The sequence below is a fragment of the Oreochromis aureus genome, linkage group 22 (genome assembly GCF_013358895.1).
Source record: "Oreochromis aureus strain Israel breed Guangdong linkage group 22, ZZ_aureus, whole genome shotgun sequence".
Lineage (NCBI taxonomy): Eukaryota > Metazoa > Chordata > Actinopteri > Cichliformes > Cichlidae > Oreochromis > Oreochromis aureus.
This window is the reverse complement of record NC_052962.1, coordinates 28,770,093-28,840,388: the sequence shown is the minus strand read 5'-3', so window position 1 is coordinate 28,840,388 and position 70,296 is coordinate 28,770,093. Positions and strand designations below refer to the sequence as shown.

The following is a 70,296-nucleotide window of genomic DNA, read 5'->3' as shown; positions in this document are numbered from 1 at the left end:
TTTCTTGGGGACGAGTACCACAGGACTACACCACTCACCTCTAGATGGCTCTATAATCCCTGTTGCAAGCATTTCTTCCACCTCCTGTTTCAATGCTGGCATTAGCTTTGCTGGAACTCTGGAGGTGGTATCCCTGATGGGTGGTTGATTCGGACAACGCAGGCGTATGTCATGCTGAATAAGATGGGTGTAGCCTGGCTTTGTGCTGAAAAGTTCCTGTGGCATTATGGCCGCGAGCTCCTCCTGCTGTTCTGGAGATAGATGGCCCAAATCCGGAAATAGCTTTTCTTCAGTACAGGTAGGAAAGAATTGCTCTTGAGGCTCTTCTTCCTGCAGTACAACACGAGCCCACAACTGAAGTGATTGCTCTGGCTTCTCAATCCACTCCCTCAACATGTTGACATGAAACACCTGGTGTTTTTTTCGACGATCTGGCATGTTGAGCTCATAAGTGACAGGGCCTACTTTCCTGTTTATCACAAATGGCCCCTGCCATTTGGCTAACAGACTGCTTTCAGTGGTTGGCAAAAGCAGCAACACTTTTTGTCCTTCTTTAAAGGCCTTCCTGCGAGCAGTCTTATCATAGTTCTGTTTTTGACGTCGCTGGGCACTTACTAGGTGACAGTGAGCCAGTTCCTGAAACTGTTCAAGCTTGTCCCTCATTTTCAACACATAAGAGAGGGAAGAGCACTGTTTTTCAGGTCCAGCTTCCTCCCAAGCTTCCCTAAGTACATCCAGTGGACCTCTGACATTATGGCCGTACAAGAGCTGAAATGGAGAAAATCCAGTTGATGCTTGTGGTACCTCTCTATAGGCGAAAAGCAAAAATGGAAGCCATTGGTCCCAGTCTTTTCCTGATTCTCTTACGAACCTTCTCAGCATTGATTTCAGGGTTTTATTAAACCTCTCAACAAGTCCATCAGTTTGTGGATGATAAGGGCTCGTTTTGATTCCGGTAATTCCCAGAAGTTTGTAGACTTCCTTCAACTGGTTGGAAGTGAAGTTTGAGCCTTGGTCTGTCAAGATTTCTTTGGGAATACCCACCCTTGAAAACATCTGTATCAGACAATTAGCTATTTGGCGGGCTTTGACCTTTCTCAATGGGAAAGCTTCAGGATACCTTGTTGCATAATCACAAATCACTAAAATGTACCTATGCCCTGAACTACTTCTCTCCAATGGGCCGACAATATCCATGGCAACACGAGAAAAGGGGATGTCTATCACAGGCATAGGAATGAGTGGGGCTCTGTCTCCTTTCCTACTTGGGGCTGTCAACTGACACTGTGGACATGATTTACAAAACTGGACAGTATCCGAAAATTGCTGTGGCCAAAAAAAACGAGTTACCATTCTGGAAAAGGTTTTAAGATGTCCTAAGTGGCCTGCCCAAGGAACTGAATGAGCCAACTGCAAGACTATAGGCCTTAAGCTTTTGGGAACAACCAACCGGTCACCCACTTTGCTACGACGATACAGTCGTTTGTTCTTAACAATGAATACTTCCCATACTCTGTCTGTAATCTGAGCTGATTCTTGGGTGCTCTTAGCAAACAGGGGTGCTAAAGAGGGGTCCTCCCTTTGGAGTTGGACAATATTGCTCGGGACAACCAGGAGCTCATCAATCTCTGGTTCAGGAAGTGACTCAGCAATTTCTGTCCCCCTCACTTTTTCCTGTCTTCTCTGCATTTTACTTTTCTTTATATGCGGCCTACTTAGTCTGTCAACATCCGGAATTTCACTGTCTGAAAAGGGCAACTCACTCAAACCTGGCTCTGACTGAGAAGCTTTACTACCAGACCTAGTGACTACTAGCAGACCTTCACATGCAACATGCAGATTCTTCTCCTCTGTCCTTCTCTGTCTTTGCTAATAACTCCCCAAGAATTGGCATGTCCTGGCCCAACACAATCTGGTAGGGAAGTTTATCCATTACTCCAACTGTAAGTACATACTCCTTTTCATTAACTTGAAGGCAAATGTTAGCAATGGGATAATCAACATTATCACCGTGAACACACCAGACTTTCACTTTACCACAAAATGTGGTGTCACTAGGGAGACAATCTTGCCTGACAAGTGTGCGGCTACTGCCTGAATCCAAGAGGGCAACACACGGCTTTCCCTCAATGAAAACACAGATAGTGTGCTCCTGATCACTGGAGGGTACTAGAGACTCCGTTTCTTCCTCTAGCAAGTCAAAACACTGTGGTGAAAGACACATGTAAGTCTTACTGACTTGCTGACCTGGGCAATCTGCCTTAAAGTGACCTGCTTGCCCACAGGCATGACACACCAACGGGCCTCTCTGCTTTACTTCTCTAGCGCGGCTACTGCTAGTGACTGGAGAACTTTGTTTAGGGCCTTTAGCTCTGTACCCATTCCCACCCCCTGACTTACCCACAAAAACATTGGCTGAACTGGGTTTTCCTACCATGTACCCTCTTTGTGGGCATCGGGCTGCAAGAAAAGCCTCTGCCATCTCTGCAGCTTCTTTTGAAGTGGTGGGGTTGCGCTCTTTCACCCAGGTCCTCAGCTCTGGGTTAAGAACTCTGAGAAACTGCTCCATCACTATGACATCTCCTATTTGGTCCTTTGTCTTCTCCTTTGGAAGCATCCACTTTTCATATAGGTCTTTAAGGCGCGTTCGCAGCTCTTTGGGTGTCTCATCGTCCTTCAACGTCATGTCGCGGAATCTGGTTCGGTAAGTCTCAGCACTTATTTCAAATTTTTCAAGAACGGCAGTTTTTACTTTATCATAATCTATTGTCTCTTCAGTGTCCATAGCAACATATGCCGCACGTGCTTTACCACTAAGAAGTGGAGCCAGATGCAGTGCCCATTCTTCTTGTGGCCACTGACATCCTGTTGCAATCCTCTCAAAAGTGGTTAAATAATGTTCAATATCTTCATCCTCAACATAGGGCTGCATCTTCGGGCCTTTCCAACCGCTTACTCTGCCCAGATTGGATGAATGTGGTGCTGCAGAAGATTCAGGGGGGGGGTTTCCTCGCTGTTGAACAGGTTGCTGTACCTTTTGCTGCACTGAGGGACTCAGAGGCACTCCGGAGTCAGCTACTGCACCTTCCCACAGCATCTGATGCTCCCGGCGCTCCAACTGGACTTCCTGCTGCAGTTGGCTGAACTGGTGTTGCATTCTATGCCACCGTTCATCCTGGCGTTGTCTGTCCTGCTCCCATTTTGCCTCACGGTCAGCATGCTGTTGCATCAGGCCTTTTAATAAAGTTGAGAGCTCAGAGACTTTGTGCTTCCGTGCTGTGCTCACCCGTAGCTTCTGGCAGGTTGCCGTCATCTTGGGCCTCCTCTGGGGGAAAATCTGTTGGCCCTTGAGGTTTCCTTGACTTGGCTGATTTCTGCATTGCTATAACCTATTGGCCTGGAGCCACTGCTGCCACCATTTGTGATGTAGCATAACATGAGCAGCATGGAAGATGATAGGAAGACAGCATCTGCAGACTGTTCAAGTTTCTTTTAAGTCAGGGGTCCCCAATCCCAGTCCACGAGGGCCGGTGTCCCTGCAGGTTTTGGATGTGTCCTTGATCCATCACAGCTGATTTAAATGGATAAATTACCTTCTCAACATGTCTTGAAGTTCTCCAGAGGCCTGGTAATGAACTAATCATGTGATTCACGTGTGCTGACCCAGGGTGAGCTCTAAAACCTGCAGAGACACCGGCCCTCGTGGACTGAGATTGGGGACCCCTGTTTTAAGTGTTCTTTATTTTCTGGCGTCGCCTCTCAACAATTGTTTCACAAAACATAACCTGTGAGTCAAAATCTCACCTGCTTTATATAGAATTACACTCACACCTGGATCTCATTAACCTCTACCATTGGGAAAACAGGGTAGACTAAATAACACAGTCTAGACAAAGAAACAGGAATAAAATCATTTTCCCACTTAACAAACTCATTCACCCAACTAAACAGTTTGAAAAGTCACTCTTCACCTAATCTGACTCATGAGGTTATTTTAAATTAAATACACAATTTTACACAAAAGAAACAACCCTTCATTTGGTTACACCCAATTGACATGATCAATGACATCATATCCTATAAAATCAGGAAGTACTGGGGCGGCCCTTCCCACATACCTGTTTTACACATAGGACCTGCTCAAAGGAACACACAATGGTAAGTATAACCAAACTACATAAACAAATGAAAGATTCAAATCAATTAATGATGAAGTGACATTTAGCTTTAAGTACATTTGCACAGATGAAATGAATATAACCAATGCTACCACAAACAGACCCGGGATAGTATGTAGAGCCAAGGCTACATGTGCTGTGTTTACATTAAAGCATTATGATAGACTATAGGATAACAGAACACAAAATAACAACATATGCAAGTGACAAATGGCAAATGAATTCTGTCCTAGCCACTTTGTCACACTCATTATTATTCCAGCAGCCTTCTTTAAAGTTTAGAAGAGCATAGTTAATATTATTTATGATAAATGTGACCACAGGTGTTAAAACGATATCAGCATGTCTCATTGGTCTGTTTTTACTGTCTGACTGAGGATTAGATCACATCCTGTGAGCTCAACATAGAAACTGAGTCGTTGAGTTTCAGAGCATTTAACACCTGATAAAGAAAAGAGAAGAAGAAATGATCTGCGTGAGAACAAGGAGGAAGTGTTTTCATGTGTGGTGTCATAGAGCTGCTAAGGTTTTCAGAGGAGCAGGACGCTGAGGATTAATATTAATGATATATTTCTGTTCTGTTCTTTTCCTTCTAAACCAAAGTAACAAATTGCTTTGCTGGACTGACCAAAACAGGCGAATTAAAAACATCTGAAAATATATAATAAATGAATAATAAAAACACAAGGGAATTTAAAAAAAAAAAAAAAAAAAAAAAAAAACACAAAGAAAGCAAAAGAAAACAATATCAAGACATAAAACATTCTACAAAAGCCAAACTACTTAAGTAGTCCTGCACTGCGATCCCAAACTCCTGAGAAGGAAACAGTGGTAGCTGATACCTGAGACATATCTCAAAAGGAGAGAAACCAGTAGCTGCCGACATGAAGGAGTCATAAGCATGGCTGGACTGGGACAATAAATCAGCCCAGGCATTTTGACTGGTGACCGGCCCACCATGGTATTGTAGGAAAAGCCATAAAACCTTTATAATAAACTCAAACCTACACCATACTCCCTATTGTGGTATTCTGAACAGTACTTAGCAAAAATATAAAACAACCTAATTTGTAATTACATATACCTAACTTATGGTATTGCCAACTCCCAGCTAAAAAAGCCCCATTTAATTTAATGCACGTATAAAACAAATGCACAGAAATCTATTATTTTTCTCCAGCAATCGAATAGAATCAACATCTTTCTCCAACAGAATTGCAGACTGCACAGGTGGTACGTTCCCAAAGGAAAGAATACTATAACTTACTAGGGCGTATACTAGACTTAATATGTACTGAATACAATAATGGATTTCTACACATTTTTCATCATATGAAAAGTTTGGTTGTAAGATTCAGAAATGCATTTAATAAAAGCAAGACATTTTAAAATAAGAATAAGTAGTATTTATTTGTGCCCCCCTTTACCTGTTAATGCCCTACCTGGCCCGCTGGCAAAACTTTGCCAGACCCACCCCTGCACACGTAGTAGTCAGGATCCTGGTGTTATTTGTCAGAAACAGTTCATAACTTCCCTTCAACTCATGCCCTTTGCCCTTTCAGTCTGTCCATTGCACTGTGGGTGATAGCCTGAGGAAAGGCTCACCCCCAAAGCTGCACAAAGGCCTTCGACACACGAGAAACAAACTGAGTCCCCTGTCTGGAACAATGTCCCGAGGAATCCCATGCAACCTAAAAACGTGATCAATGAGTAAGTGAGCGGTTTCAAGGGCAGAAGTGAGTTTAGTCAGAGGGATGAAATGGGGAGCCCTGGAGAACCTGTCAATGATGGTCAAAATAACCGAGTGGTTAGAGTAACGTACAAAGCAGTAACAAAGTCCACAGAAATGTGCAACCAGGGCCGACCTGGGACGGGCTGTCACAGGACCGAGTGGTCTGTACTAAACAGGACTCAGGTGCAGAAACCCAGAGCAGAGACAGCAGATAATATAACAATAATTTATTAGGCTTAAGTGCAAGAAACATAGCAAGGACAAAAAAACAAACAAACAATAAGACGTGGAGTTTGACGTGGCGTGGCCTGGGAAACGTGGCTAGGGCGAGGGAACGGGGCCTGAGATGCAGAGTGGAGCTGAGCAGGGAACAGTCACACTGAAGAGAGAAGACAGTGGAGTTAGGGAGGTAGTGGAGGTAGCTCTGAAGTGGTAAGTTGTAAGAGTTCTTACTTGCAGTTGGGGACATAGAGTATTGAGAGGGGGGTGATGAGAATCCAGGGGAGCTGAGTGGCATGACAAGGCTGACCTGAGATCTGGGGTCTTCAGATGCAGTATGATGGCAGCAGGGCAGGCAGGTGAGGCACAGAGTGATTTTTAAAATGGTTGCTTGGTATCCTGAGTCCAGAGGTAGAGCATGAGCCAACGTGAATCCAGCAACTGCAGCACAAGAAAGTCTCGTTAGTAAGATAAATCACAGCAAGAACCTGAAGCATAAGGCCTGTTACCAACATGAGTTGATGACGAACTGGCAGTGAATGAACATCAATGTGTGGCTTAAATCCCTCTGGCTTGATTGCCTGCAATAGGCTCCACGTGTGCAGGAGCTGGAGGAGTTAGCCCTGCCCAGGGGCGGATCCCAGGTAAGTTCAGGAGCCTTATGGAAATAAAGCTCTTGTTGCATGCACAGGTTTCACATCCTAGCACATATTTGGGGGCATCACTCTTTAATGAGGGCCACCAAAAGAAGCGTCTCAATAGGGAAACCATATGACGCACGCCAGGGTGACAGGCAAAGCGAGACGTGTGCGCCTAGTGCAGGTGTACGCACAGTAGACGGGACAAACAGTAGACGGGACAAACAGCTTGCCAGGCAGTAGTGATGGCCAAATGAAGCTTTCTGAAGCACTGAAGCTTGTATTGAAAAACGGTTCATTACTCGAAGCTTTTCAACACAGTCCTCTCCGGTGACATCTGGTGGCGAAAATTATGAAGAGGAGCTTGAATCTGCAAAATAAAACGGACTGCTTAATTATCACTGCTCACTCCACAGAGTGGAGTTCTCTCTGATATTGGGCCACCGTTGCGTTGCTTTGAACATGTAATTTTTTTTTCCTCGATTGGGGGGCTGAAAAATTTGTAATGCTTATTTGCTTAATACATCTTGATCAATAAACTTTCCTTATGTAAACATGCACCATGGTGTGGCCTTTCTTTGCTTATGACTCCTTGATGTTGGTAAATACAATAAGTGAGCAATATATATAATATACATATGATAATGTACAGCACACTGGAGTATGCTCCTGCTGTGAAGTCCTGCCTCCATCTACTTGCGCATTTAATCACTGGACAGCTGGACAGGTATGTTCATACAAAATATTAGATTAGGCCAATTGTCCTATAAATATTTTTGACCTAGGGGTAGCATTGATTATGAACTGGAAAGGGAAAATGCTTAGGGGGCTGAGTACGGCTGGGTATCGTCACTGATGTGTAGAATCATTTTGATTCGATACAGGATCCGATTCAATTTGATTGGAATCTGGAAAGTTTTGCCTCAGTCAGAAATATTACAGTTCTGATCATTTATCAGTATATATCCATATTTTTGTATCTATTAAAAGAAAGCTGACACTTGTGAGACTTAATTAGAGATGTAAACGGAGAGTTATGAAACCTGCAGCTTCAGAAGCCAGCGAAAAAAAAGATAAACACAGCGCGGACCCGCCGACACATCAAATTTTGATTCTGACGCGTCGGGTCCGCGCTCTGTGTTTACGTTTGTATGTTTTAGCTGTTTGGTGTTTGACGAAATTTTGTGAGGTTTAACCTGAGATGCTGGCGTTTCAGGCAAAATAACGTTTAATTTACAAATCGACTCAGGATTTTAATGAATCAATATCACTTTATTCAGTTTAGAATGGATTGTAATCAGAAAAGCGATAATCAAAACCCACCCCTAACCATGAACTTGCAAAGTAAAAACATGATCTATGTAAGGTAGCCCTTTTGTTATTGTCATTTAAAAGGATTAGTTTTACTGTGCGCTGGCCGAAATAATTTCTCCTGCCCAAGAGAAAATCCTCTGGCATGGAACAGAAGAGGCTGTGGAGTGCAGAAACTACACTGCAAGTTGGTAGATATGCAGGTATGCGGTCTTATGGGTCCTGCAGACTATCACCTAAAAACAATAAACAAAATGATTTTCTAAAGTGTGCAGCAATGTAATTTACGTATAATGTGAAATACATTTTTTTAGTCTTTATTAGCTTTAATTCACATGGAAGTATTTCTAAAGTCATATGCTGTAATGATATTTACATTATGAAAAGATGATTTTGGACATTTCACGTTTTTCACTTCTGCAGATAAAATAAATTGAGCAAAATCAACTCAAAATCCCGCGAATGATTCACTTCCTTATAAACCACTGAATCACTTGTGTTCTAAATGAAGCTTCGGACGTCACTGATCACGTGACTCTGGCCAAACCACACAGTGCTTCTGCAGTGTGTTGTTTTTTGGGTACGCACCGGAGCGCCAGCTTCAAGCGGGCATTAGTCTAATGGATAGATTTAACCAATAAACCGTTCTTATGTAAACATGCACCATGGTGTGGTATTTCTTTGCCTGTCACTTCTTGATGTTGGTAAATAAAATAGATGCAAAATACATATAATAACATACAAAACATTATGGCGCATGCCTCTGCTGTGAGGTCCTGCCTCCAGGTACTTAGCAATTAACCACTGGACACCTGGATATATATATATATAGAGAGAGAGAGAGAGAGAGAGAGAGAGAGAGAGAGAGAGATATAAAGTGGAATGATCACCTCTTCGCTATCTGTCACCATCAACACACTCCACAAATCTCGTGAATGATTCACTTCCTCATATCCATTTGAATCAGGTACCGAAGCAGTTACGTGCGTAATGAAGCTTCGGACGTCACTGGTCACGTGACTTTTGCCAAACGAAGCAAGCCTCGACACAGTGGCCGTTTATCAATGCCCAAATACGCGAGTACGTACTCGCCGAGAACGCACGGGAGTACGTACCCGCCGAGAACGCGAGCACGGACTCGCGTTATGTACAATTGGAACACCTGCGTACGTGATGATGTCACAGGTCCGGAGTTTTTACTGCCGTCCCCTCCTAATTTAACTGTGAGTAACATGTTATGAAGCTTAACTGTAATCACAGCCAAACCGGTTTACTCAGGAACAAATAAAACACTGAAATAAACCAAACATTAACATTTAGAAGTGATCTAAGTGACTTATATATCATTTTTAACCTCAGTGAAACCTCTATTAATAAAAATAGTGTACATGTACATACGTGTACATACCTTAATAAAAACAAGCAGGTGAGATGTTAGAACGCTTTTATTTCTATTTATCAAGTTACCCCTAGTTTGTGGATTTGTGGTAAACCATAGGTGTAGCTTCCCTGGGTATAATCTGTTGCATAAGGTCCAGTCATTAGCGGCGTCCTGCTCCATCTGCTTCAGATCGTGTCACCCTTTTCCTGCAGCCACTACCTGGATCTTATTTTCAGGGCTTATTTCAGAATAATTTTCTCATAAGTCGGGTTTAATAAAACTGTACACCTACCTTTCACAAGAATTATCCTTCTCTGCTTTAGTGGTTTCTTAGACAAACTCTTCACCCACTCATCCACATCCTCAGCTCGAGTCTGGCATCCATCGCTCTGCCAGCAGCCGAGGTCCTGGTTCATAGTATGTTGAAGTACATCAAACTTCTCCCCTGGGGCTAAGACTTCATGATGTGCTGGATGAGCTTTCTTGGTGAATTCAATCACCTGTTGAAAACCTTTCTCATCAGAATCTGCATTGAATCATTGAACCCGCTCTGCTTTAGATTTAAACACATCAATTGCGTTTGTTTGTCTGCATCTGAAGCTGAAACTCAGATGGTTCCTGTAGTCTGCCATGTCCAGTGACATTTGCTCATACTCAGGTATCAATTTTAGACAGTTGTTACACAGGTGAGGCAAAATATCATCATGCATTCCCAACAATCCAGGTAGGGTGGCCAACCTCAGGCATGCCTTTTTCCACACCACAGCAGGTATAAACAATTGGTAATTAAGCTGTGACAACACACAGAGACTCTTGCACTGGCACTGCGAGGTGAGTAGTTTTAGAGAGATGTAGCACAGGGAAATCTCAGAACCTTACAGACAGTAGAGTTGTTAGTATGCACATCTTACGTACATCTTTCAGGACCTGGATTATTAATTATGAATGGTAAAGGAATCAAATATTTAGAACATATACTAGAAGGAACTACGGTGGCTGGGAAGTGCAAAGCGCAGGAACAGAATTTATTCCATTTGACAGACTAGTTACACAATATGGGATCAACAAGAAAAGATTTTTAGAATATCAGCAAATTAAATCCATAGTAAAAAAGAGATTTAAACCAGGTCAAGTTGAACTACAAACACCACCAAGTGTGGTTCAATTTCTTACTCTTAAAACCCCCAAATTACTGTCCAAAATATACAGAATGCTTTCTAAAACAGATGAATCAATATCACTTCCTATTGCAAAATGGGAAGCGGATTTATCAGTTAACTTAGACCAAAACTTCTGGTCTCAGATTTGCTTAAAAACCTTTCATCTAATTAGAAACCCCAGTCTTCAATTAATTCAATACAAAATACTACATAGAGTGCACTATACAGGTCATCGGATGTTCAAGATGGGCTTTACGTCTACCAACAACTGCTCACACTGCCAAACCAATTCACCGGACAATTATATCCACGCTCTTTGGTTCTGTCCACCAGTTCAGAAGTTTTGGCGCGAGATATGTGAAAACTTATCAAAGTGTCTGAAATGTAACATTCCAACTTCCCCTTTAGTGTGTTTGTTGGGCAGCTTAGATAATGTCACTACGGAAAAGAATATAGCCCATATGGTTTTCACTGCCCTATGCATAGCCAAGAAAACAGAAAAATAAATAACAAAATAATAACAAGAAAAATAAAAATAATCTTAATTCTAACCAATATAGAAATTATCTATTAGATTACATTAGTCTTGATACAGCCTCTGCCACCACATCAGATCAATTGCTCTGGGCTCCTTTGATCAGCTCCATCACCTAGTGGGGGTGGGGGGTCTTAGTTTGGTCCCGCCTTCACTGTTGTGATGGGTGTGGGGCTAGGGACAGGCTTAGGGCATCGAGGGGTTCCCCAGGAGCATCTTCCTTGGGGGGCTCAACCCGGGGTAGCGGTCATGGCCAATTAAGGGCTCTGTTGGCTCTTGGGTGACGGTTTCCTCGTGGCTGCGTGCAGCAGGGCTAGGGGAGGGTCTGTGCTGACGGACGTGGGTTACTGACCTGGTAGCCTGGCTGTCCCTGGGTGGGTCCGGGACGGGCGTGAGGTTCTGGGGGCGCTCCGTCTCTGGGCTGGGGCCCTGGCCGGGCCTCAGGGGCTTGGGTCCTGGTTGGTGTGTTGCCGGGGTTGTGGGCGGGTGGGTGTATGGGGGCCCGGCCCTGGCGCAGGGTGCCGCCGGTGCATCGAGCCACCTGGGGGGCTCTTCAACTGGTGGGGGAGGTTGTCACATCTTGCAGGAGCTTTCCTCTCTTCAGGAACTCTCTCTGCAGGAGGGGGAGATACAGGAGAGGTGGAGGAAGATCTCAGCCTGGGCGTCTATTGTCTTGTGTAGTCTGGAAGATGAGTGGATGATGGGGTGGGTGCAGTTTTCTCTGTGGTGGGGTCAGGTGGACTGTCCCGGGCTCTGTGGGGCCGGGCGGCGCTGCCGCACTGGGCCCCGGTCCGGATGGGCCTGGGCCCCCCTTTCCCTGGCGGGTTGCAGAGTATGGGGGTGCCTACTGGGGTCAGCGGGGAGCTGGCCCCAGGGAGGGGTTACTGCCCTCCTTCCTTCCTCCCTTCTCCAGCTGCCTCCCTCTTCCCGCTCCACCACAATCACCCACACATGCAGGGCCTTGGGGTAGGGGTGTGTCACCAGGGTGCAGAGGAGGCATCCCCCCCTCTGTCCCCTTCTGGCTGCCTCTGCCTCAATTTTATCCCACAACTTAGACATTCACATTACTCACACTCTCATTACACATACATATAGGATCTTGGGGTGGGCACGCCACACAGAATCAAATTACCATCAGGGTGTACAACCTCACCCCTGGCGTCGTTGCCCACCTCTCAATTTTAAATACACGTAGACATTGAGGGCTAGCAGGAGGGGCTATGCGCTTACCTGCTGCTCTGGCAGGTAGCTCCATGCCCTCCTGGGTTTTAAATGCACCTTAGAACACACATGCATCAACACTACATATGAGCGGGTGGAGGGAGGTTTGAGTCTTCACACACCCCCGTTCTCTGCGGCCTGCTGGGCGGGGGGCTAGGAGGAGGAGTTGGCCGTCCGACTGGGGTCTGGAATGTGGGGCCTCCTGCTGCTGCGGGTCGGGCGGTCTGCTTCTCCCCACCGCAGGGAAAAGGGTAACACCACCTGGGTCTGGGTGCAGTTTCCCCTCCAGGGGCAAGGGTACCTAGACCCGGTTCTTAGAGTGCGCTTGGGAGAGTGATTGTGTGTACAGCGTCTCTTTATGTCTGTCTCCACGTTGGGTGAGTGTTGAGTAATTGCATATGAGAGCATGAGGGTGGGAATGGATGTTTGTATCTGTGTGTGCCTGTATGTCTGTGTCTATATGTCAGGTTGGGTATCAGACGCCACCTCTCTGGGGACATCTCAGGCCCTCCAAGGTTTGGAGGCCTATCTCCCCACCACTTCCCCTGCCGGTGGCAGACGCCCTCAGACATCGGTGCGTTGGTGGTTCTGTGTGTCCGGGGTGGGCGCCCAGGTACACACCGGCTCACTCCTTGGCGGCTGCTTATCGGGGCCTGGAGCCTGGGGCTCGCTCGGGCCACTGGAGGCGGGTGCCCTCGGCCTCGGCCCGGGCTCGGTCACTCAGGCACAGCTGGCTGCCGGCGGAGCTCACGAGCACGTCACTGCAACCCCCTGGCTTCTGCTCCGCGGCTGCTGAGTGACCCCTCATCTGGGACTCTCCTCAGCTCTTTCTGGGATAGTGGCGGCTGCCCCTCTGTTGGTCTTCCTTGGTCTCTTGTGTTCTGGGGCCTCTGGACGTCTGGGTTTTTATCTCCTCCATACCTCGTCATGCCCTGGAGGACGGGGCAGTGGCCCCCACACCTCTAGCAGATCATTACATGAAGGAACCTTTTAAAAAAAAGAACAAGCGCGTCCATGCTCACAGGTGTACACACGGGTGCTCACACACACAAACTACAACCTTTTTGGCTCCTACCTCAAAGCACACTGTGCGCTGTCGATCTTATGTGCTGCACAATAATGTTTAATATTTAGTATTTACTGTCATATTCCCATATATCATTGTGATGTTGTTTATTACTCTCGTTTTCTTCTGCTTGCTTTCTTCTTTCTTTCTCAACAGGTGATCCAGGTGATCGATATATGTATTTTTGTCTGCTTATTCTGTTGGTTTTGGTTTTTGCCCTTTTCCCCGTCCCTCTTCTCAGCTGTTTTTCTTCCCTCGTTCTTTCTCCCTTTCCTTCCCCCAGTCAAGTCTGTCCCGTATTCAGCAAGTGAAAATAAAATAAACAATAAAGGTGAATCAAATGGACCATTACGGCAAGGCTGGGATGGTCCATTTGTAAAAATAAATCCGTTGGGCATCTTTCTTCGCCTTTAGACAATAATTCTGATGGCAAAAGAACCAAACGGGACAGGTTAAAAAAAAAAAAAAAAAAAAAAAAGAGAGAGAGATGTAGCACAGGGAAATCTCAGAACCTTACAGACAGTAGAGTTGTTAGTAATCACATCTTACGTACATCTTTCAGGACCTGGATTATTAATTATGAATATTAATATAAGTGATTACATTTCCCACTTACTTTAGGATAAATAAAGTTAAACTAACTCAAAATAAGAATACGAGAGAATCAGCGGTGAGTAAAGGAGGACGAGAGCGAGGTAAAGTCAGTGAGGGAATAGGTAAATAAACAGGAATCTTTTAATCTGAGTGAAGGCTACACATATCATCCGAATTATTTCAGATTCTGAGGGTCTGCGGACTCAGACGTTTTGCCCTGCTCACAAACAAACATAAGATTTATGACTACAGTTAATATAAAGAGATCATGGTCTCAGTTTGCTCTTCAGTTATCTTATTGAGTACAGCATGTGGTTCATTCTGTAATTTGTGGTCCCATTAGAGTCAATCAGAAGGAAGCAACAGGGCACAGCTGCTCTGTGATTGACACCACAAGAGCTGTGTTTTCTCTCCCTCGGTTCACTCCTCTGTCCTCACAAACAAACAGCCACGGTGGCTAAAGATCCAACTTTTATTTACACTCTGCGCTCACAAATGAAAATCAAACGATAAAAGTGATATTGTAATTCCCCTGTTTATTACTGGGTATCATCATTTACAGCTCTGAGTCACTTCCAGGCCTCATTGAAAGGAACCGATTCAAAGCATGACCCAAAACAGCCTGGAGAACCAAAAAAAGGAGTCTGTTCAAGAGTTCATCAAGTGACTCAGAGGTAGGAGCATTGACCTGGAAACACTCCCAAACCTCAACGTATTATTTATAATTTTTATGACTTTCACACATGTATCGGTTTAATTGCCGAAACTGAGAGCACATTTTGGGGGGAAATCCTGCTTCAGTGGAATGAATTATCTGGAATAAAGTCAGACTGCCAACTGACTTTTAATGTGTTAAGACAGAAAATGACATTAAATGATCTACACATGCTTATAGAACATCAGTAGCGCTTAAAAACTTCTAGATTTTTATATCACATAAGTTGCTAATAATCCTGAGACCATACAGCAACTCTTAAATTCCTGAAAATATATTTTTACATCAAGCTGGAATAGTTCATGGTTTTGTCTTTTCCTTTTAACGCTCAGAAATGTCCCCCGAGCTCGGACTGATTTCTGGGAGCCACTATGAAACGGTTTGGTGAGAGGTCATCCCAACATCCCGACCGTTTGACAAACTCATGTGAGACCAAAGAATCAGTCGATTTGAAAATAAACTCATGTCATGATTCCCGCCTCGCAGTAAAATCACTTCCTCTGCTGGAGCTTCAGTCACATTAATCACCCCATACAGACTGTGCAGTCGCCTGACAGCATCCGTTTCCCCTCAGACCGTTTCCACATGGATGAAGCCTGAGAACCAGAGAGCGCTTTGAAAACATTCTGACTGATGTGTCCGTCCTGTCTGCTTTTACAGGACAGAATGGTGCGATCCTGTTGTGCTTTAAAGGTTTGTTGTCCTTGAGCCGAGAAGCACCTGAATGGACTGCAGTCTGCTGTTTGAAAACATTAGTCTGCACACGGAGCTCAGAAAATGTGAACATTTTTATTAGACGCACAAATAAGTGTAGATATTTCTGAGTTAGCATCTTACATTTACAGACATTTTCTTCAGTAAGTCGTTCGAAGATGTTTCGAAGATTCTTAGTGTGATTAGTGAAGAAATACTCAGATGTGACGCTGCTCAAGGATTTATATACAAACTACAAGAAATGCCTGGAAAGGTGCATTTGTGACTAATATTAAGAATAAAATAAGTTTGTAAGATTTTATACATACATTAGTTCTGCTGGATGTTTCTTCCTGTTAAAAAGGAGGTTTTCCTTCCCACTGTCACCAAAGCACTTGTTCATAGGGGGTCATATCATTGTTGAGCTTTTCTCTGTTTTCCTTGTATTATTGTAGGATTTTTACCTGACAATATAAAGCACCTTGAGGCGACTGTTGTTGTGATTTGGTTCTACATAAATAAAATTGAATTGAATTGGATTACATCTGTATTATACACATTTTTAAATTAAAACTAAACTCTAATGCTGTTTGTTAATTGAGGATTAATTGCATTAAAGTACAAATCTCTGATTTAATACGCACTCCTTTTAAAGATATCCTGCACACAACACGTAGGGTTATCAAACTACAGCTTCACACATGCTGATCACCGACTCACATTTTCCTTTGGGGACACTTAGATTTTCCTTCTAGCACCACACAGACACACCCACACACATAAACACACTCCCCCTCCGCTGACTTTCTCTGACGTTCACAAACACACCCTCTGTCGCATGAGCCGCCTGTGCAGCAGAAACTGAACCAGTGAACAGGTGAGATCTCTCAGGCGTTTGGCCGCTTCAGCTGGACTCTCTCTGACATCCGCCTGGCGCTGTACAGAGACACTCCCATCCCCACCACGGCCATCGTCATGGCGATGGGATCGATGAGGCTGCTCTGCGGCTGAATCTGGACCTCACCCGACATCTGCCTCTGTGGACGAGGCGGACACACAGGTGAAGAAAGGCTGTTAAAATATTCTTACTCCTCACTGAGTGTTTTCCTTTCAGTCACCCAGGGGCTGCTACAGTGAGACACTAATGACATAAGCTTTCAATGAATGCTCCACTTGGGTAATAATTCATCTGGCTGATGGCAGCTTTAATTGTTCACGCTGTCCAATAAAGTTAAATTCAATAAAACAAAGTAGAAAGCCCCAGAAGGTGCTTTAATTTCCACACCTTAAACGAGACACTTAACTGGGACGAAATATGGTAATAAAAATGTGTGGGCATAAAGAACACAAATGAATCCTGATCCCTTTATTTTCCTGGTAATATTTCACTAATGTAAAAATAACCAACACAAATGACCAAATCGCTTTATCTAATCAGTCCTCACACACCCTCCATAACCGATTCCATCTCCCCGTGGACCAGCATTGTTTCTCGTTTATTATTAAATAGCCTGTAGCTGGGTCTTAGTTTGTTTGTTTACATTGTCATTCTGTCTTTCTTTAGTCTCTTCAGTTTTCAGGTCTTTGTTCGAGTTACTGTATATATCAGAGTTTATTAGTTTGCTCAGATTTTTTCCCCATGTTAAGTTTACATTTGTGTTTCTCTACTTGGTTATGATTGCTTACTTCCTGTTCTACTTTATTAGTCATCTTCCATGACTCGTAATCAGTTTTGCTTCCTCCCCTGTGATTGTGCTGATTGTCTGCACCTACTTCTCGTTCTTCACTGCTGTGTTCACATCACGATTGCATTTCTGTGTATACACACAGTCCCACAGTCCTTTGCCTCACTGTCTCTTCTGCATGTCTCCAGTTAGTTTTCCATTTTTTTATTCTCAGAGTGGATTAATAAAATATAATCATTGTTAAAGTAACAAGTTTTAAACCCTTTCCAACTTCACTACAGTAGCAAACATGAAAACGTGTCATCTGTGCATCTGTTGGACACGCCCAGGAGTCCACATAACTCCACCCTTTAGGCATGACAGACCTTCTACCTCCTTACCACCAGACACAACCTGCTTCACTGCAGTTTTTTTCAACTACTTTAATATAGCTTAAATTAACAGTATATGAAGAAATTAAATTAGACACAAAAAGTGTGATTTAATCGCCCGATTGGCCAATGGAGGGAAAAGTTTTCCTGAACCACTGATGTGTCTTTGATCTGTGAGCGATTAAAGATCAAATTGATACAAAGTAAAGGCTAAAGATAAAGTTACTCGTTTTTTATGAAGGTAACATTAAATCTACTCACCTACCTCACCACCATTTTTGGTACTTTTGATAACTGAGCAGGACAACAGCATCAGTTATTTTTCTGTTGCGGGAGTCTGAACAGCTTATATAACATAAGCCCTCCTGAGATGGAGCTTTCTGTACATCCTGTCCACTGCTGCTGTTTTTCATAGTCTAAAGTATCGCTATTAAAAATGTATAGAAACCATAAAATATTCATTCAAACTCAGATTTGCTCCATGATAACGACAGCTAGCAGACTTTTCTGTGCACACATGTTTACTGATGAAGAACCACCTAAATGAAACATGGATGTAATCAGGAATTAAGAGTCACAAACCTGGAGGAGGCGGAAGTATCCCGGTGTCAGTCTTCCCAGTCTGATGATCATTCCTGCTGCCTCAGCTTCTCAGATGGGAAGAGGAGCTTCCTGCAGGAGAGGAAAACTCCCATCACTCTTACTGTTTTCATTAAGTGAGCATTGTTAGATGAGATTTATTCAGACAGTACGGCTCAGGAGTAGGCTCACTCAGTGTCTGGCAAACTGGCTGAATATATCATGGTTGCTTTGGATGCCTTCACTGTTTGACGGGAAAAGCCCAAAAAGATAAAACTAGATCCATTTTACAGAAAAATACGGGGGAAAAGACACATTTTATCTTCCATATCTCATTTATCCTGCTGTGACACCCTCCGATTTATCTCAAGGAGAACTTAATCTTCTTGATGGAAATCAGTGACTTTAAAAACAGATTTCTGCCTCACTTTGAACTGCCTGGTTTATTTGAGGATGTTTTTAATAGATACATATTTAAACCATACTCAAGAGAAGTACATCTCTGTGGAGAAGTGAAGACTTTTTAATTTAATTTTGAGCTTTTCATTGTAACAAACCTAATATGTCGCAGACAACATAAAACTGTCTTTAACCCAACTGGTTTAGTCATATTGAGGTAATTCAAACTGATATCACAGCCTTACATATGTTTTGTCACATAAATCTCAGTTTCAAAGCCACTAAAGCAAGAAAATGTTTGAGGATATTAATTTTTTATTAATATCGATACCTTATTTTAAGTCTTCTTGTTTAGTATTTCTAAGGCTTACACTGTGTGACCCTTTAATAAACAGTTTATAACACACTTTATAATGTTTTTGGACATATTTGCCTTAAGCAGAAGCTAACTGATGACAGTAAAAGCTGTAATTATATAAACTTTTACTTTATCACTTAACAGCTTCATTATAATGTGTTATAAAGCATTTATTGTTGGTGTCTCCACAGCATCATCAGCCTTCAGGTAAAACATATCAGTCTCACAGTTTGAAGTTAAGAGGTCCTCGTGGAGTTGATGAGCATCCAGTTGGGATCCAGACGTGCCTTCATCGACGGCAGACGGACCTCCGGCCCCGTGAAGCCCCTCGGCAGTCTGAGCAAACAGCGGGCAGCCTGACGCGCTGAAGAGGGTCCTGTGTGTCCCTGCTCTTTTGTACAGTGTGCCACACAAACACTCGCAGAGCCGCATGAAAAGCTCCGGCCTGTCAGGGGTGATTTGGCCATCCAGCCAGTGAAACGGGTGAGAGCAGAGAGAGGAGGAGAAGAAGAAGAGGTCGCTCTGTGCAGCATGTTGCACGCTTGAAGGAACATGTGTGTTAATGCACTGCAGTCACTTATGTAACCCAAAAAAGATAAAATACTTTAACAACCCAGCAGTAAAAAGGTTAATTTTTACTGCCAAAAAAACAGCGAGCTGCAGCATTTAATGAGAGCGTTAACCTCGAGTGGATGTAATTACACCGTGGGTTTATTATGTTTGAAGGTACAGCGATGTTACATAATGCAACGGAGTCTATGAGGCCACATTGATTGTTCAGGCTCTCTTTGTTTGTGGTGCAGGAGTGGTTACATAAATGCAGAATGAAAACATTTTATTTTTAACGATTTAAAGATTATTGTTAATAAATCGAATTACTTTATTAGTTTTGATGCAAAAACCATATTTGGAAAAAAAACCAATTTGAATTTAAAACAGATTGTATATGAATGTTCTGTGCACTGAAATAAGTCATGTTAGCTCCAAAGGAAAGCCAAGTTACTGCTTCTGACAGTCACGTTGAGAGGACTTGGGAAAAAAAAGAAAATAAATAAAAATATAATAGTCTGGTTATGGCTCAGATAAGTCTTCAGGAAATTAAAGTAAGCCAGTGTAACGTTGTCTGAAAGGACAGAGACTCTGTGTGTGTGCCTGTATAAAGGGCTGGGGTGGTGGGCTAGACTACAAGGTGTTGATTGTACACATGGAGTGACCTCACATCTGCATCTGCTGCATAGAGCCACAGGAACCAGAAATATAAACACTATAAGCAGCTTTCTTGAATTATTTTTATTTTATCTTTCTTGTTTTCTCTTCCTGACAAGTTGGCTTTATTGTTCTAGCCTTAGTTTTTAGATCTTGGCCTGTATTTTGCTTCGGTTCCTATTTTGATTTTAGACTGTCCCAATCTGTTCTCGTCTTTTTGTTCATGTTTAATGCGAGTTTTCTCGGCTCTGTGTTTAGTACATGTCTTTTTTATGGAAGCTTGTTTCTGCCAGAGAAAAAGAAAAACTTCCACACCTTTAGGTTGTTTTCTCTTCCTTGTGTTTTGCTCTGGAGTTTTGCCCCCCGTCCGGTATGAGTCTTCACATGTGTCTAATCCCTAATCGTCACTCTGTCTATAAATACACCTCGCACTCAAAACAATGGTGCTTGTCCTCATAAATATGAAGCAATAACTGTGAGTAACACGCAAATTATTCAAATTATTAATCAATAAGGTAAGCATGCTTGGTATAAACTGAATGCACACCAATTAAGTAAATTTCATTTAACCATTAAATTTAATGTTTAACATTTCACTTTTGTAACAAAATTACAAAAAACTTGCATAATTAACTTACTTAAAGTCTGCATTTTTGGGTATAATGATTGAGTGTGGGTTGTTTGCACTGAGTCACTCCTTCACTGCCCCCCCCTTTTTGTTTGTAGTGTATCTTCTTGCCAATTGGACTTTGTTTTTTTGGACCGCTTTAAACTATTAAAGTTCACTTTAAGTTGTAATGAACTTGATGACCCCTCTGCTCTACTCATGTATCTTGACAATTCCTGTAAAACACATTAATGCAGTCTTTACATTAGTGCAGTTTAATTTTATGAGCGTACAGCACAATAAATGCTGTTACATGAAGAATGTGAATGCCTTGTATTAAGAGTGACTTTGGTAACGTCAGTCTGCAGAAGAAGCCGTGCTGAAGTAGTCTGGGTTTGGTGTTGCTGGTTCTCCTTTGTCCTGACTTGGGGCTCTGACTGGAGTTCTGACCAGCGTCACCTTCACTCCTGCCGGACCCTGAGCGTCCGTGCTCTCCACTCCAACGACGTGTCCGATGAAATGCTGAAACACACCAAAACAGAACGTCAAGACAACAGCAAGTTGCTCCTCAATTTTTTAAATTTTGATCATTGTTCACAAATAAAAGGAAAAGAACTGAATTAAAGACAAAGAAACTCTTTTGTATATAACAACTCTTTACAGAGCATATTCTAAAGGGCATCACATTTCACTAAAACTTCAGATTTATATTTGGTTATCACCTTAAAATATTAAAGGTTTACATAATAACTACACTAATCCCTCACCACCATTTGTTCTAACCCCCTGCATATTTAAGCGTACCTTTTCCTCTGACTTCATGATCATTTTGTACTTTGTGCATTATTAGTGCAGAGTTAAGATCTACTGAAGTTATTAGAAAGGCTATTTGTTAGTTTGCTCCATTTAACTTTAGTTTAACTAATGTAACAAAGGAGTTTCCCAAGTTTGGCAGTAATAAACTAAGTCTAATCTCATCTTATATTTTTTCATTCATCTTCTGTAGCATATTTATGTTACTTTGCCCATGAATGTCAGGATTTATCTACTATTAAAACTAATTTCAGTGATGCTTTCTGAGCCAAAAACGCCATATTAAGCTGAAATTCATTACAAACACTAAAAATGCTCATTCTCAGAACCAGAAAATGAGCCATACCCTAAACAGACTTTTTTCTTTGCTCCATTTTGTGAAAATAGGATATGAGATTTAATTATTTTAATCGGGGTGCAATGAAGCAATAAAGCGGGTGGCTGGTAAAAGTCATGAAAAGTTAAGTGTAAAGACCTCAGCAGGGCGGATAGCAGCATCCTCGTGCTTTGGTTTAGGTCTGGATGATTCGGCGTACTTCTCCCTCTGTGCTTTTACTTCCTGTATACAAAGTGCATAACAAAAATATAAACTTACTACTTATACTGAGAATCCAGATATTATTATTATTAGGATGGAATTTATGGTTAAAAATCTTTAAACCTTCAGGGCTTCATAGTTTGAAGTCCTAGAAACGTAATCGTCCCATGACTTTGCCATGAACTCCTTTTGCTTCCAGCGAGACTTCATCTATGATAAAGACAGAAAAAAGTCAGAACTCATTTTACTAAAACAAACTGTCCCAGAGGAAATGTGCTTCTAGTCAAACATATATTTAAAAACATTTTACTAGACAGATACAAAAAAAAAAAAAAGACTGAATTTGTTTGATTATGCATGTGAAAATAAATCTGATTATTTTTACAGTAGCTCAGGGAGAAAAAAAACAACCTGTGTAATATCATTTATGTCTTTTTTGGGGTTTTTTGTTAAAGAAAAACATTTTAAGCTGACTTTCAGGTAAACCATTTCCACTCCTTTACTCCGTACCTCTGTGTATGTGAGCTTCTCCTCGCTGATGTCCTCCTTCTGATGGTGCTCCAGGATGCTGTTTTGTTCCTCCACGATCCTCCTCGCCGTGTCCTCCGCAATCTTGCAGATGGTGCTCAGAGCCTCCTGGTCGGGGCTGATCGGCCTCACGCCTTCCAGACTCAGTTCCCGGCTAATCTCATCCCACACCTCACCAACCTGCAGCACCATGGGAGATAAACATGTTGATGTTTTATCTCAGTTTATGTCCTCTGCATCTGAAACCTTTAAGAGAGCTCGACACTTCTTTAAGTCTGTCTTTCCTCCCTTTGACTATCGGTTATTTATAGATTGTTTTCCTGACAGACTCTCAAATCCGTCTCAGTATTTTGTATAATGAGGAATTTTGTACTTTCACTTTGAACATCTCTACTCTACTCACAGCTAAAGCTTTATATTAATTTCAGATTTGAACAAACTTTGAACAGATTGTAAGTCTGAGCAACTATTATATGAAGCAGCAACAGTGTTTTTTCTTCACTTTTACCTTAAAGTCTAGATATCTCCTGATGATGGTCAGAGTCACATAATCTTTAGCCAACAATCCAGGAAGATCCTGAAACCCTGAAAGGAAAAAGTCACAAATACTCCTTCTGATTGCTTTTTAATATAACAATATTAGCGAATGCTTTGACCAGAATATCATGGTATCGTTTTATTACTCTGATATTTCAAAACTTCAAAAGATCGTCAATCAATAAGAGATAAACTTTATTTTAAAAAAAGCCAAATTGAGACTGAATATGATTTGAAAGGCTACAAAAAGCAACATGTAAAAATAGCGTTTTGTTTTACATAATAGCATTTTTTGTTAATAAAAATAAATACTAAATAAATAAATATGTAAAACTGGTCTATAGGAGGAGCTACAAAGAAATTGGGATAATCAAATAATCTAATTACAAAATATTCTTAATAAATAGTTTACATTTAGTATGAAACTGATTAATTTGTTTGGTTACCAATTTTGCAGAAGATGGAGTAAATCTTCGATCGCAGGTTCTCTGACATCTCCAATACTGCAGCACTCGGTACGTTAGCAGGAAATGAAAGCAGAGGTTCATCCAGCTGGAAAAGACTGAGGATGGGCCTCTGAGGATCTTCAAGATAAAAGAAATAAAGAAATATATGAGATTACAGAGACAAAAAGGGCCTAAAATCTGATTTTTACCTGCTGGCAAAATGTAAAACTTCTAAAACTTTCTGTCTGAGATGGAGAGATGAAAATTGAATCCATCAGCTATGCAAAAACACACACAAAAAAAATGTATTTTCATTTACATTATGTTTCCAGTTATATTTAACCATTCCCTGCATCTGGTTGGCTCAGTGGTACAGAACGTTATCGTTGCATAAAAATGTCAGATAAAAATCAGATATTTATAAAATCCAGGTTAGGAAAAGAAATAATGGCGTGTATGTCGAAGTCCAACACAAACAGTGGAGGACAAAGCAGAGGTGCCCGTAAAAGACCCCAAAACAACATTACAGACTAACAGGATACTTTTTTTTTTTTTTAAATTGCATCAGCAGTTTAGTAGAAACATTTACCTGTTAGTGCAGCAGAAATCTAAAAAACATAAAGTTCTTTATTTCTATTTAATATCTAATTGAAAGAAAAAGGTGAAATCTGTTCTCTGATGGTAAATGGCTGGCTTTTTAAGTCTCACTGAATAAATGTGTCAGCCACAAACTATTCTTCATCTCCGCAAAGCCTCATCATTTAGTCCTCGCACTCAACTAGACTGACCTGCGATGCCTCCATGTTGATTTCGATGAACTCCTAGCTCCTCCTCTTCCTCTCTCCACAGCTGCAGCAGGAGTCTGGGAGCCGTCTGTCCGTTGCCGTCCCGCCAGGTCAGAATGTACGGCAGCGTGTTCGGGTTGTCACATAACTCTAGCAGGGTGGCGAGGACGACACCGTGCACACACCGGGGGCTTGTCTGCAGGAGAAAAGGACGTTTATATTACCTGTGAACGCTGCCTGACATGAACTAGCTTTAACACAGAGCAGCTGAAAGCCTATTTTTAGTCACAAAATACAGGTAGAAAAAAAGGAAACTTTTAAAGCCTCGACAGTAACTTCAGGAAACTTTTACTCACACTGAGTAAGTTGAGGAGAAGAAACACCCCCTCTTTAACCAGAAAGTAATCTTCTGTGGTGTAGCAGCCTACGATACACGACCTGATGGGAGAAAAGGCGCACGGACAGAAACTTTCTCAGCTGTAGGAGACAAAAAAATAGACCCCTGATATTTGGCTTGTAATTGCAACAAAAAAATGTGCTTGTTGAGCTGCTCGCAGGTCCATAACAGAACTGAAAAATCTGTTATGATGACCTGAACTCGAGGTCATTATAACAGATCTCGAGATTCTGTACTTTTATTTATAATGTGGTAGACATCAAATATTTCTCCAGATTAGGTTAAAATTCACTGACCGTCTTCATGCTGATGGTCATATCTGTTACTACACTATAGCCTATGGATAAAACTATGATTAAATGTAGGTAATATTGTAGAAAGTAGTAAATAATGCTTCCCAGAAAGTTGATTCTATTCATATGGACCACAATTCACTCACGTTCTGTGGACAAACACATCGAGTTCACCAGGGAGGACATGAAATAGGACAGGCAAAGCACAAATTACCATTAGTAATAGGGAGACTTTTGAAAGTTCATGTGTACCATAAACCAATGCTTACAGTCCAGGATTTAAGGTTTAACTCTCACCAGCCTCTGGAGCACAAATTGGGTATTATTAGGACGCTACAGCACCATCTCCTCAGAGCACAGTCCCCCCCCAAAATCCTCCAGGCTCCAGAGGGTTAATCACTGTTGGTGATCCCTCATGTCAGGGGTGTCCAACTCTAGGCCTCTAGGGCCGGTGTCCTGCAGGTTTTAGATGTGTTTGATCCAACACAGCTGATTTAAATGGCTAAATTACCTCCTCAACATGTCTCAACATTCTCCAGAGGCCTGGTAATGAAATAATCATTTGATTCAGGTGTGTTAACCCAGAGTGATATCTAAAACCTGCAGGACACCGGCCCCTGAGGCCTGGAGCTAGACACCCCTGCCTTATGTGAACAGTTGAGACAGGCTTTTTGAAAAACACAGCATCTCTGTCACTTTCCAAAGTATACTACGCCAAAAAATGGTCCACTCCAAGGATCCCGGGTACCTCGGAGTAAACAGAATAATATAGTGTATGTCATTAAGTACCAGGAGGACTGCTGTTTATTATGCATCAGGGAAACCAAACAACCTCTTGCTAAACACACAGAAGACCTGCTTCCTTGGGGTGGGACTCTGCAGTCTATTGAACCTGCAGGCCAGTGGCCAATCTTTCAATGATGAGGAAGTGCACATCCTGGGCAGGCAGCAATGCTGGTTAGAGCGAGGAGTCAAGGAAGGGGAACAACCATAGCTGACCTGAAGAGGAGGTCTAAGAGTACATCTGTCACCTTCTTACAGTGCTGTGATTGCAGCCACTCCCAAGCTCACTGTGAGCAGTACTGATTAATGTTCATTATGGCTAGTTTACTGCATAAACCTTCTGAAAAACTGAAAATATTGTTGAAAATAAAATAAATATCAGCAAAAGGCCCCAGATTTAAGAGGTTAAATGCCTCTGAGCTGAACTGCATTCATATTATGTAAACTGAGCATTAGAATAGAAAAGTCCCATTTGTCCGCTAAGGCACTTATGCCATTAAATCCAAGTGAGTTTTTCATCTGCTCCAATACAGAAACTATATTATACAATTAAATTATGCCTAACAAAGACATCATCATACATCTGGCTAACAGAGTTACACTTTCGGTTTCTCATATTACCCAAGCCTGGATCTGGCAAATGTAAATGACTGTACAAATATGAATAAATACAGCAGTTAATGTATTAAAGTGTGCTGCAGTTCACTGACCACACACAGTCCACTGTGGAGAGCACGAGCTTGTTGTGTCCGAGGCCGCTGTAAAACTTGTCAGAGCCTTTTTTCAGAAAATGAACCGCCATCTCAACTCCCTCTGAGCCGAACAGTTCCTATGAAACAGAACAGGCAGCAAACAAACACAGACTCACCGGATATCAAACTAGCCAGTTCTGAGCGCTTTTTTTAAGTTAGCAATATGAGCTTTACCTTTCTGTGCATGTCGGTCTCACACAGCGTTGAAAGGATCACCTGAATATCCGACTTTATCTCCAGAGTGACGACATCATCTTCATCAGGACCCGCGTCTATCTGCATGAGAATCCCTGAGGAAACACCACAGCTTTGACTTTACTGAATTCATCAACAGTAAATGTTGATATTGAGCATGTGTCATGTGTCAAGTCCAGTCACCCAGAAGCTGGTTGATGATTCCCTGATCACAGAGGTCCTGGTTTACAGACTCTTCGCCCAGAGAAGTCACCGATCTCAGCACTCTGATACAGTGCCGCGTCTGTGCCTTCTTACCGCCTCTGCCTCCGGTGGCGTGGAAGCTGTGACCCTGGCCAAAGTAAGAATCTGAAATAAAGGAGAGAATATAGTTACTGACTGTAGACCGATTGGTCAGTTTGTGAAAAAGTTTGTGAACCCTTTAAGATTTCATACATTTCTGCATAGATATTATCTAGAATATAATTAGTGTTTTACCCATGTGCTAAATACAGATAAAGAAAACCTGATTTAAAATTCAAATGAAAATATTACATTGTACTTTATTTAATGAGGTGTGTATTACATGGATTACATACTTCATTAAAGGCCAAACGCATGTGAGAGTCCTATATTTTCTGTCATGTTATCCCACTTATGAGTCTGTGTTACATGGCTTCAGTCGCCTTCAGTTTCCTTGATTAGTACAGTCTGTCTGACGGTGGATTGGTCTACACTGTAGACCAAACTCTTTAGAGACGGATGAGCATTCGTCCATAGAAATCTTTATAATTAATAATAAGAAAATTGATTTTAAATAGCAAATTGAAAAGGTTTACAAAGTGCTCTGACAGACAGGAAAAAGCAGAATACTGAAAGGCTTATATCTACACCGAAAGCCAAACACTAAAGTCACTCAAACCAGGAACAATTTAAAACTTAACAACCAAAAACTAATAATAAGAAATCCAAAACACAAAATGCAAACATATCTCATGTAATGGAATTACTGAGTCTATAAAAATGTGTTTAAAGAAGCTTTTTAAAGATGTTTCTGATTTTGTGAGTCTGATCTCCTCAGGTGGGTTGTTACAAAGTCTGAGAGGCACTGATAGCAAACAGTCTGGTCATCGTTTGATTTACAGTAAGCCTTGACATTGGCACAGCTAAAAGGGACACACATAAGAGCCAGACGTGCTTTAATAGTGATCTGTTAAACCTCAAAAATCTATTTTTAAAATTACAGGGAGTCAATGAAGAGAAGCCAGGATTGGGCCAATGAAATGCCTTCTGCTTAAAGCCAGAATTAGATAGCTAGATAATTAATTCCTCAAACGTGTTGATAAATTAGACTTAAATAAATCCACTGTTAAAAAATAAAGACCAGGTGCCCCCTCACACCTTTTGTCCCTCTAACTGAAAAGATCTGCCTCTAATTTAAACTTAATAAATAATAAATTAATGACTGTGTGAAGTTTATCCATAAGCTAAGAAACACATGAACCCTGGGTCCCCAGACCCAGGGTTCATGTGTTTCTGGTGGACTTGTTTATATTTCTGGGTTTATCTTGGGCTGGTCGCCCTGCCCGTGTGTCTGTTTAACATGCCTTGCTGTCGTATGTTTGTTGTTGTCCTCTCCTGTTCCCTCGTTTCCTTATGTACGACTTGATGTGCGTGTGTGGTGGTGTCCGGGGTTTCCTGAGACGTCAGGCCCAGAGAGTTTCTCCCGCAGGGGAGCCAGCCACACCTGAGGGATAATTACGCGCACCTGTTGCTGATCAGCCTCGTCTGGAGGATTACTTAACAGAGGAGCTGAACTTCAGTTGATGTGGGAATGTTGTGAGAAACTCCATCAGGTCCCAGCTAGTTTGTGACAGTGTCTTGGGTCTCTGATCGTTGCATGTACTAACAAGAGCCTGTTGTTGTTTCCAGAGGGTTGCGGAAATGAGTAGAAGAAGTGTAGCGCTGTTGGCACCATTGGGAGAAGATTAACTCACCAAAGACACAGTGAGAAGCCACAGCATGGCAGCAGGGAACGAGCATGGGAAGCATGGAGAGGATTATTTGCACCTTTTTCTTGCTTCACTGTAAATAAACACACTGAACTCTACACAGGAAGTCACGTGTTTGGGTCCTGCTTTCACATCTCTGACAAAGAAAGTGACAGAGATTATAAGGCATAAGTTAAAGTGTCAGCTGAAGTGCTGAGAGGAGTTGAAATGTGTATTATTTAAGAGCTATTTTTGTTTATATTTGGGGGTTTGATTATGAGCTATTTTGTAAGCTGTGAAACTAGTTAAACTATCAGCTGCATAAAAAAATAACCTTTAAGAGACAAAAGAAGCTGAAGAGTATGATAAAGTGTAAGAGATGAAAGCTGATTAAATGTCTGTTGCGCAGCAAATCATGGTAATGACAAAAAGTGAGTGTATAAGTGACTTAGTGTTTGGCTCAAATACACTCTGATAGGACACTGTAATGCCCTTGACCTTTAACCTTTTAGATACAGTACAGATTCTGCTTGGCCTTGTTTTTTCTTGTGTTTCCTGACCTGGCCCAACACACCAGTCCAGCAGGAGCAGCAGACAGGTGTTCCCCTCACAGGAAATGTACTCCTCCAACATGAGCGGCCCGATGGTGGCGAGGGTGGCCAGCGCCTGCAGCTGGAGCTCCTCCTTCTGCGCAGCGGACCAGTGACGCGACCCCGACTGACGCTCAGACGAGGAGGCGACAGGCGGCTTCATGAGTGCCAGCAGAGCCAGCATAACACGTTCTTCTTTATAAAGCTGAGAGAAGAAAACTCTGAGTCATCACACAGGTTATCCAAACTTAAACAATGACTGGGTGAGCGTGTGACTGACCTGCAGGGCAGCCAAGTCCCTCGACATAACAACCAGCAGATTCAACAGCAACTTCTTCATTTTCAAATCTTCGTTACTATAGCTGAGCTTGAGGTTGCGGATCAAAGGGTTGTGACTTTTCACTAAAACATATGAAAATAAAACTGCTTTTTTTAAAAAGATGCTACTGTATTCATGAATAATGAAGTCATTTGTAAAAATGTGTGTAACATTTAAAGGATAGAGTGCCCTCACGCTCTGGAAATGTGCTGAAAACCACAAGCTGTTTGGCAAATGAACTCTCCTGAAAATTAGATACACCTCAAATTATTAAAAAAATTCATAAAAACACCCGGTGGGTGAAAAAAGTAACAAATTACTATTTATTAAACTGTCCTGTACTCACAATAAGCTGTGAGCCTGGACTTTCTGCAATGAGAGTTGTGATCACGAGCAGATCGTTTCTGAGTTGGAGGTCTGAATGTCCGGAGCCGGTGTTCAGCAGGTGAAAAAATGCTTCTTTCAGAGACCTGAGGAACAAATAAAGCTAAAAGTCAGATATCAAAGGATGAATGACAGCACACATAAGGAACACACAACCAACAGAAATCAGACGAATTACAAATAATGAAACTTTTCCATTTAAAATGATGGTTTGGCTAAAATCAGAGCTGCAGGCATTTCACTTACACATGTAAGAAATGTAAAATCATTACACATAAGAAAAGAATGATGTATTTGTTATGTTTATTTCTTTGTAGTTCTGTATTTCTTCCCTAGTCTTTTAAAGGATGTGTTGATTGTTCGAGGCATTTAATAGATTAGAAAAACGTTGTACTTAAAATCTTGAAATTTTTGTGAAGTAAACTCCAAGGAAATTTCCCTTGTGCTGCCTCATTTAGAAGATCCTACATCCATCAGGCACATCGTGCACATTTAAAAGCATCTTAAATGAGGAGGACACGCGTACAGGACACACTCCAGGGTGCCGAGCTGAGCAGTGACCACCTCCTTGTTGCCCCTCTCCAGCAGGTTCCAGAGGATTTCGGAAGAGCGGAACAGGACCTGGCCGGTCGGGTCGTAGTCGTTCATGTGGAGACATACAGTCTCTGCTCCTCGAGCATGGAGTATTGAAGAACAGTTCATATCTGTGGTTGTAAAGTGAAACATAGATGTGTGTAACCCAGTAAATAACCCAGTGACCTGCTGACACTGAAGTAAGGACACTTAAAATCATCATTGTCCGAATATCTGATTTATGATCTTGAGAGCTGGCTACTTTCTCCAGTGAAGGAGGTCATCTGTTCCTCCCCTCCCTCACTGGCTCTGCAGTGAAATAAATGACTGACCAGAGCAGCTGGAGAGGATCTGAAGGATGTGAAGGAGTTGCAGTTTGATGGTGGGCTGGTTTTCGAGAGTGGCCATGGAGAGGAGAAGTGTCTGAGCCAGCTCACTGCGCTCCAGCAGCTGCAGCCTGTAGCCTGGAGAGGTCGGCTGGAGGCCTGAGGAAACAGAGCAGAAACATTATTAAACACAACTATAAATGTTTAAATCCCAGGTTCAACATCAGGGAAGAAACAAGCTAAGAGATCATTATAAGCCATTTAAAGTGGACTTATTGAGGTGATTTCCAGCTCCATGTTTGGACTGTACTGCAGTAGTTTAGTATGACTCACAGTTCAAAATTATTTATCTTGTACTCAGCCATAGCGCAATCCCTCACATCAGCTTCTGTTTAAAACAAGTCATTTTAGCCCTTTTCCTCTTACCCCAACCTCATCCTGATTGGCTGACCCTCACAAACAGAAGAAGGTGGTGCTTCTATGCTTACATGCAGAGTTGTGCAACTTAGATGAACATATTAGAGTTATCAGCCTTTACAGAGCCAGGAGATGAAAAAAAAAGGCTTTTGTCAAACATGGATTAATTTTTCATACAATGGCATCATTACCCAAAACTTTTGAAATGTTAAAAATAATCATTAAAAATTCTAAAAGCGTGCATAAAACAGAAATTAAGGAAAAACACATTATGTCCACTTTAAGGAACAAGACAATTACACTGATAACTAAAGAGGAATCAACATTTAAAAAAAAGTCATGCCACAGTCAGAAATAAAGAACACATTAAAAAAAATCAGATTCAGATGAAAATAAAAATTAGAGGCTCACTAAACATGAGTTTCTGGAACAAATGATGGTCAATTACTTTAATAAGGACTAAACTAACAACAAAATATATAAGTAAAAATGAGCCATTATACTGACCAGCCACCTACTTCACATTGGTGATATGACTCTTGAAAGTCTACCCAAAACACCCTTTTAAATTATTAGAAAAATAAGTTACCAATCCTTATTTCAGCCTCATATTTGACAGATTTTATGATCTATTAAACTTGTGCTATCATGTGTTCAAAAACTTTATCTCTAAATCCTGAACAGCCTCGTAGGACACTGGGTACGGCTGTAAGCTCATGTACATATCTATATGAAATCTAACCAATTCTAATAAAGAAAACATGAAGAAAACAAATGAAAAGAAAAGAGAAGAGAAGAAACACAGAGGACAAAGAAAAGCACAAGCATGCCACCACAGATGCCATGACAGAGCCTCACTTAGTGAAAGTCTAGAAAATCGGTTGTTAGAAGGGAAAGTCCGAGGCTTTCGCGTGGTACCATCCGTACCATTGAGCATCTGTTTGGGAGCCACAGAGCTGTAGAATGATTTCACGCATTCAAATATGAGCTGCCTCACTTCAGCATCAGACACTCTCATCAGACACCCTGCCAAGAGAAACACAACTCAGAAGAGCTCCATGTCGTCATTCTCATCTGAAGAATATTAAACTGGACTAACTTAATCCGCAACTGTGCAAGTTTCAAGTCTAACCATTTAAATTAATGGAAGTTTACTCTTTTTAAATTAACAAAAAGTTCAAATGATTAAACATTTCTTAAAATTGAATAATCTATATTTCTGAGTTGTTTTTAAAAAGTCACATCTTTAGAGGGAGCTAGCTTGTTTTGAATATCATGCAGCATGTAAGGTTAACATGCCACAGCTGAAATCTTTTGATCATTAGGTTTGTAAAAATGTGATCATGTATCGCAAACAAGACCATTAAAAACCAATTAAAATAATAAAAATGTTTCAAAATTAGAGGCTGGAATTATGAAATGTTTCACAGTTCTGTTGCTGTTTTGAATTTTTAACACTCTACGATCAAATAATGTGACTTTCTGTCTTTAAAAAAACAAAAAACAAACATAATTTGCACCTGTATATAAATATATTTAAAGCAGCAGTGACTGACCAATCTGAAAGCCCTTTATTACCCATCTGAGAGAGAAACTCTGTGACGTCCTGAGCGTAGTGCAGCTCGTCAGATGTCTTCTCCTTCAGAAAGGGAAGCCTGAGACGAAAGAGAGCAGCACTCTGACGATCAGATCATCTTGTGAGATAAAATATGAGCTGTTTGCTTGAAAGAGTTTCTTACCTACAAATTATAAGAGCTTCACACAGAATGGGCACATATTCGGGGTGATCTGTCACCTTCTCTGCGCAGATGTTGAGTATTTTTGCGATGGCTGTCAGCTCTTTTAAAAGCTTCAGACAGTTAAAGAAGTTTTTTGCAGATTGTTCACTCATGCAGAGCTAAATCCCGACAAGCTAGGGGAGGTGATGGGTCATTGTGATAACTGAGCCTATTTCTGAACACAGAAAATGCTGACAGAAAGAGTGATGCTGTGATAAATTAGAGCCTTGGGACCAATGTTTGGTTTTGTGTTCACGTGGTATGAGAGCAGATCTATTTCCATCACTGCAGCAGGGGACCATAATGAGGAAAATTTGACAATCTGCTGCTGTGTGTGACGCCCGAGAGGGATTTCTTAGAAAGACAGTCTACAATATGAGAAAAAAAAATGAAAGGATACAAAGCCAATTTGGCTTTTCTTCAGTAGTTTCTTCAGAACAAAAAGGTGTCTTTCCTTCAAGTTAGTCTTTAGTAAAAACAGGTAGATTAAATGCACTATATGTGTAATACAATAGCAGAAAAAAGTGGACTGGCATTCAGGTTTTTAACTTACTGTCAAAGGATCTTCAAGAAGACGAATCACCCTACTGAGATCGAGACTTTTAGCATTAACCTGGAGAGGAATTTAGGTTATAGTTTAGGCTGTCTGTCAGGCTCGGCTGGGATATAATTTGCAATTTCTGAAATGCTCAGAAAAGTCAGAAACCATTTAACAGCAACACTGATGTTAAGCTGTTGATGCTTTAAATACCTTTAAATCAGGCGTTATCACACTCTAACAATGCCATTTACTTTCCCAGTGGAGATATTTCCAAACTGCTCACCTCCTGATGGCGGTGGCTCTTCTGGGATGCTCTCAAACCGATTACAGGGATCCCCGGCTTTCTTCTGTGCACAACTTTTCCCGAATCCATTTGTAAATTCAGAACTGCTTTCTGGCTTCAGTTTTTAAAGGCTAAAATTTTAAACATTTAAACATCCTCTTTTTTTTAATACCTGCTGTTTTTGTTTTCGAACAAACGTGCTAACATTAAACGATGCTCAGCCTGAACTTACGTAGCTTTTTAACAATCACCTCTCCTCTTCTTCTCTCCGTTTATGTTGCCAGTCTGACAGCGTACTGCCGTTGCTATGGTTACCCTGGCAGTACGGAGAGCGACAGAGTTCAAAAATCAGAGCGACACGCCCATTTCCTCTTTAAAACCGGAAGTGGTATTCTGGAAACGACAGCGCATTGATTTTCGTCCCCACAACAATAAAAGAGAGACAAAAACAACGATTAAAAGCAAAAAGGCGTCTCGGAATTTCACTTGGACGTCGAGGGCTTAAAAGAAACCTCGCGGGCAGCCATGCTGTCGGACGCAGGTCAGTACTAAAGAGGCGCCGCTGCTGCTTGCTAGGTGCTAAAGTGACAGCTGACGTTGTCGGGCGGATTTAAAGAGCTGGCTAATGTGCGTGTCTTTGCTATGTTTACATACCAATTGGCCTCGTGTTTCGGTCGCTTTTTTCAGCTATTTGTAACCTGAGTAAATTCTATGTTTTTGCACACGTGTTATATGTCATAAATATTTTTGTCGGCGTTAATAGGGGCCCGAGCTGCACTCCACAGTCACTGATATATTGTTGTCATTGGTGTTAAGACTATTCCGGGAATGCTTCTGGTGCACGGAGAGCCAAGAAGAGGAGCTCCGGGGAGTCACCAGGGGACGGACAGACACTGCGCTCCTCAGGAAGGCAGGTCAACGTCCGGGTGAAGCGCACCAACAACCCTCCACCTGGTCAGGTAAGGCACACAGTGAGTTAATATAGTGACTATTTATCTTCATCTCGGTTAAGTTTCAGTTCGCATTCATGCAAAGTAGAGTCACACAAAGGTTTCAGTTTGGTTTTTATTGTTTCCAGGTGTGCAGTTACATTTTAATTTTGCTTTTATGATTATACTAGGAGGTTAGTTGTCAGGGTCAGTGTTTAAGCAATTCATCAACAAAGCACTTTTTAAAGCCAGTTGACTGGCAGTGATATAGGCATTCCAAGTCTTAGTCAACATACCACCAACACACCTCATGAAGTTATGAGGATTTGGTGGTTGTTGGGCCACCACTCTCTGGGTCTCTGTCGGGTTCATGCCTACCTGTTCACAGACCTTATCCTCCCATAATCTTAATCTGTCTGTTTTGTCCCTGCATTCACGTAACTGTTCCTTACAGTATGATTTTCACAAGGCCTGAAAAACCGGAGACACTCTCTATACCATCTCAAGTTGCAAAGAGATTATGCAGACCTTTTTATACCTGTCACAGGTTTAGGGCATGAGATCTTCCTGTAGCATCTCAACTTATGCTATGATTCTTCTTACGGTTCTGCCGTAAGAAGACACTACTTACACTCAAAAGACAACGGAGCACAGCAGGTGGACTTTGGATTGGAGACAGATGTTTTTGTCTCTGGATTCTCGTAACGCTTGCTATGACAGATGTGCTATCCTTGCCAAAATCTCAGGTTTTGAGCTTTCATGCATGTGGTTGTCTTGGGGTGTATGTTACGTTAAATTGTGATTGTGAATTGGAAATGGGAATGAATGTGAGTCTCATGATATTTCATTTTTCTCTTTGGATACAGAGCAAAAGAAAAGCCACAGACACAGAGGAAGAAGATGACCAGTCTGAGAAGAAGTACAGAAAATGTGAGAAGGCCGGGTGTTCTGCCATGTATCCTGTTTGTTTTGCAAGCGCATCTGAAAGGTAACATCAGATGTCAGGTAAATCAGATAGTTACTTATATCACTTTTTATAGTTATCAAACGGCACTTCTCGTCTCTTTTCAGATGTGCTAAAAATGGGTACACGTCGCGGTGGTATCATCTGTCATGTGGGGAGCATTTTTGCAATGAGTGTTTTGATCACTACTACAGAAGGTGAGACAAATGCAGGCTGAAGATATGAACACAGTGTCTCTGTAGCACTGCTTAAAACGCCTCTTTATTTTGTTTACAGTGATTTCTGCTACATTAAGTTGAGAAGATGGATATTTTATGGTTTCCATCATCTCAGAAATTTAGTGGCACGCTTCCCTCTCTCGTTTGCAGCAATCTATTTAATAATAAATGTGAACATACCAGGAAGGCACAAAATTACAGTAACATACAGACAACATTCATAACAGCAAAGTGCTCCCTGCAAAAAGAAGCATATTTAAAAGGTGTAAAAGAAAAGAAACTGCAGAACCCTCAACAAACAACTGTTCTGACTGACACGTGGATTAAAAAGCTCAGAATTAACACTTGACAGTCAGATTAATGCATCATGTACAGTGTTACAGATGTTGTAGTGGTTGGTTGCAGTGCTGAGCGAAAAAATAAACATCTTAATGTACCAGTGGATCTACATTCCTACTCTCTCTAATTGCTGAGAGCAAAGAGAAGAAACCGATATGGATACAAGCAACGGAAATGAGTGTCTTCTGAAGAGTATCTGGGCTCTCCCTTAGAGACGGGGTGAGCAGTTTAATCATTCAGGAGCAAGTCAAGACTAGAGCAGGAACCCCTCCACATTGAAAGGAGCCACATGATGTGGTTCAGCATCTGATTGGCCCATCTAGGATCTGTTTCACGCTTATCGGACTGGGAGGAGACCCCAGGAAAAATTTAGGACATGCTGGAGAAATTATGTCCTATGGCTGGCTTGGGAATTCCTTGGTGTCCCCTCAGAAGAACTAGAAGAGGTGGCCTAGTTGAGGGAGATCTGGACGTCAATGAAACTGCTGCTGAAAAGATAATTGGATGGATTGATATTTTTCTATTTTTTTTTCCCTTGAATGTTCTTTCTAAAGAAGGGAAGAAACCAGTCCATAACATTTAATCTGAGTTTTTTTTTCTTTCCCCATATCAGTGCTGTTGCTTTGAGTCATTTAATTATAAGTATGTATCGCTGTATACACGCAAACCTGAAACAGCCGTGGGTTCAGTGACATTTCTTTTGAAATAATCTTGTCACATGTTCCTCAGACCTATTTATAGTGTTTCTGCACTACCAAACTGTGAAGCTGTGCGTTACTTGTCAAAATAATTAGAATAACTTTCTTTTTCTGCTCCTTCACTTCAGTCACAAAGACGGCTATGAGACCTTTGCTTCGTGGAAGAAAGTGTGGACTAGTAATGGGAAAAGTGAGCCCAGTCTTAAAGCTTTCATGGCAGATCAGCAGCTGCCATACTGGGTATGTATAAGAAGCTTTTCTGGTTCTAGATACATGTATTAACTGTTCACACATGTAGCTACGTGTCATAAATGCTGTCAAGTTCATTTTGATGTGTTTCCCCCAGGTTCAATGCACCAAACCTGACTGCAGGAAGTGGCGCCAGTTGACCAAGGAGATCCAGCTCACTGCCTCCTTAGCAGCAACATACCGCTGTGGGATGAAGTTCAACAACATTAAGGTAAAGAGGGACAGATATAATCACCCATCGCCATCATGACATGGTGTTCTTTCCGCCCTTGTAGTAGTATCTATCAGTAAAAATCTATTTTTCTGATAAAAATCTTGCTTATTTGCCTACAGAGCGAGGAGCCCGATCAGTGCTCCCAACCAGAGGACTTGGTAAGCTAGTTATGTTTGCTAGAATCTTTTTGAGGACAGTGTGTAAACCTCACAAGTTACTGCATTTGTTTAATCCTGAGCTGTTTTATTCCTAAAGAGAGTGGCAGAGGTGACGGACAGCTGGTGGCATTCAATGCTCATTTTGCCACCATTGTTTAAAGACAGCCCAGCCAGCCCTTTCCTCACTGCGTACTACCCCGACTGTGTGGGGATGAGTCCATCAGGTTCTTCTAGCAACATGTCTCTGGGCGAGCTGAGGGCGGATCACTGCAGAGCTGCTCAGCCTCAAAGTAAGTCTGAGTTCAGAAGAAATGCCATATTTAAGCAGCTACTATTCACCATGGTATGTTGTGCACATAATTACTTTTTTGTGTCCCCATTGGAGATCCCAATCATTATTATTTCCCTCAGTTCCAGGCTTGTGTCCATACTTCCAGCCCTTTTACCAGCCAAATGAGTGCGGAAAGGCTCTGTGTGTGCGGCCTGATATGATGGAGCTAGATGAGCTTTATGAGTTTCCAGAGTTTTCCCGTGATCCCACCATGTATCTGGCTCTGCGCAACCTTATCCTGGCCTCCTGGCACAAGAACTGTAAGGTACAACAAAGCCAAAAGTGACCACTGGGGTCATTAAAATCTCAAATTAGGGTGAAAAAGATCACTCAGAATCACATTTTTTTTTTTTTTTTTTTTTTTTTTTTTTTTTTTTTTTTTTAAATATTTTGGTGTAGAAAAATATTTTGTTTAAATTCAGAGATGTCATAGAATTTGTCTTTGTACAAATAATAAAACTCAACCAGTTTAATATGTTTAAACTAGGCTATATATAATGCCCGCGCATGTGCGTTCTTTTCACCTTTTCCTACAAAAAAGGAACAGAAGTCTCCAAAAGAACAACAAACAAATAAAACAATTACATTTTCTTCCTGTTTTTCTTTGAAGGAGGTGCTGACTTCAGAGAAATGTGCCCAGCACATCATTGTTCGAGGGTTGGTGCGTGTGCGTTGCGTGCAGGAGTTGGACCGAGTGCTCCATTTCATGACCAGGAAGGGTCTCATCAACACCGGTGTGCTGGCAGCAAAACAGCCTCTGCTCCCAGAAACATACTGCTCTGTGAGCATCCTCATCTATACAAGATTATTACACATCTGTACTGTCATGTGAAGTTTTTACTGTTTTTGTTACTATTTATTTTCTTATGCCTTTTAGCACCTTGTACATTTTATGATTTTATGCAGAAAAATGTTATCATCATCGGTGCCGGGGCTTCAGGACTGGCTGCTGCACGCCAGCTGCAAAACTTTGGCACTCAGGTAAAGATCCTCATCTCGCCTGGAGTCTCGTTGCATCTCTTCCCTGATTGTGATCAAATAGTTAATTTTGCTTAGGAAGTTTCCTGTTTGTATGAGGACCATACAAACAATTCATTTCTCTGCTGTCTGCCAAGAAGGTTGTGTTTTTGGTAGTATTTCTGTGCACATCATTCACTCTGTAAACACGATAGCTCTAAAAGTTTTTAATGAATTCTTTATAAGGGTGTAGAGTGGAGTTATGTTAGCAACCCATTAAAATTCAACCTACTTTCACCAAAGCCTTGTAACTTAAAGTATGATTTTTGTAAGTGTAGTGTGTATTGTCAACATATAGAAAGTACCATATAAAGATTTAAAATATCATGTCACATCTGACCTTTGACCTTTCCTTCAATGTCAGTCAATTGATCTGAACGTCAAAGCGATAAACAAGTTATATAGAGCTATCTAAAACTGTGTTTACTACTATTGTTTGTATTCACAACGTATGGGGAAGGATATACGGGGTGTTTTACTGTTTACAAATGCTCAGTTCGTACTAGCTGAGGGTATTATACACACTTGGCGTAGTGTGCCAAGAAAATGTCCTCTGCTCAGAGAAATGCTGCTCACTGCATATTTTCATTTTCGGGCCCGATGGTTGTGTGGGGAAAATCCCAGTAGGCTGAAAAACACAGAGCAGCCCATCTGGCACCAACAGCCATGCCACATTCAAAGTCCCTTAAATCACCTTTCTTATCCATTCTGATCCTTGGTTTAAACTTCAGCAGGTCGTCTTGACCATGTCTACATGCTTAATTGCATTGGGTTTTACCATGTGATTGGCTGGTTAGATATTTGCATCAGTAAGCAGTTGAACAGGTGTACCTAATGAATTGTTCTGTGAGTGTATTTCACCCTGATGAGTTTTACATACACTCTTCGTTTGTTTGGGCTTACAGGTGGTGGTGCTCGAGGCGAGAGACAGAATAGGTGGTCGGGTGTGGGATGATGCCTCTCTGGGTGTCACTGTGGGTCGAGGAGCTCAAATTGTTAATGGCTGTGTAAACAACCCCATTGCCCTGATGTGTGAACAGGTAAGAATGAATGTGCTGAACTTTACCTATTTCTGATAAATCTTAAGTCAGAGCTTTGCCAAAGTTTCAGTTCTAATGCCAAAATATTTTCAAGACCCTGTTCCTTTTTGTAATGAATGCAGAAATGCAACTTCAGTGTTGCATTATTGAAAGGACAGGTTACAGGACACTTTGGGAACTCTCAAAGTTCATAGTCTTAGAAGTTAATATTTTGAGACTGTGCCACCTGTGTTCAGTCTTCTTTACCTGCCATGGTGAAGCTAGGGTTGAGATATGCTGATCATAGTTTTGTTTGTTATGTTGTATATATTTAAGTTTACCTGGAAGTCCTTTTTACAGACTTGTCCATGCTCACAGTACATAGACATGCATCGTTTTTATTTAGCCCCGCTGTGTTCTCTAGTTTTGGAACCACTGTTTCACTGTCTGTATTTTTTTTTTTTTTTTTTTTTTTTGAATACATATTAAATTTGATAAATAACACACACTACTATAAAATGCCCTTTTGTGACTTCTCTCCTGCAGTTGGGCATCAAGATGCACAAGCTCGGAGAGCGATGTGACCTCTTTCAGGAGGGAGGGCAGGTCACTGACCCTGCCATCGACAAGCGCATGGACTTCCACTTTAATGCCATCCTGGATGTGGTGTCAGAATGGAGGAAGGACAAGTCGCAGAACCAGGACACACCACTGGGAGGTGCTGTCATCGTGTGTTTCACTGAAGCTCGTTGTGCTAATTCTTTTTGATGAGAATTCCCAATGAGAGAAGAAAATTCTCACAAAGCTAGTCTTATCTCATCACATTTGATCTTAGAAAATATTTCTTAAAATGATTTTGTGTTTTTTTTCACTATAACAGTTATAGCAGTGTTTGCACTTATCAGCCAGTAATTACGCTGTGGTCAGGACTTTGAACTCTGATGTCATGGCTTTTTTTATAAAGAAGTAGTTCTAAAATTAGTGGCCTGTTTATAAAAGATGGCCATAGCCACTATGACCCTTGTGAGTGAGTTCCAGCTGCTCGCCCTAAAACATGTCCTGCTTTTTTTTGTCAGCTAATTTTAATAGGAACCATAATTTATTAAATGAATATTGTATTAAATAAGCCTAGAAACCAGCAAATAAGATAATAAAATCATCAGAGAAGTGTTTGCTGAGGTCACAGATTAACCGAATAGTAGGGTAATTTTCCTTAAGACGTCTTCTGTGCAAGTCCTTTTTTTAACTAAATGAGTCGCCCCCTGCTGGCCAATACAGTGCATGACTAACTTTCATATTGGCTTCATGTTTCCGATCTAAACTCTTAAGTTCATCTTATATATTTTGGAAGACTGTGGTTCTCAGCAAAGCTACTATACAGAAACGGGTCTGGGAAATATTTGTCTGTGGCATTTTCTCGCTACAGAAAAAGTCCAAGAAGTTAAGAAGAACTTTCTCCAGGAGTCTGGGATGCAATTCAGTGAGCTGGAGGAGAAGGTGCTTCAGTTTCACCTCAGCAACCTGGAGTTTGCCTGTGGAAGCACATTAGACCAGGTCTGGAAACTAAACTTAAAAAGAGCTTTGAGATTTATTATTTTTTATTAAATCAATATAATTCAAATGATTTTTTTTACGAGTTTAACAGAAAGGTCAGGCTATGGGTTTATTATGATGGAAACTGTAACTTCCCACATCGGAAATTATTCACGCTCTGAGATGACTAATAAGAATTAGTCTGTTTGAAGTGTGAAGTTTGTTTTTTGTTTTTAGTGGAAAGTCTTTCAGTGTTTCTGGTCCCTTAAGAAAGAAATTTTTAGGTGACTCTAGTCAAACATATTGTCTTTTGTATTTGTGAAAATTTATGTAAATTGTATTAGATTATAGCACTGGGGCTGAAAGTGAATTAGTATTTTTCTGGCTTTGTTTTTTGTAGGTATCGGCAAGATCCTGGGACCACAATGAATTTTTTGCCCAATTCTCAGGAGACCACACTTTGCTTACCAAGGGCTACTCTGTTTTACTCTACAAACTGGCCGAGGGCCTCGACATCCACACAAAGTGTCCGGTCTGTTTCCAGTTTTTTAAACTCTATATTTTACCTTGAATCCACCTGCATGTCATTCTTGAAGTCTTATGCTTATTAGATAAAAGTTTGCTTTAAAAATTGTAGGTTCAGGCCATTGATTACTCAGGTGATGTGGTCAAAGTTACCTCCTCTGATGGGTCGCAGTGGACAGCACAGAAGGTAAAAACATCTTTGCTGTGATACTGTACAGTTTCTGTTATCTAAATACAGAATCTTATGATCTCAGTTAACCTTTCAGTTACTCTAACAGCATAATGTCATCTTTCAGGTCCTTGTTACAGTTCCTTTGACTTTGCTTCAGAGGAACCTGATTCAATTCAACCCTCCACTTCCTGAAAGGAAATTGAAGGCGATCCACAGTCTGGGAGCGGGTATAATAGAAAAGGTCATTAAAGTTCAACTAACCTACTGTGCTGCATTAGAATAAGAAGGGTGATGAAGTTGCTTCCTGGTAGTTGCTCATGTTTACTCTTCATTCTGTGTGCAGATCTCGCTTCAGTTCCCGTACAGATTCTGGGACAAAAAAATCCAAGGAGCAGACTACTTCGGTCACATCCCAACAGGTCTTGAAAAGAGAGGCATGTTCAGTGTCTTCTATGACCTGGATCCACAGGTGTGTTTTTGTTCTTGTGTTGAGCGGTTTGGAGACAAGGTTAGAGAGGCAAACCCAAGGTGGCTTGGACATGTGCAGATGAAGGAGAGTGAATGTAATGGACAAAGATGGTAAAGATGGAGATGACAGGCAGGAGAAAATGACGAAGAATAAAGAAATAAAGAAATGGTTCATGCATGCAGTGAAGGAGGACATGCAGAGCATAGGTGCAATACAAGAGGATGCTAGAAATAGGGTAAGAAGGCGGCAGATGATCGACCAATCAAAGAAACAGCCAAACGCAGAAGAAGTTTATCCACGTGGCCAGAAAAGTTAGAGCCGCTGGTGTTAGGCTGCAAAATTGTATTTATATTTAAATTGACAAACAGTGTAGAAAAAGATGGAGGAGATCAATGCAGAATCTAATGGTTTAAATGTGTGTTTGTGTAGAGAAAGCAGGCTGTGCTGATGTCTATTATCAGTGGTGACGCTGTTTCTTCTGTGCGGGACATGGAGGACAAAGAGGTGGTTGATGAGTGCATGAGGGTACTGCAGGAACTTTTCAAAGAGCAGGTAATCCTCCTACTTCTCCTAAAATCTCTCAGAAGTTATACTTAAGAGTTTGGAAGGTTTATTTCAGCAGTCACAGGAAATTAAAAACTATGTTTTAAAGAATAATAGGAGTATTTAAAATAAAAAATAAAAATCATATTTTTGAAATGAGAGAGAACTCCGTCTGAAATTTGGTATATGATATTACCAGAAACTTTCCAAGAAAGTTAATTAGGATTCGATGTGTTATATCTGGGGAAATATCACATTGAAGTAAGATCCTCTGTCAGAGATTAAAATATTAAGGACTCCAAACATCCATCAATCAATATTCATACAGTCATTGTATTAGATATTTACACAAAACAATTGAAAAACTTACCTTTAATACTTTTTATTTTTATTTTTTTTAAGATAAAGGAATTTTTTTTAAATGTCGTTCTGTAAATATACTACTACAAGGGCGGAAAGAACACCTCTACCTACTAGCCATTAAAATATCTTTTGGACAATGCTGACCTGAAATTTTGTTTAACTCCTAACTAGAGGTGTATTATTTTCCCTTGGATTCCTGTTTTTTCATATTTGTTTTAGTCCCCAATGCTCTCATTTAAGTTCAGATTTATATATGCATGTATTTAGGAGGTTCCTGAGCCAGTGAATTTCTTCATCACTCATTGGAGCAAAGACATCTGGTCCCAGATGTCCTACAGCTTTGTGAAGACAGGGGGCAGCGGAGAGGCCTACGACATTCTCGCTGAAGACGTGCAGGGAAAGGTGTTTTTTGCTGGCGAGGTAACATTTTTCTAATTTTTACCAAATGAGTCCAGAAACGTCAGGTTTTATGAAGTGCTACTGAAGCATTTATTTCATTTCTAATTTACATAAATGTGTTTTGCATTAACACGATCCTGCTGTGGCTGTATGGATCACACTAACTTTGCATTCTTAATCTTTGTTGTAGAAATTGTAGAGTCGCACAAGGCCTGTAATAGCTAGACAATAGTGAGCCGCCTCATGTTTCACTTATTTTTACAGGAATCATTTTAAATATTTGTTTTAGAGTCTGACAGAACATTGACAAGAAATCATCCACCTTGAGGGTGACGGTCTGGAAACTCAGCTGCAAAACAATAGTAGATCATTACATCATTAAGCGGCCTTTTGTGTTAATGCTTGTTTCCCTAAATCTCTTCTACAAAGGCAAGAGTGCAAAGCTTATGTGAGCCACAGACATTCTATATTTAATCACACTATCTCTGGCATCTGTTTTTCAATCCAGCAGGTTGAGGGGGGAAATTAAATGACATTTGAGTCTTCTGTAGATGATGTCCAACAAAGATTTCTATTCAAAGATAACTCCTTGTTTTTTGATGTTCTAGAGCTGTTTAACACTAAAACAGACCTGAGTGGATAAGGATTAATTTGCTTATGATTTGTCACTTAGAGAATCTAAATTCATCTGGTCAGTGCTTTGATGTCTTTCCCCTGTAACAGGTCTATCAAATTTTATTACAGTGATTTAATTTAATCAAGTCTTCCAGTAAGTTGCTCTGCTCAATAAGAATGATTCTGGAGCAACAGTCATGCCTCACATCCTTCTCTCCTGTTGTTTTCCTGCTCTGACAAATAAAAATGTCTTCTGCTGTGGAAATGGTCCCTATACACTTAAGGCCACTTTGTTAGGTACACCTATTCAAATGCTTATTAATGCAAATATCTAATCGGCAAAACACATGGAAGCAGCTCAGTGCGTTTTGGAATGTAGAGATGGGCAAGATGACCTGCTGAAGCTCGAACTGAGCATCAGAATGGGGAAGAAGGGGGATTTTAGAGAATTTGAATGTAGCATGGTTGTTGGTGCCAGACAGGATGGTCTGAGTATTTTAGCTGCTGAGATTTTCCCACACAACCATGTATACGGTTTATGGAGAATGCAATTCTCTGAGCAAAAATGCCTTATTGAGGTCAGAGGAAAATGGCCAGACTGCTTTGAGCTCATACTAAGGTAACAGTAACTCAAATAACCACCCATTGTACCGAAGCTAAGCAGAAGAGCATCTCTGAATGCAAAACATGCCAAACCTTGAAGCAGATGGGCTACAGCAGCAGAAGACCACACAGGAACAGGAAACTGAAGCTACAATTCTCATAGGCTCACCAAAACTAGACAACAGAAAGTTGGAAAAGTGTCGTCTGGTCTGATAAGTCTCGATTTCTGCTGTGACATTTAGATGGAAGGGTCAGAATTTGCGATGGATAACATGAAAGCATGGATCCATTCTGCTTTGTATCACAGGTACAAGCTGCTGGTATAAGAAGGTACGGGTGTTTCCTGGACCTCCTGAGTATTATTTATATTCTATAGCCTATCTGAGTATTGCTGCTGATTATGTCTGTATGAGTACCGTAGTGCCACAAAGACACCTCTCTGAAGACCAAAAGGAGGTCCAACACAGTATTATGAAGATGTAGCTAACGAAGGGGCCATGAGTGTATATGGGTATTTTTAAACTAGCGCTCTGTGTCCTTGAAATTTGCTTTTAATGGATTTTGTCCCCTATATCAGGCAACCAACAGACACTTTCCTCAGACTGTGACAGGAGCCTACCTCAGTGGCGTCAGAGAGGCCAGCAAGATGGCCGCTATGTAACCTGTCACTCCCAGAGCACTCATAAACACCAGCACGGACTCACGGGTTGCACCGAACAACAGACCATTAATAAAGTTGGACTGTGTTGTCTCACTTGCTCCACTTGAAACACTGTTTTGCTGTACTGTAATGTATCTGATCAGCAAAGTGTCGTGAATGATTTTTCAGTAGCGGGGTTGAGTGGGCTTCTCTAGGGCCTGACTCTACATATCTAACAAGTGCTTTTTATTTATATCAAAATCCAACACATAACATGTTGGTGACAAGATGCAAAAAAAAAAACCTTATGAGGAAGTCTGCATAGAACCTATGCAGCTCTGCCTAACTCTGCTGTGCTTGAAAGCAGGATGATATTTTGTTTTAATATTTGTTTTTAGCAATGCATGAAACATTGGCAAATCTGAGTAATTTGATCATAAACTTAACTGAATATAATTTAACCTCCAATCATCAGGTTTTAAGTGATTATAGGATATATGTAACATGTCTTTGAGAATTACCAATGTTTTCTACAACTGTAGTGATTTGACTCGTTCTAGTTGAATGGATGAAAGGAGATATATATATATATATATATATATATATATATATATATATATATATATATATATATATATATATATATATATATGTATATGTATATGTATATATATATATATATATATATGTATATATATATATATATATGTATATATATATATATATATATATATATATATATATATGTATATATATATATGTATATATATATATATATATATATATATATATATATATATATATATATATATATATATATATATATATATATATATATATATGTATATATATGTATATATATGTATATATATGTATATATATATATATATATATATATATATATATATATATATATATATATATATATATATATATATATATATATATATATATATATATATATATGTATATATATGTATATATATATATATATGTATATATATATATATATATATATATATATATATATATATATGTATATATATATATATATGTATATATATATATATATATATATATATATATATATATATATATATATATATATATATATATATATATATATATATATATATATATATATATATATGTATATATATGTATATATATATATATATATATATATATATATATATATATATATGTATATATATATATATATATGTATATATATATATATATATATATATATATATATATATATATATATATATATATATATATATATATATATATATATATATATATATATATATATATATATATATATATATATATATATATATATATATATATATATATATATATATATATATATATATATATATATATATATATATATGTATATATATATATATATATATATATATATATATATATATATATATATATATGTATATATATATATATGTATATATATATGTATGTATATATATATATATGTATATATATATATATATGTATATATATATATATATATATATATATATATACACACACACACATAATAGAAGTACCTCTACAGTAGCTCTTTATTTAAATCAACAACAACACAAAAGAAAAAAATCACCTGTGGAAATTTTAATGACCCTTTGAGCTAAGGTTGATCACTAGGTTGTCCCCATGTTTTCTCAGGGATGCGATTAGGACACTTTTCACCCATCAAACTAAACCTAATGAGTCATAGAGTAAAATGATGAGACCTGACAGTTTTGAAAGCAGTTTTTGTGAAGAAAAAACACAACTAACCAAAGTATTAAAACTCCACACTGCTCTTGTATTTATTCTTGAACAGTTAATTTCCTGAGGATTGTTGAGCAGCACAGACTCTTCTCACTTTTTTGATTAATATTGACTGATGTGTCAATAGGTTCATATCATTGTCTAGATCAGCACATTTACAGTATGTGATCATGTCCTGTTTGTCATTATAGTGCTCTAGTATTTATCTTGTATGTGTGTAATAAACTGAGCTACCAACTGCCACAGTAATCAGGTTTACTCGTGGATAATTTTTGTTCCTGCTAAAGTCATACTAAGATCAGAATCGCACAGAACTACACAAATGTTTTGGGTTACCCCTCATTGCTTTATATTTTGCTTCCAAGGACACAGACTTTCTTCCATTTTTTTAAAGGTCTTGAGTAGTAGTTCTCCAGGCTTTTAAAAATTTTTCTTTGGGCATTGGCTGCTTGTTTCACTTTTTTTCAGTCCCTATATTTGACCATTTTCAGAGGAATGTTTTGTTTATTGAACCACTAATGAACCACTTATGAAAATTACTTCATATTAATTTTATATTAATAAAAAATAACTAAGTTTATTTTGAGCAAACATCGAGTAGTCTTACTACTCCTTAAAAGGTTAGTCGACTTTGTCCCAAAAAAGTAAGCAGTAATAAATAATAAGTAAATAATATTTTATTAATAGTAAAAAATAACTAATGACGGAAGGAAGATCCTTTTATTTCAAATCCAGAATTCCTTCTGCGCCATGTCTGACTCTGGTTTAGATTAGTTGCTAGGTTTTGTTGCGAGGCAACCGTGGAGACGAATGACGTTAATAAGAGTCATCAATGCGCGCCCAAGTGCTTTCCCTCCCCAGACTAAAGCGGAAGTAAACAAATCAAACATGAGCTGAGACCGTATTATAACCGTGATTGCAAAAACTGCTTGTTCAACTGTAGCTTTAGATTGGGGTCGGTTCTGTTAATATCGGCTCATAAATACATCCTAGAGGCAGCTGAAACAAACCGTCACCTTTAACCCACAGCGAAAACCAAGTAACAGTAAAATCAAGTTGGCGCGTTTTGGATGAAGAGCAATATTTGCTTACACTGACCAACATAATGGACTGTAGCACCGCTGACCTGCACGCTAACGTGGCACACGACTCTCCAGGTAGCCGGATGCTGTTCTTAATTTTACCTGAAGAGGCAGACATCTTATTGAACTGCGCAGCTAACTGCTAACTTAGCTTACAACTTCGTGGTAAAGCACCCACGCCACTGCTGATAGCTTGATTTAAAGGCGTTAAACATGAAAAAGTTTAACCTGATTTAATTCAGTAATATTTTTTAACGGTGGATATGGTTTAATCAGAGATTTTTAGTGCTACAACAACATCACTTTTGTATATCAGACGTATTTCTGGTATTAATGATAAACTGTGATGGAAAATGGAAACTTAGCTAAACATTACACTCTTCTCCTCATGCTATAGTTACTGCACGTGTAACTAGACCGCATTCACGTGTACATTTTGCTTTTGTCTTTGGAGATTTTAAATTTACATAAGAAAATATGTGCATTTATAGTAACACATAATTAAATCCCCCAAAATTGATCAATGATAAGTCTAGCTAAGATGATCCCAGTGTGGACCAGATACATCATTGAGTGGATGTATATTCATAGGTTATTATCAGGAATGTATTCAAAGGGAAAGAAAGGACAGAATACTAGGGATGCTAGGCATATGTCAGAAAGATGGCAAGGGAAGGCTGAAAGTGAGTTTTGTATGAGGCTACAGATGGAGAAAATGGGCCGGGGGTGAGTAAAAAGGAATAACTGAGGGCATCTACGAAGAGAATGAAGGGTGGGAAGAGATGAAGACATGACATACCTATGGAAGTATGGAGAAGTCTAGGAGAGAATGTCTTCAGAATCAGAATACTTTATTAATCCCTAAGGAAATTATGTGGGTTACAGTTGCTCCAAGACAGTAACAGACTAAACGATTTAAATAATACAATATGTTACAGAGTTTACAAACTTATGAAATAGTGCTAATATATACAAATTGCACAATTATACATATTAAAAATATTACAGAGGTGATTATAAATATCTAGAATGTTGACAAAGAATTTTACAGGGGTGGAATATATATGATTGATTGACATTTGACTCTAATCTGTGAAGTTTGTAATTTGCTATTTTACTGTAGAGTGTGTGTAAAAAGGGTGTAACTATTATTGCAGTGTTTACAGTGTATTAGCTGCAGGAGTTGTACAGGGAGATGGCCACGGGCAGGAATGATTTCCTGTGTTGTTCAGTGGTGCTTTTTGGTAATCTCAGTCTCTCACTGAACGTGCTCCTGTGACTACTTGGAGAGTAAGAGGATGCCTGAGGGATGGAAAAGACAGACTGGTACTGATTTTCAAGAATAAGGGCAATGTTTATGCTTAATGCTGTAGTAACTACAGAGGGATAGAGTTGATGAGTCATACTGCTATGGGAAAGAGTTGTTGAAGCTAGGCTGAGAAGAGGAGTTACGAGGTGACGATCTGTGAGGAGCAGTACGATTTCTTTCTGAAAAATAATACTACAAACAGGATGTTTTGAGGGTGTTGGTGGAGAAGTATATAGAAGGTCAGATAGATGGTGTGATGGTGGTGCAGGACATGATGATGGTCATGGTGAGTACAGTGAGATAGTAGTGTGGTGGGTGGAAGTGAGATTACATTGGGGACTGCGTCTCAGTCTGTTTTTCTTTGCAGTGGGTCATGTATGAGGTCAGACAGGAGTCTCTATGGAGTAGGATGTTTGCAGATGAAATTGTGATCTGCAGGGAGCAGGTGGACCTGCTATGATGTATGTTTTGAAGATGGTGGCTCTGACAAAAACACCGGAGGACGAGCTGGAGGAGGCAGTGCTGACAATATTAAGATTGTAATGGGGACTAACCAGAATGGATAAGATTAGAAATGAGTACATCAGAGGGGCAGCTCAGGTTGAGCTGTTTGGAGGCAATGTTAGAGAGACAAGGCTGAGATGGTTTGGACATGTGCAGAGGGATATATATGGATGGATATATTGGAGGAGTACGTATGACAGAGGAGATTGCTAAGAAAAGGTTGAGATTGAGGCAGATGATCTGCTGTGATGACCCTCAAAAGGCAGCAGCTGAAAGAAGAAGAAAATGATGATGTACTCAGTGTATGATAAGAAAGGGATGTATTGAGCCAATGCATGATAAATGCATAGTGCTAAATAAGTTGTCATTTCACAATCATACTGCGCCATATGACATGTAGTATGATATGGTGAAACTGTGGCACCAATCAAGGAAATTAAAGATCAGCATTGGATTTTTGTATAGAAAGAAACGCTGTTTCTCATCCACTAGGTGTAGCTTCATTGCACAGTCTGCAGATTTATATTTTATTTTTATTCTGACATTGTTTATATGGATGATTCTGCATCCAATTTGAAGCCTCTTGAGCCTTGGTATTGTTGTGCACTGGGTTTTCTGCAACTACCTTTGAACATCCTGTTTTATTTATGAACATGTATATTGCGTTCTTCTCTGTCTGTCTGAATTCTTTTTTTTTTTGTCTTTGTTGAAAAAAAGATCTTGATCTGAGACAACCTGTTCAAATAAAGGAATTAATCGTAATAATAATCAGTGTGTCAAATGAAGGTGAATGCAATAAGAAATCATCATATGAACGCAGTTTTTAAAAAATCACAAATATGATTTGATTTCTGAAACGATTTCATATTAAGTATCTTATCCTTTTTGCTAAAGTAACCTTAACTACATTATTACATTTGCTGTATCAAAAATACAAATATTGACTGATATTTACTGTTATTTATCCGACTGTGTCTCTGACTTATCAGATGAGAGCTCCAGCAGTGATGAGGACTTGGTGCCTCTATCAAAGCTGCTGATGAGGCAACAGAGTGATGAGAAGGAGTCATGCGACAATACCCGCAGCTTATCCTCCAACTCCAATAACAAATCAAAAAAGGACAAAGGTGATGATAATACCGGCTGTTTTATTAGTAAAAGTGTTTACAATAAATATTTCTCCGACCAATTATTTGGTTAAATTTTGCATATCTTCTCTCACAGCTTCAGATGGCTCCTCGGATGATGAGCCGCTAGTAAAGATGAAGACAAGCCTTGCACCACCTAAGAAACAAGAGAAAAAGGAAAACACACCACCCAAATCTAACAGCACAAATAACAAGAACACAGGTGACCACATGCTCTTTTCATCGTTTGTTCTTCTGACTTGTGTATAGAGTCAATGGCTTCACATGTTTGCTTTCTGTGTTTAAATACAGACGAAGACTCTGACAATGAGCCTTTGATAAAAATTGCCAAAATGTCCTTGAAAGCTGTGAAAAAACCTCCCTCAGTTCCAACCAAAAAAACTGCTGGTAGAAAGAAGAAAGGTGAGATGACTTTCTCTCCAGTGGGCTGGGGTATCATCAGACATCTGCTATATCACATACTTACTTTGGAATTCCTTTTCTCACACAGAGTCACTGGGCAAGGACGACAGCTCCGATGATGAGCCTTTGAGTCAAGTTGCCAAGAAACCTCAATCACGGCACAAGAAAAAAGCAGCTGCTGAAAAAGCAAGCCCGGTTACCAAATCCAAAAGAAACGCTGCAAAGAAAAAGGGTTTGTTTGAAAGTTTGAGCTCAACTAAAATGAAAACATCCCACAAGACCTTTATTGAGTTAAAATAACTTGTTGCTGTTTCGTTTAGTGAAATATACTGAGACGTCCACTGACAGTTCAGATGATGAGCCACTGGCAGCGGTAAAGAGGAAGTCATCGAAACATAAAGGTAGGCAAAGTCTTCATTAGGCTGACCGCAAGGATCAATTTTAAGTAGGTTTTAATTATAGGGGTAGTTTAGTTTTTAGCCTCTTGAATTTTAAAACAGCGCTTCATTTGCAGACAGCAGCTCAGATGATGATGTGCCCCTTGTGGACCTCATTCCCAAGAAAAGGAAGCCAGTGAAGAAAAGCCCAAAGAAGAGCACGGTAACACGAGGGCGAGCATCAAACAAGAGAAAAGGTACTCTCCCAGCACTGATGACTTGAACAATACAAAGAAAAGTTTAAAACATTTTCAATCTGTGTTTTAGCAGAAGTCAGTGATGATAGCTCAGATGAAGAACCCTTGATTAATCTTGTGAAAAAACCTCGTGCTAACAAAAAACCCAAAACAAAGGCTCCCACTCCGAAGAAGAAGAGCACACCTTCCAGGAGTCCAAGAAAGAAGCCAGGTAAAGACCGACCACACCACTCTGAGATCTCACATTTTTAAACTTACAAGTTTGAGTCATTACGTTGAAAACTTCAGCGTGGCTCTGCCATGCAAAATTAATTTATTGTTTTTTTCATATTTTTAGCGGTAGAAACAAACTTCCATACTGCTCCGTTTGGTGTAGTAACAAACGTACGTCTTACAAACTTCAGAAATATTAAACAATTTGTCACAAAAAGAAAAGCCCTGTTCTTTTTAATCGGCTGAATATTTGATTTTGAGCTCACATATTTTACTCTGCAGGCATCAGTTTATCAATAAACAAGGAGGACAATTTGTCAAGTTTCAATATTAATTTTCTCAAAGCCGTCTAGAGACTGTCTGGAGTCTACGACATAAATTACACAAGTAGACGACACTAGGAATGTGCTAAAGTCTTAGCCATGGTAACTGACACAAGTGTAAGCATTAACCATTTGGAGTTATCAGTCTGATTGGTGCATTTTAATGTCTTCCCTCTCTGCTGTGCCTCTGATTGGTGGATAATTTTAATGTGTTTTCACAGGAAAAGCTTTCTAATTAACCCGTCAACCTACCAGCGTTTTAGCAGCGAGCGCAATCCCATCAGAAATCACACAGTCTAGTTTTTAATTAATTATGTTTGTTTTTCACACAACTTCAAATCACATTTGTCTGTAAATACTGCTTCTCTCCTGTATTCAAGTTGACTTGAAATTAATATTCCTTTGGATTCATCAGGTAACAGTTCAGATGACAAACCATTGAAGGCAGCTAAGCATCCACAAGTGACCAAAACCCTGACAATCCTACTAGAGAGGTGTGATGCTGGACAGGCTGGGGCAGCAGGAAGCCTAAAGAAAGCCAGCACAGGTACAAACTGCATACCAACTCATTACTGATGCTGCAGTAAAATGAAAGTAAATAACACAGTTTTCTTATTCATGAAAGCAGAAAAACATGTTGCTGAAAGGCCAGAGAAGGAGGACTCGGCCGGTTCAGAGGAATCTTCAGAAGAAGAATAAGTAAATGAAACAAATTTCTCAAAGCGTTGTGAAACATAACGGTCACAGTTAGTGTTTATGTAAAGTTCTTCACTGTGCTTTATCTCAATAGGTGTTAATTTATGCGCATTCTATTTTTACTCCAGATTTTAGGTGTGGGACCAAATTTTGTGGGTTCCTTAAAGATTTTATGCACTGTCTTTGATGCTATGTTTTTTAATGTTACGTGCCAATTGTTTGCAGTTTTTGAATCCTATGAGTTTAATTTGTTTTTAAAAAAGAAGAAAACAGTGTAGCTCTCATTGCTGTAAGTTACATTTCAGCTTTCAGGCATTTTAGCTTTAAGTACACCCTCAGCATGCAGTTATAAAATTTGTTGTGTTGGAATTAAAGTCCTTTCACAAAGAAATTCACATAAGAGTAAGTCACATTTGTTCAGCTTTCAATGATTCTTTTTTTGTCATTGTTTGTCATGTTAATAACCCACATCACAGAGGACGCCTTTAGATTTGTGCAGCCGTCCATATTGATTTGTATGCATGGTAATTACAAAAACACCACTTTTGTCTTAGTGATTCTACATTTCAGTTTGACCTAATGAGGTTACCAAGTAGAGCTTTCTGTATAGGTCTTACATATAGAGCTGGCATTATTCATTAACCTTTTCTTGATTGTATTTTCTTGGCTAACTTGTCCTGTTAGAATGTAGCACCTTCTAAAAGTAGAGCTGCAACTAAGTAATTAGTGTTTTGTTTTTAGTGTTTGTTTCAGCGTTTTGAATACTGTTGAAAACCTTGGTGGTTAAAAAAAGAAAAATGGTTACTACAGTTACACAATTTTCTTTTTCCATAAGACAGTGTTATAGGGTCTGCAACTAGTTAACTTTATTATTACTTTAAAATGTCTTTATAACAAATAAATGAATAATAAACACTGAAAAAGATTTTATAATATTTCCTAAAATAATAAATAAATTGTGAAATTGCTTGTACATAATTTCTTCACATTTTAAAAGGTGCAATTAGATCATTTCTTGCCATTTGTCAAAAAAAAAGCCCCAAACAAAACACAATGAAAAACTACTAATAACTACTATTTAAAATGGCATATTATTTAAATAATTTTGTAAAAATCTTTATTAATAAACACCCAAACACAAATAAATAAGGCATGTTATTATGTAGCAGTTAAAAAAACATTTTGAAGAAAAGTGGAGCATTTAAGTAATACACGGAAATAAACAGAAAATAATAATTGAAATAACTTCTGTACCATAAAGAGTTGCTAACTAGTTATGTTGTGCGCAAAAGAAAAATTTTATTTTAGATCTTTTTTAAATGGTAGTCAATAAACTTGAAAATTACACAAAAAATGAATGTTACACTGGTGTCATATATGAAAATCTGTAGAAAAAAATCACTAGTTTTTACTTAAACAATATGTATTTACATACTTTCATCGATTGTACAAATGGCAACTTGAAAGTTGTTCAAGAAGGTAACATTTCAAAAGAAAAGCATCTCAAATTTATATATGTCCTTGCAATGAATTCTTAAGACAACAGATAAAAAAAATAACTATGATTCAGATATTAAAAACATGTGCTCACCTTTTTTATTTTATTAGTGTGTTCATGTGTTCAGTTTCGTCAAGGTTATCAGAAAGGTAAAATTTGGTCTGATAATGAAGGAAATGAAAATTTAATATTTATACAACTGCTTGGCTTTATTTATCAAAAAATATTATTCATAATTCTGGAATAATAAATTACTCTTTCCATTTTTTTATGAATGATCTGTAAAACCTGAAAAAAAAAATTGGGAATATGTAAAACCATACAAGCAATGAACATTTACCAGATTTTACAATTATGGTTATCAGAAAAGACCTATTGCTCTATTTATATATTTTTTTTAAATATTGTAACTGATTTGTTAAAATGTTTTTGGCTGTATGTGCAAATGATTATATTTTCTTTTTGTACTATTGTTCCTGTGTTTAGTCCGTTTTGTGCTTAAATATTATTTTCAATAAAAATATTGAATTTCCCAGTTTTCATTAAGTAAAGGTTTACTCAAAACAAATGAAAAACAACAACATCCAAGGTACAGAGTATTTGCCAAAGGGAAACACTGTTAAATATAAACATGTCCTTGTATAAGATAATAATAACTGACAAATTACATAAGAAGCACTTCTAATATATTTTTTAAGAAAGTAAAAGTAAAAAATGCAAAGAAATACCAATACAGTAATTTAAAAATAGATTTTTTTTTAAAGTGTCAGGTATCAATTTAATGGAAATTTTCTTTACGAAATAATGCAAAAAACAAAAACAAAAAAAAAACACGTCAATGGCAGTGTTAAAACGTGGTCTGAATAATTCTTTAGAAAGGTAAATGTTATTTATAAATCAAAGTTCTTTTATTTTTATTTATTTATTTTGCGTTTCACTGGCGTTTATTTGTCTTAAATTAGACAAATTTTCCATTGACTTTGGTCTGGATTCTTCTTCGCTGCTTTCTGTTGTCATCTGCAACTTCCGCCCAGCAGTAGCGCTAACTTCAGTCCTCCACACAGGCACCATCAAACTAAACTCTGCAGCTGTGCCGCTGTCGTTCTACAAGTTCGTGCAGGATAAAATCTCTCGAGTAAAGTAACGTTTAGAGCCTGTCATCTGCTGAGTTTACCTTAAAGAGCTTATCGATTTGATCTTAGATTAGCTAACTGCTTTTTAGTTAGCATGCTGCTGCCTCAACACACCAGACAGATCCTCTTGGCTTAATTTGATTTAGTCATGACTGAATTAAGATGCCGGAAATCAGAAACTTTGGAAGGAGATAATGAAGAGGAAGAGAAACAAAAGGAGCCGGAGCTGGAGACCAAACGTAAGTTGAGCTAACTTAGCAGTTTGCTAACTGAACATGAGCTGTGTAGCTTCCAGTGGAGAAACAGTTTAATGTCAGAGCACATTTCTGTATGGATGCTGTGACAGCCAGGCTCTCTCTGCTCTAGCACCAGATGTTGAAGAGGTGAGTGGATCCAGCGCTGCAGCGGCTGATGGCTCGCAGCAGAAAGATGAAGGTGAAGTTAAAGGCGGTCAGCATGAACAGGAAGAATCAAGCAGAGCCCAGTCATGTGTCAAAGCCAAGGGCTTATCTGCATGTAAGTCCATTTCTTACATACCAGCCCACTTCATACGCTGCTCAGTGGCCTTTAAAAAAACAAACAATTTGATGGTCAGGTCCATGCTGTACATTAATGGGGACCTATTAGGCTTCCATGAAGTGATCCCTGTGACCCAAAAGCTTTAGTCTGCTGTAGATGCTCTGTTTCAGACAGTTTTCCTGCATTTGTCAGTAAGATCATCTCAGGCATGGAAGCTCCACCCACCTGCAGTTCAAACCCCCTGTTTGCAAGGTTCAGCCAGTCAGGTGGAGGAGAAAATGTGAATCATGCAAAGCTTCTGTAGTTTAGTACAAAAGTAAAGATATCAAGCTAAAAATGAGCATAGTTTATAATCAGAATTCTTTATTAATCCCAGGGGGGAATTTTATTACTGGTACTCACTTAAAATGTAATTATGAATGATAAAAAAAAATTAAACTCTATAGAAAATTAAAACTAAGGCACTTGGTGTTAAATTCAAATTAAGTAAAAAAAAAGCGCTACGTACTGTATAAATGAGACAACCGAAAATGAAACTGAATTCTGTGTTGTCCTACATAAATGCATGTTTATGTATGTCATATTTTGGTGACTCCATAGTGTAGTGGTTTGCAATTTCACAAGCAGTAGGTTGCTGGTTTAGTTCCATTATGAATGGCATTGAGTATAAAAACTCGATGCCTTAGCTTATTTATGTGTTATTATGTTGGGATGTATGATAAAAGACATGAAATGACGGATTGCCATTTTTCTACTTCCTATATTATTATTATTACTATTGTGCTTTTATTGCATATCAGAAACACTGAGGAAAGCCATCAGATGAAAAACATCTCTTAATTTTTCTGCCATGCAAAATTTAAAATATTCTTTACATACCTGTGAGTGCTGACCTTCTTATTAATAGAGCTGTGTGATGTGCAGGGCCAGTTAAAGAAGTAGCCAGGAGAAGGTTGATCAAGTTCTTTTTGGGCACAGTACACTAATCCAGCTATGAAAGTTAGTTAGGTTAGGTAAATAACAAATCAGTGAGGACAGCGCCACATAATTAAGCCACAAAACACAAAATCATTAACCTCTTTTTGCTCTGCAAGAAAGCTTTTCAAGAATGCTTGTGCCGTTCAAGAATAGTGAGAGAATGAAAGAGAGAACAGTTGAGATGCTGAGACAAATTGAAGCGCTGGGGCCCGAAACATTAAGGGAAGTGTGAACAGCCTGAGGAGGAAGGGGCCTCTGTGCTCAAACGTGGTATAAGGCAACTGTGCCTACTGTGAGCACACCCTTAGAAAGCTTAGTAAATGTTAGACGCTGTGGGAGAGTAGTTGAAAATGCTTCAAATACAGACAAGAGAGGTATCAAAAGTACAACCAGGTGCTGAAACACTTGCCATGGTGACTCAGTGAAGTAACAGAAGTTGACTGTCCTGCAGTGGTGTTGGATCAAATGTACTAAAATATATGTCTCTACTTCATGAGTCATGAAATATTGCATCTATGGCTTCCAGTAAACACTGAAATTGCAGTTAGTGTATTTTTCCATCTTGCAGAGTTTTTGTACATACTGCACCAAATTTGTATGTACTGTAAGATTTTTAAACATCTCTGAAGAAGTTTCAGTTTTTTTTGCACATGTTGCAATGTGTAGGGGACTAAATGTAAAATGTCTCTGGTTGTACTTTGGTGGCAGGTGTAATGTTATTTTTTGTGTGTTAGTTTTGTCATAGTAGTATATATGATATTGATCTCTCTGTTCAGCTCAGTTTGCAGCTACAAAGATAAATAGTGTGTGGTAGAAAATGGTTATTTAAAGTGTGTGAGACAAAAATCTTTCCTCTTACATTTAAGACCTACAGAAGCTTTTTGTTGATGATCTTGTTTACTGTTAATGCTTCTTCTCCTCAGCTGTTTTCTTACAGCGGCTAGTCCGGGTGTTCTTTGGATGTCTGGCATCTGTCGCCTGTGGCATGCTATATGCAGTGTATCTGTCCACATATCATGACAGGAAGTTCTGGTTTTCAACTCGACAGGTGGGTGACTTTTTTTCCTTTTCCTTTCTTATCTTCATTTTGCTGCCCAATCATACGAGCTCTAAAATTTACTTTGTATATTTCTAAGGAGCTGGAGCGTGAAATCACTTTTCAGGGAGGCAGTGGAGTCTATTATTACTACTACAAGCGTTTGATCGCAGCACCATCCTTTGAGCGAGGTACAAGCACACTGCCTGCTTCATGAAAGGCTTAGCGAATTTTCAATATTTTTTCCATATTTTTATTCTTGGACTCTGTTATAGAGTAGATTTGTATGATTCACAGTTTAAAATAGTCCACAGATAGCACAGATAATGACTTTAATGTTCCGCTTTCCTTATGACTCAGCTCTGTTGTTTTGTGCTTTACAGGGTTTTATGAGCTGGTGGTAGATAACAGGACCGTTTCAGGTCAGACCATTAACGCAGTCGAGCGTTTGTCTCTTTATCCGGAGCTCATCACAAGCTTCATATACAGAGTCACAGGCAGCCAGGTGAGGATTTATTTAATCAGATTTTACATTTCCTGGGTTGTCTTCTCTGTGTGTGTATCTCAAAGCAAAATAAAGCATAAAAACCACTGTGACGTCCAGTCTCATTCTTGGAGGCTGAGTCCCTTCTCTTTCAATAAGCAAGGTTTGTCCCTGGATCCATAAATAGTAAAATGTTGATTTGGGTCCTTAAAAGGACTATTGAGTCTTTATATTCATAAAAGAACCTTCTGTCTGGACAGAGAAGGTTCTTTCATTTTCAGGGGAAACATTAGCTCTCTTTGCTTCATCCATTCACTTTGCCTTTTGTCTGGAAATAGCCAGAACAGTTCAGTAGTCTCGAAATGCAGAGCTGAAGACGTAATGCGACCTCCAGTGTTTGTTTTTGTAGTCATTTTCATGAGGCATTGGAAATACTGGGGGGGTTGGGTTAATGGCAGCAAAAAAGGGAGAAGAGTGGGATAAATGTTCCTTTGCAAAACTGAGCAATGCTGCTTTTTCATTTCCATTTATTTGACTTTAATGGTGTAGGAGCATTTAGCTAACTATAATGTTTGGTATTGAGCTGCAAGGTGTGAATGTTGGCAATGTTTCTATGTGTTTCCAGTTCAGCTAAGTCTGTTTCTGTCAGGTTGTGCTCCTCGTATTCAGATATTTGGGCTTTTTTGGCTTTAATCTGTCAAACAAAAATACTTAAGGTGAGATATTTAAGATATAGTTCTGATTTTGGTGCTTCAGTGCACTGTTTTAGTGGTTTGCATTTTTTAATATTAAAGGAGTGTATAAGACAATGCTTTAACTCAGCATTTTTGTTCATTTGAAACTGATATAGATATTTTTCCCTTTTTATAAGTATAAATTACATAAAAATAGTTTAAAATGAAAGGCTTTAAAGTCCTAAATGTAACAGCTGTATAAATGCAAGTATGCTGAGTATGTTAGAGCAGGGATATGAGAGAGAGCAGAAAATTTCCATATTTAGTTTGCATTTGTGTGTCATGTGCAGCAGCAAAGAGAATCAAGTATTATGTTTAAAGTGTGTGCAGTTTTTCACATGAAATACAATCACTTTGCAGTGGTTTAGTATTTTAATTATATTCCTTAATGGCTTATAGATGTGGAGAAAACATAAATGGTTTGACTGCATAACAGAAGTCTGGCTTACAGCAGAGAATGGAAATCCAAATAGAAACTAGTGGTACAGAGGGCGTACCCACCCATGTTAAATGCACCGTACATGGAAAAAGCAAAGAGAGTGTGGGAATGTGTTAGTACAAGTCCTAAAACTCAAACTGGTCAAATGTCAGTATAATTATTGCTCTGATAAGCCTTGGGGCGATAGGGCTGCCCAAACAAAGCAGACCCTGTTTTACTGTCACAGCTGATTAACCCGGCTTACCTACGTCAGCTGAGCTGTTTTCATCAGTGTTTTTGGCATTAAGCATTTGCCTCAAGGCTTCTGCAGGAGTAAATGTTGCTGCATTAGTACTGCTACCTATGGACATCATTACAATGTAGTGATTAGAAGTGAAACATCGCAATTAAAAGTGACTTCATTCTGCCACTTTAAAGGTTTGACCACAAACACTTTTTAAGGATCACCGTCTTTGTCTTTTTCCACTGCTTCCCTTGATAAAACAGGATTTTGTGGAACCGATCTACTTCTACATTGGAGCGGTTTTGGGCCTGCAGGCGGTCTACGTCACTGCCCTCTTTGTGTGCAGCTGGGTGATGAGTGGCACCTGGGTGGCTGGCATGTTGGCCGTGGCCTGGTATGTGATCAACAGGTAAGGTGAACAAACGTTTCCTTAAGCATGAAGTTTCTTTGCCTGTCTGTTCACGTTTTCTCATTCCAGTAAAACCTTTCTGGTGACTAATGCTACAAACATCCTCCTCTCTATTAAAATGATTAATAAAGTTGTATTTAATTCTGTTTCTTTTCTCCCACAGAGCAGATACAACCAAAGTAGATCATGGTCTTCCTCTGCGGGACAACTGGGCTCTGCCTTACTTCTCCTGGCAGGTCACAGCTTTGACTGGATTCCTGAGAAACAAAATCGGCTCTTCAACTGAGGTGAACCCCTCATGAGCCTCATTAACACACACACACACACACACACACACACACACACACACACACACACACACACACAGAAAAGTAATGTGTGCTAGAACGTTGCACTAATGATTGAGTCTCATTCTCTGTAGATGTTCTGCTATCTTACCATGAGTGCCACCACCTTCACCTTCCTCCTGGTCTGGGAACACAGTCACTATGTGCTCTTCATCCAAGGCTTCTGTCTCTTTCTACTTGATTCTTTTGACCTGGTGCCACCGCGTAAGGTAACGCAGTCCTTGTAGCTTGAACCTCTGAAATTTCATACAGTTTTCTTCAGAAATTGCAGCAGGTTCTTACTGTATATTACTTTAAACTAATAATTTTGCATTGATTATATTTTTTAATGCAACGTGTGGGTTTAAAACATCTAAAATCCTGCCGACTGTTTAAATAAAACTGTGTTTTATTTTCTCTTCTCTGTTTGTCTGATTGGCTGTCTTTTTCTTCGTCATCTCTCCATTTCTGGGATGAACAGATTGCTGACATCCACAAGGTGTACCTCAGCTCCTTGTTCCTGGCCTACATGTTCCAGTTTCAGAACACAGCCCTGCTCAGCTCGCCTCTGCTCAGTCTCCTCATTGGCTCGGTTCTTGCGAGGTACTTCCAGGTAGAGTTAGCTTCCCCCTCGCAGCTCAGTCATGACATTAGATAAACTCTTTAAAGCGAAAATTGTTTTCAGCTTGGAGCTTTTCAAATGGGAGTAGCTCCATTAACATTTGTACTTTTTTTCTAGCAAAGGATGAAGGTGGGTCCTCTTGTGGCAAGAGTGATGAAGCTCTTCCTACATTTCTACCTGGTCTTCACCTCTGGGATCACCTACAGTTATTTAGTCAAGGTAAATCATATGGGAGCAGGGCACCTGTGTAGCATTCAGTGGTTGATACTCAGTTATTGGGTTGAATGCAGTGTTTTGTTTTTTTATTTACAGAAACTAATTGCTGTAAATGAGAGTGACTTTATATTGAAGTTCCTTGAAGTAAAATTTGGACTCAACACAACAACGTGAGTCGTGTTTTTTGTAATTGACTTAGAGCAGTAACCTTATTAGTGAGAACTAATCTAATGTAATCTAACATAATAATCTTCTTTTTTCTTCTCTTCAGCGACTTTGTCCCCAACTTCCTCTTGTGCCAGGAGAGTTTCCAAACGCCCGGTCAGGACTTATTTCTACGTCTGATGCAGGCCTCGGTCCTCCCCTTCTACTTCCTCGTGCTCACCGTCTGCCTGCTGTCAGCCTTACAGGCAGTCTACAGAAGGCTCAGGTGAAACACTCGTGGTGCAAAATCTTTCTGGTCTAACAACAGACAGCACCATGCTGTCATCAGTTGGTTTCTGAAGTCTTGTTTTGAAGCCTCAAGTTGCCTAGTTGCTCAAGTTGCCAACAGCATAAACATGGTAAAGTAGTGGAGATAAGGTGAACCTGATCCAAGTTACTAGACCAATTGCAGCAGCTGAATTGGCGCACCTGTCACTAAGTTACCAAACCACTAACTTAACAAAACCTTTGTACAGGCTAACTATGTGAAAAGCTCCTTTATAGTTGTTACTCATAATAATACATTTATTTGTGCAGCACTTTTTAAAAAGCACAGTTACAAAGTGCTTCACAGTTTGAATAAAAGTGACACATTTAATACAGACACTTAATCAACATACAGTCATTCATTTATTCCAGCATGCACACTTCTATACATTCATTAGATGGAGAGTATGGCCAAAACTAATCAGAGAAGGATTAATGAAAGGCTAACATTTAAAAATTATTTTTCAGATGTTGTTTAAAGGAAACCACTGACTCTCCCGATGGCTGTTCCAAGATTTAGACCATATAATCTCAAAAGCATGGTTACTTCTGATTTTTTAATAAGAGAGGATGATCTAGGAAGCTGTTGCGACTGCTCTTATAAGGTTTCAGTAGCTCTGCTGTGTTAGCAGTAGCCTTGCCGTGTAGAACTTGATGAGTTATATCTGAATTTTGAAGTGAATTCTGAATTTCATTGGAAGCCAGTGAAGGGAAACAAGGATGGAAATGTTATGCAAACACCTGCTAGTTCTCGTTAGCAGCCTGCATTCTGGACGAGTTGAAGTTGGATTAGTAAGATTGGAGAGATGTACATAAATGGAATTACAATACTGAAGGCAGGAGAAAATTAAAGTGTGCACTAAAAGTTCAAAATGAATAAATGACAGTACAGGATTTTTGCAGTTTCTCTTTTATGAAGGAAACAAGTGGATGAACTTAGAGATGTGAAATTCGAAGTTCAGATGTTAATCAACGATGATAACCAGCTTTCCAACAGATGAGCTGATATTGTGGGAAATTGAATGAAATTAAATGTTTGTACCAAACTATTGAATTGAACTGAATATGCAAATTGATTGATAACGAATACAGTCTACATGTGTCTAGTAGATTAATAATTAACTGGTATTTGATACTTTGTCAGAAAAATGTGTTCGCCCAATAACACAGTGACATTTGCTGGTGACTCTTGTGTTTTGTTTTTTTTAAGCAGTCATTATATTTATACTTTTGGCTAAAATCTTAATGTAATTTTCCCTCACAGCGGTCAGCCATTGTGCAAAACCTATAGCCTCGAAAACGGAGGAATAGGCGAGCACCCAGAGGTCGTCTATCATGTTTTCCACACCATGTTGTTTGGGGGTCTCGCTCTGCTCTTCGATGGGTACGTTGGGAGGGTTTTTTTTAAATAATTGAGGTTTGTTCACTTTATGTTATTCAGCACAGCTTTTCATCGCCTATGTTCTTCTGTCCTGCAGGATGAAGTATTTATGGACACCATACGTCTGCATGTTTACAGCATTTGGGGTTTGTTCTCCTGACCTCTGGATGACAGTGTTTAAGTGGCTCAAACTGAAGTCCATCCACCCTGTAGTATTGGTATGGATGTTTGTTTATAGTGCATGAGAAACAAACCCAAATGTCTTAAAGTAAACAGGTTTCCTTTTAATACACTCTACACAGAAGGGGAGGTTTAGGTATATACTGTCTCTTTATTTTCCTTTATGCTAAGTGTCCAAACAAATGGTATCTTATCTATAAATTACCAGTGATATCCAAAGGAATGAATGGATCCTGTCACAGTTTCAGTCATTCCTGAACTCAAATGAGATATTTGAACTGTTTTATTCGGGCTTCAGAGCTGTTCACAGCACTGAAAACAGCTTTGTTGAAACTGACCGATGATCTGTTACTCCCTTTAGATTCAGGTGATGGTAATCCAGCCCTGATTTTTGTTGGACCTCTTCACTGGTTCAGATGCTGTCTTGTGGACAGGACTTTCTGTATGCCTATTGTGTGTATCACTCCCTGCCCATTTGTCTTGTGGGGTCCCTCAGGGCTCTATCCTGGGCCCAGTCCTCTTCTGTTTATATCTGCTTCTATTGGTACTATTAGGAGCCATATTATTTTATTTAATTTCTATGCTGATGAAGATGGTAGAAAATCTCAGGATTTCCTACTATCTTGAATATATTGTAGGTTAGATGATTAAACAGTGACTAATCTTCGGTCCATTCAAATCTAGTTCTTTTGCCAGTATTTTAGATAATCTCATCCCGTATTTATGGTAAATGGACTGATACCTGTGGAGTACTTTTTCCCTCTAACTGAGCACTCAAAGCACGTTTTATTTCAAACATCACTCACCCCCAATTACACACATTCAGATAAGTGATTTTTTTTCTATACCTAATTGTATTGTCTAATTTTTGCACCCAGACTCAAACTCCAATTGATTCATCTGGGTAACTCAGGGTTCTGGCCAACAGACTGTATCAAATTAGACCTGGTTGTTATTTTTGACTCAAAGCTTTGCTTTGACAAACAAATCTGTTCTGTTGCCAAAATTAGCGAGTTAAGAGTCAATGCCAAACTCAAATCTTTCCTTTCTTTGCTTGTTCTGGAAAAAGTCATCCATGCTTTTATTATTTCACATCTGGATTATTGTACCTCACTATACCTAGATGTCCCTCTGTTTCTTTGCAGATGGTTGCACAGTAAGAATGCTGACAGGCACTACCAAATATGATCCCATCACCCCAGTGATAGCCTCACTGCACTGGCTTCCTGTTTATTTTAGAATTCAGTTTAAGATTTTACTGATTGTTTTAAGGCCCTTAATGGGAAAGCCCTGGCTTATATTACCAGTCTTATTTGTTTACATGATCTCTTAATGTTGCATGTCCCAAGGTTGCGCCTCAAAAAACAAAGTGACAGAGCCTTTACAGTCACTGCTCCACAATTGTGGAATTGGTTACACCTTGACATAAAAATAGCACCCTCCATTTCTCTTTTTAAGTCTAGGCTCATACCCCATCCCCATCTAAACTCTGTCCTTTTTTAACCAGCTTATGGTGGTTGTTGTCCTTATTTTGTATTCCTGGCTATAGCGCAGGAAGTACAGGTAGAGCAAGTAGTCTAATGATTGGAAGGTTGGTGGTTCGATCCCTAGCTGCTCCAGTCTTCTTGCCACTTATCATTGGGCAAGATGGTAACCCCAAGTTGCTCTGCAATGCATCCATTGGAGTGTGAAAGTGTGTGATTGCTAGATAGAAAGCACTTAAGAAGGTGTTTGTGTGAATAGGTGAATGAGGCATGTTGTAAAAAGCGCTATATAAGTCCAGAAAATAGAAAATAAAACACGAGTCAGTCCATTTACCATGCGTTTGCTTATTGTTGAAAGCCTCATAATTCTGTATTGTATTTTCACTTTTTACTTATCTTTATCATTATCTTTAAATCGTTTTTTAGCTAATAACATGAAGTAAAAACTTAAAGAAGAAGCTAAAAGAAGATACTGAAACATCAAAGTTAAAGATGAACTTTATTATAGTTGTTTTGGTATAAGCAGCTTAAATGAAGAGGAGTAGCATATTATAATACAATATCATACAATAGATCTCTCAATAAAGTAAAGATTACACAGGAAGAAGTTCACTTAAATAAAGAAGATAACATAAAGACATTCAGTAAGTAAAAGTAGGGAGTAGAAGTAAAAATAAGTTTTAAAAAATCTGAATATATTACAAAACAGTTCAATAAATACATTAAAGCTAAATTTAAAAAAATGTTTTTCCCCTCATGAAGAGAAAGGAGTAATGATCCACACAGTTGCTCACCATGTTTTCGTTTCTTTTTACCCTCCAGTCCTTGATTCTGAGCACAGCTGTTCCCACAATCATTGGCTTCAGTTTGTGGAGAGAGGTGAGGCTTTCAGCCCCTTTTCCGTGGGAGCTCTTTATGTTAGACACACTTTATATCTCCTGCGTAACGCTCTTTCTCTCCCATTCTGCAGTTCTCCCCTCGTGTCTTAGCAGAGTTATCAGAACTGCAGGAGTTCTACGATGCAGACACAGTGGAGCTGATGAGCTGGATCAAGTGGGTCTTTAGAACTTCCTGTATTTATAAAGATATTTGTAAAGTATTTTATCATGGCATCAAACGTCATCTTTCCTCTTCATGTAGGTCACAGGCTCCGGTGGCAGCTGTGTTCGCAGGCAGTCCACAGCTGCTGGGAGCAGTGAAGTTGTGTTCGGGTTCAGCTGTAACTAGTTTACCTCTTTATTCAGACATCAAGCTGCTGAAGAGGACTGAAGATGTGAGTCATCATTGACAACATATCTGTTACCTTAACAGTGCTGCTGTCAAGAAGATACTTGTGTCTTATAATCAGCTATAAAAAATGCCTGTTAGTCATATTGGTTAAAGTGCTGAATGTGAAGTTTAGTCCAAACAGAGACTGGTGTTCCACATGTTCCAAAGTAAATTATTAGTTTTATTGTAGGGTCTTTAAAATGTAAAGCACTTTAAACTGACTGTTTTTGTGATTTGGCGCAACACAAATAAAATTGAAATGAAATGAATTGAAGTTTGACAGAAAATAAAAGGAGGTAATCTTTCCTCTTCTTTCCCAGACGTACCAGGTGTACGCAATGAGATCTGCAGAGGACATCTACAAGCTCCTGACCGCCCAAAAAACGAACTATGTGATCATCGAAGAGTCGATTTGTAATGAGCTCACTCTTAATAAGGGCTGTAGGATCAAAGACCTGCTCGACATCTCCAACGGACATGTGAGTTTAAACGCTTTCCTCCGTTATAGATTTCTTACAGATTGGACAATTTTGAGTGGATATCAATAATATGGTCATCTTGGGTACACCCACCTACTGATTAGACCTTCTGAGGATGGTTGACCTTAAAGGAAAAGGAGCTAAAATAGCATGTTTCAGACAGTGGCTACACTAAGAGCCCAGAATATGATCAATAAAGATTATTTTTCACTTTAAATCATGCATAGCTACTCCAGCAGAGTCCAAGAATAAATAATATTCTGCTACTACTTTGTTATTAATATTACTTATCCAGTCATCTAGCTATAATCAAGACATTAGTTGCAGAATATTTTGCAAACACTACAGAATTTGAGTCTTTTATACTTTAACTCATGATCTGTATGTTTTGTGTCTTGCAGATTGTCTATGACAAAGGCGAGATATACTCCTTCTCCAAATATGGACGATTCTGTCACGAGATAAAGATGAACTACTCGCCCTACACAAACTACTTCACACGAGTCTTCTGGAACCGCTCGTACCACGTCTACAAAGTGAACTCTGTCATCTCCTTTCAGTACTGACGGCCGAGCGTGGCTCTGCCCCTCATCCGGCGTTCCTGATCGTATCCACAGATCGGCACACCGGAGCGAAAAAACTCTGATTATCATGGTGTCGGTGAGGAAGCTGCACATTCAGACAGTGAGGCTCAGCTGAGCACACTGCACCGGCCAAACAACATGTATGGACGGCCATATTATTAATCACTGTACTGTAGTTTTATAAGCCACGTGTTACTGTTAATGTTGCTATGAATGGTTTTAATGAAGGTGTGAGTCGCAGAGATCAGTGTAGGCTGAGAAGGTGAGAGGGTTTGCCATGAAATGAAGCAGCCAGAGGTTTAATCCTGTTCACTGATTGGCTCTTTTGTGCTGACAGTGATTGGCAAGGACGCATAATTATGTTCCTTTCCTTTATTTTCAATCACTTTTATCAAGTTTATTTTTTTAAACACCTGTAAAACTGTAGACCTTTGAATCAACATCAGTTAGGCTGCTGATTAAAAAAATATGGCATTAGCATTTAGCTCAAACCAGAACTCCACAGAGACTCAGTGTGGCTCTTGACCCTTTTTGGGTTTGTTTTTTTTTTTTTTTTTGTAACTGCTTTTCTTGGGGATAAATTTTAATGCATTTAATGTGATTTTTGTCTTAAATGTTTTGCTTTTCTCTTCTGTTCATGTGTTATAATCACGGCCACTGTTGTCTACTTAAAGAGAAATGGGTGTCTTCTGTCTAAATTGTGAATTTCATGTATTATACTAGCATAGTTTGATCATTTTTGTCTTGATTTAAAGGAAAAAATTAGACTGTTGAATCACTGAGCTAATAATCATAATCAGCAATCAAGTATTTCAAAATAAAAGTGCTTTATAACAGGATAACACGTAAGATAAGTCAGAACAGTTTATCGCTCGATTGTGTAATTTTAAGGTTACCAAAAAAAATCAAATAGTGACAAGCATACATGCTCTTGCTTTCTGTCACGCTCTGCCTTTGTTTGCTCCTGAAATACTCATGCAGTGCATGTGTACGCACTGTTCTTTGAAGGGTTGTAGCTGCTTTGGTCGGCTTTCGTGGGAAAGGCGTCTCTCTGTACTGTTTGCTGCTTGTTGTGTGCTCTGATCTGTTAAAGGGAAGTGGAAGGAGACTGTCCAGAAAAGTGTTATCAGTTTTTATTTGTTATTGCTGCCTGAAATCTACTGAAAATAACTGATATCTGAAGTAGGCATTGATTACACACACATTTATATGTCTGAACTCACTGGTTGCTCTTATTGTGCTCTGCTTTATTTTATTTCTTTGACATGAGATGGTTGTATTCATGGTCTATATAAAAAGAGTTGACTGAACTTTGCAGAAGTTTGTGAAAGTCCTGGAATCTTCTAAACTGAGCTCTTTCAGCATTTTAAGGTGGTGGAGGCTGGTTCTGGATGCCTTATGTAAAGACGTGGCTGCTCCTCTGTCTGTAATCACCACTTCCAGGCACGACTGATCATTTCCTGTCTCCGAGCTGTTACTTTAGGTTTTTGGTGGTGAATTCCTCTTGGTGCTGTCATACCGATAACAAGGTGGCCGTGTGGTGAATTACTGATGAAAATTAAGAGTGTGTGAGGTGAATAAATATAACACTGAGCTCTTCTTGTGTGGTTCTTTTAACATTATCTAGTGTTTCTTTTTTAATCCATCAGTAACAGCTTTCCTGTCCTCATTACATTCATACTCATGCAGGACCTGACTATTTTCAGAGGAAGGTTTTATTTGTTAAGCATTAAAAATATATCTCCCTCAATGGATGAACCACTACTGTCTACAGACAGTGTAGCAAAAAGTTTTCTATTGGATATTTTGGCACTTACTTTACT

General features: G+C 39.5%; 4 protein-coding genes and 1 long non-coding RNA gene across 10 annotated transcripts; 3 read left to right on the top strand and 2 right to left on the bottom strand.

Moving 5' to 3' along the window:
* Nucleotides 1-15,932: 15,932 nt before the first annotated feature.
* On the bottom strand, nt 15,933-19,555 carry LOC120435740. The gene is made up of 3 exons (XR_005609877.1): nt 19,063-19,555; nt 18,082-18,171; nt 15,933-16,480 (listed from the first exon to the last, which is right to left on the bottom strand). It is a non-coding gene; the product is annotated as an uncharacterized LOC120435740 (long non-coding RNA).
* A 1,352-nt stretch (nt 19,556-20,907) lies between these two features.
* Nucleotides 20,908-34,192, bottom strand: LOC116315054 (cilia- and flagella-associated protein 69). Of its 4 annotated transcripts, XM_031733210.2 has the most exons (23): nt 33,897-34,192; nt 33,626-33,685; nt 33,473-33,538; nt 33,034-33,143; nt 32,873-32,949; nt 32,222-32,320; nt 30,884-31,036; nt 30,505-30,682; nt 29,941-30,064; nt 29,790-29,838; nt 29,556-29,677; nt 29,246-29,480; nt 26,899-27,063; nt 26,695-26,810; nt 26,479-26,597; nt 24,652-24,733; nt 24,299-24,491; nt 23,511-23,648; nt 23,036-23,112; nt 22,510-22,707; nt 22,123-22,209; nt 21,937-22,020; nt 20,908-21,170 (listed from the first exon to the last, which is right to left on the bottom strand). In XM_031733210.2, the coding sequence occupies exons 1-23, from the start codon at nt 33,984-33,986 to the stop codon at nt 21,006-21,008; spliced, it is 2,787 nt and encodes a 928-aa protein (XP_031589070.1). In that variant the 5' UTR covers nt 33,987-34,192; the 3' UTR covers nt 20,908-21,005. The 4 variants fall into 4 exon arrangements, with proteins under 4 accessions (XP_031589070.1, XP_039461711.1, XP_039461713.1 ...); XM_039605777.1 differs by lacking the exons at nt 33,626-33,685; nt 33,897-34,192 and having other exon boundaries at nt 33,034-33,133; nt 33,473-33,533; XM_039605779.1 differs by lacking the exons at nt 33,034-33,143; nt 33,473-33,538; nt 33,626-33,685 and having other exon boundaries at nt 33,897-33,945.
* Nucleotides 34,193-34,274: 82 nt separating this feature from the next.
* LOC116315190 (lysine-specific histone demethylase 1B) lies at nt 34,275-46,020 on the top strand. Its single transcript, XM_031733399.2, has 21 exons — nt 34,275-34,437; nt 34,713-34,855; nt 35,692-35,813; nt 35,897-35,986; nt 37,173-37,284; nt 37,391-37,504; nt 37,627-37,665; nt 37,763-37,955; nt 38,077-38,261; nt 38,607-38,777; nt 38,903-38,977; nt 39,919-40,053; nt 40,579-40,750; nt 41,459-41,586; nt 41,966-42,097; nt 42,203-42,277; nt 42,387-42,503; nt 42,606-42,731; nt 43,161-43,283; nt 43,905-44,057; nt 45,832-46,020. Exons 1-21 carry the CDS (start codon nt 34,422-34,424, stop codon nt 45,913-45,915), a joined length of 2,505 nt encoding a protein of 834 aa, XP_031589259.1. The 5' UTR covers nt 34,275-34,421; the 3' UTR covers nt 45,916-46,020.
* Nucleotides 46,021-48,488: 2,468 nt separating this feature from the next.
* LOC116315207 (nucleolar protein dao-5-like) lies at nt 48,489-54,403 on the top strand. Of its 3 annotated transcripts, none has more exons than XM_031733422.2 (10): nt 48,489-48,854; nt 51,582-51,719; nt 51,817-51,942; nt 52,032-52,142; nt 52,231-52,374; nt 52,463-52,543; nt 52,657-52,776; nt 52,847-52,987; nt 53,728-53,859; nt 53,938-54,403. In XM_031733422.2, the coding sequence occupies exons 1-10, from the start codon at nt 48,803-48,805 to the stop codon at nt 54,009-54,011; spliced, it is 1,119 nt and encodes a 372-aa protein (XP_031589282.1). In that variant the 5' UTR covers nt 48,489-48,802; the 3' UTR covers nt 54,012-54,403. The 3 variants fall into 3 exon arrangements, with proteins under 3 accessions (XP_031589282.1, XP_031589310.1, XP_031589300.1); XM_031733450.2 differs by having other exon boundaries at nt 48,490-48,854; nt 52,850-52,987; XM_031733440.2 differs by having other exon boundaries at nt 48,490-48,854; nt 53,941-54,403.
* Nucleotides 54,404-56,288: 1,885 nt separating this feature from the next.
* Nucleotides 56,289-70,067, top strand: LOC116315196 (probable C-mannosyltransferase DPY19L4). The gene is made up of 19 exons (XM_031733410.2): nt 56,289-56,878; nt 57,006-57,155; nt 59,060-59,184; nt 59,273-59,363; nt 59,556-59,677; nt 61,316-61,461; nt 61,625-61,748; nt 61,883-62,017; nt 62,269-62,400; nt 62,527-62,628; nt 62,722-62,795; nt 62,897-63,055; nt 64,361-64,480; nt 64,575-64,695; nt 66,964-67,020; nt 67,112-67,194; nt 67,282-67,414; nt 67,731-67,889; nt 68,291-70,067. Exons 1-19 carry the CDS (start codon nt 56,788-56,790, stop codon nt 68,453-68,455), a joined length of 2,289 nt encoding a protein of 762 aa, XP_031589270.1. The 5' UTR covers nt 56,289-56,787; the 3' UTR covers nt 68,456-70,067.
* The last annotated feature ends 229 nt before the right edge of the window (nt 70,068-70,296 follow it).

Bases quoted from the DNA above. Each gene is read 5' to 3' on its own strand.
- LOC116315196 (XM_031733410.2), top strand. From the start codon at position 56,788: ATGACTGAATTAAGATGCCGGAAATCAGAAACTTTGGAAGGAGATAAT. The intron at 59,678-61,315 runs GTGAGGATTTAT...TTGATAAAACAG, and splicing joins ACAGAGTCACAGGCAGCCAG to GATTTTGTGGAACCGATCTA. The intron at 67,890-68,290 runs GTGAGTTTAAAC...TGTGTCTTGCAG, and splicing joins TCGACATCTCCAACGGACAT to ATTGTCTATGACAAAGGCGA.
- LOC116315054 (XM_031733210.2), bottom strand. From the start codon at position 33,986: ATGGATTCGGGAAAAGTTGTGCACAGAAGAAAGCCGGGGATCCCTGTA. The intron at 33,539-33,625 runs GTAAGTTAAAAA...TTTTTACTAAAG, and splicing joins TTCTTGAAGATCCTTTGACA to ACTAACTTGAAGGAAAGACA. The intron at 29,678-29,789 runs GTGAGGGCACTC...CATATGTTTTAG, and splicing joins TTTCAGCACATTTCCAGAGC to TGAAAAGTCACAACCCTTTG.
- LOC116315207 (XM_031733422.2), top strand. From the start codon at position 48,803: ATGGACTGTAGCACCGCTGACCTGCACGCTAACGTGGCACACGACTCT. The intron at 51,720-51,816 runs GTGATGATAATA...CTTCTCTCACAG, and splicing joins CAAATCAAAAAAGGACAAAG to CTTCAGATGGCTCCTCGGAT. The intron at 52,544-52,656 runs GTAGGCAAAGTC...CTTCATTTGCAG, and splicing joins GAAGTCATCGAAACATAAAG to ACAGCAGCTCAGATGATGAT.
- LOC116315190 (XM_031733399.2), top strand. The intron at 40,054-40,578 runs GTAAGAATGAAT...TCTCTCCTGCAG, and splicing joins TTGCCCTGATGTGTGAACAG to TTGGGCATCAAGATGCACAA. The intron at 42,278-42,386 runs GTAAAAACATCT...GTCATCTTTCAG, and splicing joins CGCAGTGGACAGCACAGAAG to GTCCTTGTTACAGTTCCTTT.